The sequence below is a fragment of the Camelus dromedarius genome, chromosome 27, assembly GCF_036321535.1.
Source record: "Camelus dromedarius isolate mCamDro1 chromosome 27, mCamDro1.pat, whole genome shotgun sequence".
NCBI classification, from domain to species: domain Eukaryota; kingdom Metazoa; phylum Chordata; class Mammalia; order Artiodactyla; family Camelidae; genus Camelus; species Camelus dromedarius.
Genome location: NC_087462.1, coordinates 4,980,212 through 5,048,245, shown reverse-complemented (window position 1 = coordinate 5,048,245; position 68,034 = coordinate 4,980,212). Strand labels below are relative to the sequence as shown.

The following is a 68,034-nucleotide window of genomic DNA, read 5'->3' as shown; positions in this document are numbered from 1 at the left end:
TGGGTCCACCTGGATAATGCTGTGCACCTTCACTATTCTAAGAGGTCAGCTGATTAGGAACCATCTTTCTACCTGCAACCCTGATTCCCACTTTTCTGGGTGGCATAGCATATTGACAAGTTCTGGAGACACAGGCATATTTAGGGGGATATAATTCTGCCTACCACATTGTGTTGTATTTCTTATTGATGTGCTGAGTAGGGTAAATCTCAATGGCAGATGGGAGTTGGGTAATACCCCAACTCTCTCTGCTGTTGGCTTAGACAACTCTGAAGTATCTTTCAGAGGGCAGCAAGAGGAATGAGCCTTGGCAGCCCAAGGCCAACGCTTTCTTAAGTCTTCCTTACCCTCCTGATTTGAGAATGACACCACAAATCGACTTCTTACACTGAAAGCCTTGCCTCAGGGTCTGCATCTAGGGGAACTGAAACAAATTCAGGTTGAGCTCAAGGGACTCATTCTGAGTGGTGGGTTAGAACCACGCCAGATAAACAGATGGGCTGAGATGAGACTGACCATGTCACTTCTAGACTGGGACATTTAAGAACAAGTGGTCACCTCCCTGCACTCTTCTTTCACCTTGGCAGTGCTGGAATCCACAGTGGCCACTTGGATGCAAGTAGCTTCTCCAGCTTGCAACAGTTTCCACAAGAGTGCATTTTGGCCATGACTGCATTGTGCTAAACTGCGGAGGTGCCAGGATGTATTTGCTATTGGGACATAGCACAGCCCCAATAGCAAATGTGCTTCTGAACTCATCCACCAAGGAATTCCAGAACCTAACTTACAGCCATGCATTGGGCGTGTAGAGAACTCTTCCCAGCTCATACCTTAAGGCTAGCATAATTTATTATAAAAAAATAATGCCAGTGAAATAAAAGAAAAAGAAAAAGAAAAAGGAGGGAATAAAAGGAAACTGTTAAACTGTGTTGAAAACAAAAGTGATCCAGGAATCCAACTGGCCCAACTCAGTGCTGGAATGGTCTTTCTCAAGAAGAGTTCCTCAGGCAAGTATTATAATTCCCATTGATCAGCAGGTGTTTGCAAAGATGAAATTAAGATATCCCCATGAGAGGAGGGAGGATGTAGCTCAGTAGTAAAGCCTGTGCCTAGCATGCCTGAGGTCCTGGGTTCAATCCCCAGTACCTCTATTAAATAAATAAATAAACTGAATTATCCCTCCCCCCAAAAAAGATATGCCATGAGAACTTCCAGCCAAGGTGAAGCACCAGGGTCTAGAATTACCCTCCTGCTTGAAATAGGTGGAAAACTGGACAAAATGTATGAAGTAATTCTTTTCACACTTCAGGAATAAGTGCAATGCAGTGGTCCTTGAAAGGGGAGAGACAAGGTGAGCCCAACAATTGGCCCAGCTTTTTTCCTGGCAGGAGTTTCCAGGCTGCCTTGCAGGGAGGGGAAGCCCAAGTAGAGCTCAGAGATTTCACTGGCTGGAGAAGACAGAGTTGGGAATTCAGGCAGGCCAAAAAGGCTAGAATTCACAGAGAGAGCTTTAAGAATTTGTGGAGGGTCCCCATTCACTCTTTTGCCGAGTTTTGATTGGTACCTGCATGTGGAGAAATTACAGGAGGCCAAGAAAAAATCACTCAAGAGACTCAGAAGCAACGCTACCCCAAGTGGAGAGAGTATAGCTTAGTGGTAGAGCATAGTGCTTAGGCCCTGGGTTCAATCCCCAGGACCTCCAACCAGCCCCCTCCAAGAAAAAAAAAAAATGATACCCAGACTCATAAAGGACTGGGGATATCAGAAGCCCACAATCATGGATCATTAATATGCTAAGAAACAGCTTTTGTTGTTCTAGGCTGTTTGGGGGTTGTTTGTTACTGCAATGCAATCTAAGCTGACAGATGCACACAATATTTCTGGGTATACCAGCCCCACACGTCCTTTGACCAGCATCTGAGACCCTTTGCTGCCTAAAGACTTTTCCAACTATATATAAAATAGGTAAACAACAAGGACCTACTGTAGAGCACAGGGAACTATACTCAGTTTCTTGTAATAACATGTAATGGAAAAGAATTTGAAAAGAAAAAAAAATATATGTATGTATATGTGTAACTGAATCACTTTGCTGTACACCTGAAACTAACATTATAAATCAACTATACTTCAAGAAAAAAAAAATTTTTTAACCACCTGTGAAGTTCCAGATTTCCTAACGCAGGCAGTGTCACAGCAAGGTCCCTCACACCTGCTGTCACCTCAGCGTATTCTAGCTGCCAACACCCTCCCTCCTCCTCTACCCTGAACTGTGACTCATCTGTCAAGACTCAGAGCAGACATCCTGTCACCCAGGAGACCCTTTCTAGACGCTCAGCACCCCCAAGACGGGAGTAAGCGCTTCTTTGTACACCCCTCATCACAGGGTATTACAGGCTATTGTTTAATCAGGATAGTATAAGCTTCTTCACCGGACAGTCAACATCACCTAGGTGGAAGCCATGTGTGTCTCTAAGATCATGGTGCCTCCTGCCCTCAGCAGATACACCAACTGAATGGAAGGAGGGTGTTAGCACTCTTCACTCAAGGAGTCACTCCCACTCTCATCTCTGATGAGGCTTTCATGAAAAAGCCACTACCTTCTTCTAAGCCTCATCAGAGTCAGAAGTGGAGGAAGAGGCTCGAATCCCACAAACCTCTCCGAGTCTGCTCTTTGACCTTGGCGCAGTCCTGGTCCAGAACTCGAACTTCCTTGTCTGAAAACAAGGATGACATCTACCTTCCTTACAGAAGAAAGGAAAGCCACGCGTGACAAATGACACTTGACTGCGCCCTGGGGCGGTCCCTGCCCTTGCGGGGGCTTCCCTTCTGACCTGCGACCCTGTCTCAGCCACCCCCGCCCTGCACAGCCAACCCCTCCGCCCGGCTCGGCCCTGGCCTCCCTCACCTGCCGGAGGCGCGTAGGCCCGGGCGTGGGGCGGGGGGCTCGGCCCCGACCCCTCGGAGGCGGTGAGGCCGCCCCGGGGCCGGCTCAGAAGGCGGCGCCCCGCGTCCCGCAGCCGGAGGCAGCTCCTCCACATCGCGCGGGGGCCGGGGAGGACGACCGCGTGAGAGCTGAGCGCGGGGAACACAGAGTGTGGGGTGCTGCACGCAGCGTCTCACCGGCCGCCGGCGCCAGCCGCCATGTTGCGCGCGCCCCTCGCGGCCGCCGTCGCCCGCGCCCCGCCCCCGCGCACGCCGCAACCAATCAGCGTCACAAGCTCCCGGGCCCCGCCCCCGCGCCGCCCAAGAAAAAATTTTAAATAGAATAAAGACTTTTTCTCACCCTCAAGAGTCCTCCCTGCTCACCCACAAGGCAGCCAGGAATGCCTGAGAATGACTGATGTCCCGTCCGCGTCCCTGGAGAGCTCTTCCCAATGACTGATCAGAGTTAGTGGTTACATGCTCCAGCTGTCTTGTCCTGCTAGAAGGATGACTCTGAGACCAAGTCTTCAGATTCAGTTGCCCACCAATACCGCTTGCTTATTAACGTTCTCATTGTTGGTTCCCTTCCCTTCCATTTCTCACGTCTCCACTGCCTTCCTCTTGCTTCCCAGGATCACCCCTCAAATAAACTACACTTGAGTCCCTGCCTCCGGGTCAGCTGATGGAGCAACCACTCAGGCACAAGACTCAAAAGAAACTTGGCATTGAGTAAGACAAAAATTATGAGTTAAAGAAGTGCATTTATTTATTTTACTTTGTACTTTGAAATGATTTGAAGACTTACAAAAAAGTTGAGGAAATAAGACACACATTCCTATATCCTTTCATCTACCTTCGTCAGGTGTGAACATCTTACAGATCACAGTATAGTGATCAAAACCGGGAAAGTCACATGGATACACTATTATTAACCAAACTGCAGACCTTATTTGGTCCTTCTAGCCTGGGGTGTCACATAGCATTTAACTGTCATGTCTCCTATTCTCCTCCAATCTGTGACAGTTTAGTCTTGTCCTGTCTTCCATGCTGTTGATATTTTTGACAAGTGCTGGTCAATTATTCTGTAGACTGTCCCTACATTTGAGTTTATTTGGCATTTTCCCCCATCTTCTCCTCATGATTAGGTGGAGGATATTATCCCTTTGGGCAAAAATACCACAGAAGTCATGCTGTGTCCTTCCCAGAGCCTCATCTCCAGATTACAAGATGTCAATGTGTCTGTTATTGGTGATGGTAATTAACCACCACAACTTCCTGGTTAAAGGGGTACCCACCAGGTTATTCCATTGCAAAGTGAATTATTTCCAGTTGGTAATGAATAAATATCTTGCAAGGAGACACCTTGAGACTTAGAAAATATCCTATTTCTCATCAGACTTTTATCCACAGATTTTGGCACCCATCAATGAATCCTGCCTGTGGCAATTCTGTGTGTGTGTGTTTGTGTGTTTATTGGTGACTTCATATTGCTCTTAATTATTCTATATGTATTCATTGAAATTCTTCTGTAAGGAAGAGGTGTCCTTTTTCTTCTATTTATTTATATATCACTTATTTATTTAGATCAGTAAGTACTCAAGGATAGTTATTCCATGGTTATAATCCAATACAATCATGATTTATTTTGTTCCTCAATTTGTTCCATCTCTGGCCATTAAGAACTCCTTCAGGTTGATACCTGTGTCCTTCCAACACATTATCCTCCTCTTAGGAAGGTCCAGGGTCACTTTACATTTTCTCCACCTCAGCTCTGGAATCAACCATTTCTCCAAGGAGCCTTATGCCTTTTATTAGAGAATGGTACTTAGGAACCAAGATCTGTGGGCTAGTTGTTGTTCTGTTTTACCCTTTTAAAATGTACAATTAGTGGTATTAAGCACACTCACAGTGTTGTGCAACTGTCACACCATCCATCTCCAGAACTTTTTCATCTCCTCAAACTGAAACTGTCCCCAGGAAACACTAACTCCCCGTTCTCCCCTCCCCCAGCCCCTGGCTTCCACCATTCTACCTTTTGTCTCTATGAACTTGACCAGTGTAAGTACCACATATGAGTGGACTCATACAGTATCTGACCTTTTGTGTCTGGCTTTCTTCACTTGGTGTAATGTCTTCAATGTTCATCCGTGTTGTAGCAGGTGTCAGAATTTCCTTGCTTTTTACAGCTGAGTAATGTTCTACTGTGTGGCTTTAGTTTATCCATTCATCTGTTGATGGACACTTGGGCTGCTTCCACCTTCTGGCTATTGTGAATAACACTGCTGTGAACATGAGAGTACAACAGCCCTACAAGACCCGCTTTTCCATTCTTTGTGTTATATACCCCAAAGTGAAATGCTTGGATCATGTAGTAATTCTATTTTTCAATTTCTGAAAAATCGCCAAACTGTTTTCCACAGTGGTTGCACCATTTTACATCCCCCCCAGCAGTGCACAGAGGTTCCAATTTCACCACACTCTCACCAACACTAGTTATTTTCTTCTTTTTGGATGACAGCCTTCCTAGGGGGTGTGAGGTGGTATCTCCTTGTGGCTTAGCTATGCTTTTGATATTGGGGTGTCCAATGTCCTAGGTCTTCTTGGGAGGTAGAGCTAGGAAACACATGCATGGGTACTAACAGATATACATACATGCACTGGCCTTCTATATTTATTCCTGTATCTACTCTGTACACACATATCAAAAACCATGACATCTTATCAATACCCTACTTCCGGTCCGACACTACAGAGTTCATTCTAGCCTTTCTCCTTCCCTTATTTGTAACTTCTTTCTCTAACAGTGAGAAACCAGGCTCTGTTATCCACAACATATTTGCTAATTTGCTCAATCCAGGAATACAACAGAAGGGGATTCAGAATTTCTCATTCGTGCCTTTGTGAGAAACAATCACCTTGTTGTTGGGTGAAGTACACCCTCTCAGAGATTATTCAAGAAAGGCTAATGGATACTGAATTCTTCAACTTGTATGTTTTGAAGGACAACTGAGCTGAATATCGAATCCTTGGGTCATAACTTTCATTCATCAAGTTTTTTTTTAATTGTTGTCTTGCTTTGAATATTAGTTTTGAAAAGTCTGATAGCAGTCTAACTCTTAAGACTTTGTAAATTATTTGATCTGGGGGACTAAAGGATTTTATCTTCATCTTTGAAATCGAATAGTTTTACTGGAATATGTCTCAGAGTTGTCCATTGGGGTTAATTTTCCCAGGTACCTGGTGAAACCTCTCAATGTGTAATTTCAGGTGATTTTCTGTTTCTAGAATTTGGGGGGGATTATGATTTTTAAAATTAGCTCTGTTTTGTTGTTTTGTTTTCCTTATTCAAGGGCTCTAATAATGCACAAATTAGTCCTTCAGTGCCTGAAATTCCATTTCCGTTACATTTCCCTTTCCATTTCTTTCTTCATGTCATTGTCACTCTTTTTGTTGTTTTCCTGGCTGTTGCCAATGCCCTTTATGATGCGTTTGTCTGAGTTTATGTTCTCTTAGGTACTTTATAATTTATTCTGCAGCTCTGAGATAATTTTGTCTTTTTCTCCCATTTCTTTCCCCAGTTGACCCAAATCTCTCTTCATCCATCCCTGCCCACGTCAGTACTTGGTTCTTTAGTGTCTGAATTTTTGATGTACGGTGATTTTTCACATCCTCAAATGCTTGTTTGACTGTATTAACTTCTCTTTGGAGTGTTGACTTACAGTGTTCTTCTATTTCCTGATTCCTTTTCGAGGGGACTTTTCCCTTGATTTGTGTGAATTTCCATTTCCTGAATCTTTCCAATTACTCTCTCTGAATTTACTATTTTCCTTTCCTTTCTGTTACGGAGCAAGGATGTTTTAAGATACATGCAGCTCAATGGCGCCCTCTTATGTCAATGCAGCATGACTTAACTCGGTGGATTTCGTTTTGGTTTGTTGGTGGCTGCAATATGTAGAGACTTCCAAATATATACTAAATGACCCTGTCCCCCTACCTTTGTTTCTGCTCCTCTTCACCACACAATTGCCATAGATTAGAGATCTTCTCTCTTCATCCTGACCTTTACTTTCCCCAGGAGCTATGCCTTTTGAAGAATTCATCCCTTTCTTAGAGTTTACATTCTGATCCGTTCAGATGTTATTATAGTATTTTTAGACTTAGAATGAACTTAGTCTTTCTGGAGCTAGTTCTAGATCAGCCTCAGCTTCCCTTTCCATTTCTCCTCTTTTGTATCCCCTGCAGTTTTTCTCCATTGCCCTTGGGGCAGGAGTGGAACAGAAGAGTGAGGAATCTTATGCTGCGATTCACGATTTTTCTCTTTCCCTCTTAGTTCTTTTAAGTTCGGGGCATTTCTCTGGCCTCAGGTTATGCCAATGACATGGATGTGTGTCACTTTGTTTCCCCCACCTGTTGCTTTGTATTTGGGGGGCGGGAGGAAATATTTGGGATACAAGTAGGTCTCACCATCGTGGAACCCTGAGATGTCTCATAGCTCTTCTGATACAAATGGATAATGTAAGTAATGCCAAAAGATGTGAGGAGCATTTGTAGCATTTTCTAGGCTTACAGGGCACTCCCAGTTGAGGCCACTTTATTTGCCAACCTGAGGATTGACTGCAGTCTAACAGGGCAGGAGTCTGCTGTGGCAGGTGAGGTACAGGCAAGGGGGATTATGGCATCAATAAACACAGCAGGTGTTACTCGACATGTAGTGTCTTTTTTTTTAAATTGGAGGTACTGGGGATGGAACCCAGGACCTCGTGCATGCTAAGCATGCACTCTACCACTGAGCTATACCTCACCCCCCAACACATAGAGTCTTAAGGAAAGGTTAAGTAAAAATTAATGTTTCAGCACCACTTACAGTAGGCAAAAGGAGGAAACATCCCAAATGCCCATCAACTGATGAATGGATCAATGAAATAAGGTAGTTCCAGACAATGGGATATTAGTCATAAAAAGAAGTTAGGTACCAATACATGCTACACTGTCAATGGACTTGAAAACATTGTGCTAAGTGAAAAAAGCCAGACACAAAAGGTCATATATTGTATGATTCCACGTGTATGAAATACACACTCCAAATAGGCAGGTATATAGAGGCAGAAAGCAGATTAGGGGCTGCCAGGGGCTGGGCGAGGGGGAATGGGGAGTGACTGCTAGTTGATCCAGGGTTTCCTTTTGAGGTGATGGGAAAGTTCTGGAACTAGATAGTGATGATGGATTGCACGACATTGTGAATGGACTTAATGCTACTGAGTTGTTCACTTTAAAATGGTAAAAAAAAAAAAAGGTAAATTTTATGTTATCTGTGTTTTGCCACAATGGAAAAGAAGTGAGTATTGCACAAGATCCCCTCCGTCCTGGTCAGCCCATGTGGACTTCTGGGGAGGTTGACTCCATCACTTAAATGACAGGTTCCTGCCAAATGTGGGAACACTGAGAGGTCATTCTCTTCTCACCAGCATGGCTACAAGGTTGATCTGGTTTCCTGAAATGGTGCCATGATTCTCAGTAATAGATGCTTCTTGAATTGTCAACTATGACCATCTTCTACCTTATCTCCTGGACAGCTGTCCTCTCCAGGGCAATCCTGCTTTCACTCTTTCCTATTGAAATCAGATGGAAATTTCTAGACCCCCACGGACAAAAAGATCAGCTTAAAAGGCTTTGCTAATTATTCCCAACCACAGCACCCCATGGCTGTCATTATAGTGCTGTTACGGACTGAATGTTTGTCCTCTACCTTCAAATTCATATACTGAATTCCTAATCCCTGGTGTCATGGTATTTGGACGAGGTAATTAAGGTTGGATGAAGCCATGAAAGTGGGGTCCTCAGGATGGGATTAGTGTCTTTAGAAGAGGAGGAAGGGACACCAGAGCTCTCTTTCCCTCTGCCATGTGAGGACACAGAAAGAAGGTAAGACCAGGAGGGAGCCCTCGCCAGAAGCCGAATCTGCCAGCACCTTGATCTTGGACTTCCAACCTCCAGAACAGTGAGAAAATTAATTTCTGTTGTTTAAGCCCCCCAGCGTATGGTACTTTGTGATGGCAGTCGGAGAAAACTAACAAAATTACATAACGCAACATGGGAACCTGGATGAGACCTTATAACAGAAAAAGGACACCAGGGGGAACACATGAAATCTAATGAAGGCTGTGGTTTAGTTGACAGTATCTTACCAACATGAATTTCCTCATTGTGACAATGGTTATGTAAGATGATAACATTAGAGGCAGCTGAGCCAGATAAAGGGTGCACGGAACTCTGGACTACCATTGTAGCTCCTCTACATTTTAAATTATTTCCAAATTAAAAGTTTTTTTTTAAAGACTCAAAATATCTATTTAGGATTCCACTTACATGAAGTACTTAGAATAGTCAAAACTTTCAAAAAGATAGATGCACCCCAATGTTCATAGCAACGCTATTTACAGTAGCCAAGACTTGGAAACAACTTAAGTGTCCATCAACAGATAATTGGATAAAGAAGATGTGGTATATTTATACAATGGAATACTACTCAGCCATAAAAAAGGATGAAATAATGCCATTTGCAGCAACATGGATGGACTTAGAGATTATCATACTAAGTGAAGTAAGTCAGACGGAGACAAATATGGTATCACTTACACGTGGAATCTAAAAAAATAATATAAATGAACTTATTTACAAAATAGAAAGAGACTTACAGACATAGAAAACAAACTTCTGGTTACCAAAGAGGGGGAGGGGTTGGGGAGAGAGATAAATTAGGAGTTTGGGGTTAACAGATACACAACATTATATATGAAATCAATAAACAACAAGGTCCTACTGTACAGCACAGGGAACTATGTTTAACAGCTTTTAATAACCTATAATGGAAAAGAATCTGAAAAAAGAATATATATATATATATATCTCTGAATCACTTTGCTGTACACCTGAAAGTAACACAACATTGTAAATTAACTACACTTCAATTTTTAAAAAGGTCCAAAAAAAAAGGAAAAAAAAAAAAGGAAGCTGCTCTCTTTGGAGATTAATCTTGCTGCATCCCTTAATTAGCGCAGAAGTTAAATCCCTAAACTTTCTGTAAAAATGATTATTGTCAACTTTACTCTTCCTTTCCAACATTTATAGGTCTTATTTATTATTGCACTGGAAAACAAGCAAGATAAGCGTCTTTATTTTGTTCCTGATTTTACCAAAAGTGGTTCTCACAATTCGCAAGTAAGACATTTCTGTGGGTTCCGGAAATTGCCACTTATCGAATGAAGGAAGTTTCAACCTGTTCTTTGTTTACTTCAGCATTTGTTTTCTGGTGGTTATCTTTTCTCTTAATTTATGAAGAATGAGTGTTGAATAGATATATTTAGTAATTGTAATGTGAAGGGGACAAAAATAAATTCTGGAAGCATGCAGGCCATGTGGTACCGTTTAGATAAACTTCCAGATATGCAAACCAACCCAACAGATTGTCTAAATGCATCCGTAATTAACATGTGTTTTAATATGATAAACACCAAGTTTAGGCAGTTGCCTTGGGGAAGGGAGAGAAATAAGACAAGATGAGGGCACAGGGGACTGTTAGCAGTGATTTATTTACGTTTAATAGGATCTGAAATACTTGATAAAGCTGGGTGGAAGGCATGTGGGTTTTCATGTTTGTCTTCTGCATACTTTTGTGTGTGCTTAATTGTTTTCATAATAATAACAATAAAAAAGCAAAGCCAACACTAACGGTAGAAACCAATGCATGATACCCTCTGCACTGAGCTAGGTTCCCCAATGGGTAGAGAGCTTTCCGTCTCTAGAGAGAATGGAAACCACAGATTGGGCTTGCCCTTGGGGCTAAATCCTGTGACTTTCACCTTCTCCCCACATTAATCCAAACCCCTTATCTCCACCATTCAAGTCCTTGTATGATCTGGCCCCAGATGACACCACAGCCCCAGACTACTGCCCCTGAATTAGTCTCAGCTTCTCTGAGGAGTCCTATTCCCTCTCCTCTCTTAATCTTGCCGAGTGCTAATATCATGCTGGGAACACTCTTTCATCCTCTGGAATAATTCTGGCTTTTTCTCCAGGCATCACCTCCTCCCGGAGGCCCTCCTGGATCCTCCAGGCTGAGTCAGATGCCTCTTGTGTTTCTCAGAGTTCCCTGTGCCTTTCAGACTCGTCACATTGTTTCAACATCCTTGGTGACAATTTCCCCACCTACCTGGACCCCTGGAAATGAGTCTCCCTTCCTTGTACCAGACAAAGGCTAGAGGTTAGAGGGCTGTACCAGCCTCATGCCTGGGACCTCGCTTCCCCTTTTATTTCCCTGGTGACAAATTCTGGGCCCAGGACAGGGGGTGGGCAGCCTTCTGGTTGCCTTGCTACACTGGACATCTTCCTCCACCTCCCCAAAGCAGTTTCAGCTCCAGGTATATGCAAGAGAGATATCCCTGTCTCCTTGTGCTTGCCTTGGCTGTGTCCATCATGCAAACCCTTCTCCTTTTTCTGTCAGCACCGCACGTGTCCTTTATGGCCCACTTCCAATGCTACCTCTTGCAGAAAACCTCCTCTGTATTCACTGTTTCTCCTTCATAAGTACTGACAATTCAATTCCAGTTAAATCATTTCCCCAAAACATATTCTGATGAGATTGCGCAATCCCTGTGGGTTTTTTCCCATTTCCTCCCACTGAGCCCTCATCCCTCCTAGTGCCACTGAATTTGGGAGATCCAGGAGGGTGTGCCCTTCCAGAACGCCCTGCCTCACAGTAACCTCCTGCTGTTAAGACCTCTGTCAGCACTTTTTTTTTTAAATTTGATGTATAGTCAGTTACAATGTGTCAATTTCTGATGTACAGCATAATGTCATGCATACATATACATTCATTTTCATATTCTTTTTCATTAAAGGATATTGCAAGATATTTAATATAGTTGCCTATGTTAGCACCTTTTGACGTGGGTTCCATTTCTGATGATGAAGGCGAGATGGGTCTTGTGTCTTGGAACTAGGGGACTTCTAGGAAGAGGAATGGGTCCCATTTTGTGGGAAATAACCTTTGTCAGCTGTGCATTGGCCTCTGCGCACTGCTGACTGTTCACATCCTCTCTCTGCACCACAGGCAGCCTCTCTGATGTGTGCAAAACTCATCCCTACATACACGTGCGCCATGGCACTGTGAATCTCAAGTGGTTTCTGCTTCTGGCTACCCTAGGTTACTGGGATCTAGACCGTGGCTGCCTCTGCAACTAGTTTATTCCTCATTTGTTTCAGGGTGTGTTCTCATCAAGTTTTCCCTTCTCATTCATGAGCACCCAGAAGGCCCATAAGGAAATGGAAAGACCGACCACCATGTGGAAGGTGATAGTTACCTTTGTATCTCTAATACTTACGCAACTTCTAAAAATTAATAAGAAAAAACAAACCCAAACCATCTGATAGCAAAAGATGGAAAAAGGATACAATTTATAGAAAAGCAAACCAGAAGAGTTAATCAACACACAATGGATACTCAAAATCTCCAGGTGTCTATCTAAATACAATCTAAAGCCACAATGACTGTACAGCACAGGGAACTATATTCAATAGCTTGTAATAACCTATGATGAAAAAGAAGATAAAAAAATGTATGTGTACAGCTGAATCACTATGCTGTACACCAGAAACTAACACAACATTACAAATCAACTATATAATTCAATTAAAAAATAACAGCCACAACGACATTTGGTGAGAAAGTGTTGCCGAAAGATCTGCCCCTGTCCCTGGCTAGTCAAGGAATTTAGAGACCGGGTCTTGGAGCTTAGAAGAAAAGAGGCAGCTTTACTGCTTTGCCGGGCAAAGGGGGCTTGCAGGAGGCTAGTGCCTTCAACACTGTGAGCCCGTCTTAGCGTTGGGGCTTAGTGATTATATAGTGAACAAATTGGAGAGTAAAAGGGGATAGCAATCAACAAGTCTCTGATGAAGCTTCCTCCTGAAACTTGGCAAGTCTGACCAGCATCATGGGACCGTCCGGTGATCGGGAGGGTCATCAGCCCGCGACCTTCTTTATCTGATCAGACTCATCAGGCACTGGAGGGACTTCGGAGCGTCTGGTCATTCTCCTAAGGTTGTCGTCTGGTGAGTCACTTCCTAGGGGAAGGACTCAGAATCCACGCATGATTGTAAATTTCAGTTGCCAGAACGAGCAGGAAAATGAATAACTCCTACTCCAGCTCTGATTGTGACAGTGGGCCTGGGGCTGGGGCAGTGTCCGGCCACTCAGATTTGCTGACTGTTTCAAAAGCAAACAGCAAGTATAAGGCCAGGAATTAATTAGCCTAAGCGCTGCCATTTTGTTATTTCTTCTTCAAAAGCATGAAAGTTGTTCTCAGAAAAAAACTTAAAGACTTGTTTTAACCAAGGGGGTAAAAAGAAAGAGAGAAGGGGAAAGGAGAGAGATAACAAGGGATCAAAAGTGAAGGAATTAATAAGGATTTCACTTAATAAATTAGTTTTTTAAAAGCGAAAAAAGAAAAAAAACTAAAAGAAAATAAGAGCAGGGAGTTTTTTTTTTTAATAAAAGGTGAAATAATTGAAGAGGAAAAGAATATACAAACGATAAACGCTGGAGAGGGTGTGGAGAAAAGGGAACCCTCCTACAGTGCTGGTGGGAATGTACTTTGGTGCAGCCACTATGGAGAACAGTATGAAGATTGCTTAATAAACTAAAAATAGACTTACTATATGATCCAGCAATCCCACTCCTGGCCATATACCCAGAGAAAATTCTAATTTGAAAAGATACATGTACCACAATGTTCATAGCAACACTACTTACAATGGCCAAGACATGGAAGCAATCTAAATGTCCATCAACAGATGATTTGATAAAGAAGATGTGGAATATATATGCAACGGAATACGACTCAGCCATAAAGAAGAATGAAATAATGCCATTTGCAGCAACATGGATGGACCTGGAGATTGTCATACTAAGTGAAATAAGCCAGAAAGGGAAAGAAAAATACCATATGATATCACTCATATGTGGAATCTTAAAAAATGACCCAAATGAACTTATTCACAAAACAGAAACAGACTCACAGACATAGAAAACAAACTTATGGTTACCGGAGGGGGAAGGTGGGGTGGAGGAATAAATTGGGAGTTTGAGATTTGCAGATACACACTACTATACATAAAACAGATAAACAAGGTCCTGCTGTAGAGCACAGGGAACTATATTTAATACCTTGTAATAGCCTGTAATGAAAAAGAATATATATATATATGTATATATATATGTAACTAAGTCACTATGCTGTACACCAGAAACGAACACAACACTAAACCGACTATACTTCAATTGAAAAAAAAAGAACAGCAGCAACTGCCAAGTTTGAAGATCTTTTATACATTTTAACTTAGATAAACCTGTAACAGTCCAATGAGGAAGGAACTATGACTATGGCCGTCCCATTTTATAGATGGGGAACCGAGACACAGAAACGTTCATCCATCCTTCAGAGAGGACACATCTCGTGAGTGGTATAGCTGGGATTCAAACCCAGGCAGTTTGACTCTAAACTAGTAAACAGTACCACGCCTTTAAACCAAAAATAGTAGAAAGCATAAACAAAACCTATTTTTTAGGAAAAGACTGTTAGTCCCCTCTCAGCCTTGGAACTTTCCCTGACACACCCACTGCCTGGGGAAAGTGGCTCCCCTCCCCACGCACCTCAGGCCCCAAAACTGTCGCCTTTGCTTGGAGTGCAAAGGTGTGCTCGTTTATCTTTACAGCTATTTCAGTTACCTACTGCAATATAACAAACCACCCCACAAGTTAGTGGCTTAAAACCAGTGATTTGTTGTTGTTCACAATTCCACGGGTTGACTGGGTGGCTCCTTTCCTGGTCTCACTTAGAATCGGTTGGGGTGTTGCATTCAGATGGCACTTGGAATGGCTGGCAGAGCCAAGAGTAGCTTTGCTGCTGGCTGCCAGCTGGACTGCTTTGTCCTCCATGTGGCCTCCCATCTTCACTGCGCTAAGCCGGGCTCTCTAACCAGGCCACCCGCAGCATCCCAGGAGCACAGAGATTGAAGTGGCAAGCATGATGGGGCCCAACATGGAAGTCACGTGGTGATGTTTCTGTACACCCTTTGGTCAAAATGAGTCAAGTGGGTAGTCCAGCTTCCGAAGGGAGAGGAAATTGACTCCACTTGATGGAAGGAGTAACAAAGTCACATCACAGAGAGAGGCTGGCCCGCATCTCTCAGTCTCCCACAATAACTAAGAGAAGAGTAGCTGGGGCAGGAGGAACGTGGCTTTGGTCGGGACACCAGCACCTCTGGGCTGGGTAGCATTGGGTGAGCCAACTTTCCTGTCTGAGCTTTGGATTAATCCAGTTTTAGCATCACCCTGATAATTATCCTTTTAGTTACTACCTGGGGTAATGGGCTACAAATCAACAACTTTAGAAACCTTTTCTGGCAGATTCTCTCCCTGAACATGGATAACCCATTTAACTAGAGGTCCCTGTTGATCTTACATGGCAACCACAGAAAGATAATAACAATGTCAACAGCAGAAATACTAGCAGCTACCTTGTATGGACCCCTTCACCTTACTTTTTAATTATGTTCATTATTTGCTGTCTGTCTCTCCCTACCCCTTACTGGAATGTTAACTCGAAGAAGGAAGGAATTGGATTCTTTGGGACATCGATGCATCCCCAATTCCTTGATGGATGCCTGGTATATGGTAGGTGTCCAGTATTAGTTGAAAGAATGACCTTTGGTGGATTTTGTGCCTGGTGATGGCATCAAGACTTGTTGTGCATAACCTTATTTCTTTATCACAACATCCCTTGGAGGAAAGTCCTGTCACTGCCCTCCTTTGCACAGAGGAGAAAAACAGAGGCTTCTAGAAGCTGCGTATATTACCTTATGCACCCACACAATAGGAGAGTCCAGAGGCTTAGCTGACCACAGTTCAACAATCATCTGTGTTCTACCTTCTGGATGAAGAGGATTGAATGGTCAGGGTCAGATGTAGCCCCTGGCAGGCACCTGCAGGGGAGTTGAGGAGGGAAACTGAGCTGGTATGGGTGGGGGCATGCCTGAGAGGGTTTTCTCAGGGACCCACAGGGAGCGGTCAGAACTCTGCCAGGTTCAGCCTGTCCCTCTCAGGAGGAAGGCCAGGATCAGACCTATAAGAGATGAGGACCAAGCTGCAAAGTGAAGCCCCAGCACAACCTAGAGATTGTCACTGGATTGTGTGCCTGGTGACTGTCGGGACTGGGATAAGTGGCCTGGAGATGCTGCAACAGCAACCAGGCCAGGGAGGCTGGAAGCGCCACACGCACACGCACACGCACACACACACTTCACTTCCCATCCCTTCCACTTCCTCTGTCCCCCTCAACTCCCCACTTCCCCACCCCACCCAACACTGACTCCAGCCCAGACCAGCAAGGGCCCATCACTGTGATTGGTCACTGGGTTCCTGATACTGAGAACGGACACTCAGGAGATGGGAAGGAAGGGAGAGTGGGCGGGGTGGAAGGAAGGATGGGGCTACATTTACATCTTTGCCCAGAGCTGGGCGCCTGCTCACCATGGACACTGCCGGATACAGCAAGTGGGATGGCAGACTGCAGGAGGTCCCTGGAGGTATGAGTCAGGGGGTCCCTCTCTGGCCGGTGGTTTGGGGTTTGATGGGAGAAGGGAAAGAAATAGCCAAGAGAGGGCCTAAGTAGTGGGTGTGGGAGAGACACCACATGCCAGAGAGCTAGTTGGACTTGGATTCAGATTCCAACTCTGCCACTGAGCGGCTGTGTGACCACAGGTAAGTTACTGTACCTCTCTGAATCTGTTTCCTGAGAGGAACCCAAGCTTCTAGGGCTCAGTCCTCGAGCTTGGGATCCTGGTACAGGAGGGACTCAGGAGTCCATCTGTGTTATCTCAGGGCACTGGGGACGCTGGGGACAGAGACCCCTCTTCCTGGCCCTGACTCTCGTGGTTGTCACAGTCCTATGGGTCCTCATTCTGAGCATCCTATTTTCCAAGGGTGAGTGACGGATGATGGGGGAGTTTATGTCCAGCCCCGCTGGCAACACAGACCTTCCCTCTGCCCCAGGGCACATCAGCCAGTTCCCGGATCCCTGCCTGGCTCTGAGTGTGAACACGTGTGAACAGTTTGTGTGCACTTACATGTGTGTGCATATGCACGAATGAATGTGTGTGTGTCCCAATGTGTATGTCTCCTGTCGCTGTGTGTGTACCGACATGTGTGCTACACGCCTCCCCGCCCTCTCTCTGCATCCCATGATAGGGGTCCCCGCAGCCCCTCCCCTGGGCGAGGGGAGAGTTCCCGAGTTCCCCTCTCTCCGCAGCCTCCACGGAGCGCGGGGCGCTGCTAGGTCATCAGGACCTGCTGAGGACAAACGGTGCGTGCAGAACAGGGGCCCTTGGGTCTCCAGGGTTGCAGGGCGGTAGGGTCTTGGGCCCTGCCGACCAGGTGGCGGGTGAGTGGGTGGGGACCCCACGGTCCGCGAGGCTGGCCCCTCAGTGGGGCAGGGTGTCCCGTGAGTCTTCCAGGGTGACCTGGCGTGTGTGGGTCGGACGGGGAATCATTCCAGCTTCGAAGCAGACAGCGGTGCTGGGTGCCTTGAAGGAGGATGTCCGAGCCTGCAATAGCTGCTGTGAGACTCGTGGGCCGAGGGCATGGGGCTCATGGCGGGAACTGGAGGTAGCGAGTGGAAGTGGGGCTTGTGGCAGCTGGGGGCGGGGCTCGAGGCGGCTAGGGGCGGGGCGGGGCGGGCTGGTCTCAGAAGTCCCGCCCCCAACCTCGCCGTCCTTCCCAGGCCTGGGGACGCAGGCGCAGCTGCAGACCCTGCGCACCCAGCTTGGGGAGGCACAGACCAAGGTGATCCAGCAGGAGAGCGCCCTGAAAGAACTGAGCGAGCGCGGTGAGGGCGGAACATGCCACGACCCTTGACCTCTCACCCCGGTTCTTACCCGACCCTTGATTCACCTCCGGATTCCTCTGTAACCCCCACACTATCCTGTGATCCTGACCATTGATCCCAATCGTGTCCCCCATCCTGACTCTGACCTTGACTGCAACTCCTAACCCCAACCAAACCGGGCCCTACCCAGCTACAACAGTCTTTGACCGTGATGTCATTCTTGACCTTGATGCTGACCACGGACGTGGACGCTGACCTTATCTAATCATGACCCTACTCTTGACCGTGGTCCTAGCTATAATCTGGACTCCCTTTACTTGGCAGTGGCCCAGGGCTTGGCTGAAGCCGGTAGAGACCGTGAAAACATCCGCACTGAGCTGTTCCGGACGCTGGAGGGAATCCGGCTCGGGAACAGTGAGCAGGATCCGGAGGCAGGGAGGGGAGAGGCGAGAGGGGAGAGGACAAGTGGGCCCTGCCTTTAGGCCCCCGGATTTCCTGATCCGCCCGGTCCCGCCCTTTGACCTTGGCCAGGTCTCACTGGCTCCGCCCCTAGGCCCTAGGGTCCAATCACCCCCTCTCCAGTCCTCTCCGTCTGCTCCACCTGGGAGCACCTCTTTGACCCTCGCCACCTCGCAGGCTCCTGCAAGAAGTGCCCCAAGTCGTGGCTGCCGTTCCAGGGCTCCTGTTACCTTTTCTCCCCGCTGCGGGCCACGTGGGTGGAGGCGCAGCATAATTGCGAGGGCGCCGGCGCGCACCTGGTGATTGTCGGGGGCCTGGATGAGCAGGTGCGCAGCCCTGGTGGTCCGAGGGGGCAGACGGAGTTCACCTGAGGGGGCGTGGCCCGGAAGGTGGCGCTGGCGGAGCGGGACTGACTCGCTGGCTCAGTCTCCTCTCCTGCCCAGGGTTTCTTGAGTCGGAACACGCAGGGCCGCGGTTACTGGCTGGGACTGAGGGCAGTACGCCGGGCGCGCAAGATCCAGGGTTACCAGTGGGTGGACGGAGTCTCGCTCAGCTTCAGGTGAGGAAAGGGACTCGGAGAGGCTGACAGCTCCGATCCTAGGGGAAGTGCCAGATCTCAGGGCCTCCTTAGGGGTGGGCGGGCTAGATTTCAGGAACTTCCTGCAGGTTAAATTCTGGGATTAGAAAGTTATATCCCAGACTCGTGCTTAGGTTAGACCTTCAAGATGTCTAGGTTACCTAAACAGTAAACAGGATAGACCCGGGAAAGCTGGACCCCAGGGCCATCCTCAGCCTAGCTCCCAGCACCCCCCCCCCGCCCCCCGCCAACCCACTGCAGCTACTGGAATCGGGGGGAGCCCAATGACTCTCTGGGGCGCGAGGATTGCGTCATGATGCTACGCACGGGGATGTGGAACGACGCACCGTGCGACAGCAAGGACGACAGCTGGATCTGTGAGAAGAGGCACCAATGCTGATTTTGCCCAGTGCCCCAGAGCCTCGCCCACTGGCACTTGTCCAATCGTCTGAGCTGCTCACCGTCCTGGCTCCGCGCACTGCCATCGATCCCCGGCACCCCCTCTACGGAGAACCACCCCACCACCCACAACCTAGGACTGTAACTGAGCTCTGGAACTTCTGCTCCAACCTCTGCAATGCTCACATGTGGATATAACCTAGTTTCCACCCACTGCAAAATCTGGGCTCCTGGGCTGGGAATCTGATCCCCCCCCCCAGAAACTGCCAGATGAAGCTGTTTGGTTTACTTGCATTTTACCCCAAATGGGACGCCTCACAGATGGGCATTTTGTGAGCTTTCTTTGCGGCCACAGCCGCAGCCGTAGGGAGCATCAATAAATGTTTGAGAAATGAATCTTGGCTCCTGACTCTGGCCAGCTGTTCTAAGGTTTATCTCAGAGACCCTGATATAATCCCTGTGAGTGACCTTGAGCTCTGTAAGTGACCTTCAGGGCCTAACATGCCCCCAAAACTCAGTGACTAACCTGCATTGGGCCATGACGGCTGTAGGGCAGTGGGGACACGGGAATGAGTCAGACCCCATCCTTACCCTCTGGGAACCTCCTCATTCTGGTCTAGCTGGCATAGGAACAATGTGACCAGTGACTCGACTGAGCAATGCATGAAGGAGTGACATGTGATGAATTTGGAGGGACCACTTGTGTCCCCAGGGAGAGGACCTGTGCTGAGATACTGTAGCAGTGGCCCTGTTCGTTGAGGAGACTGTCACCCCATTGTGACTATTACAGGCAGCCTGGCACAACGCCCTGAGATGTGTGAGAGGGGGGCTGCCTGGATGAGCAGGTCCCTTCTGTCTTGGGCACCTGGGTTCTGGGGGTGTTGAGGAAATACATCCAGAGAAGATGGACTTTCGAGGAAAAATGGGATTTTAGCACGTGAGCTGGGGAGGAAGGGCTTTGTAGGCAGAGGGTGTTGGAAAGGGTAGGGCATGGCTGAACCCATTTGTGGGGTGTGGGGAGCACACAGCCTGGCTTTATCGACTGGGGACTTTTGATCTGAATTTACCCTGCACTCCCAAAGCTCCTTGCTCCCTTCTTGGGGACCTGAGGGCTCTCCCAGAATTTCCAGTGGAGACAGATCCAACTGAGCGGAGTGACAGGCTAGCAGTTTTTAGATTTGGGCAGAGCTGAGTCCAAAACCAAAGCTGCTGGGAGACCCCAGGCTGCCGAGCCCTGAAAGAATCCACGGAGTAGGAAGAGGAGGGAATACCACCCAAACTGTCTGGCCAGGTGGAACCTTTCAGGCACTGACCAGGTCCAGACAGATAACTTACCTAGTGGACTGTTGCCTAGACTGATGGGTTTCCAGACAGTCCACTTGGAGGAGTGTATGAGTCTCCCACCGGTTCTGTAACAAATGCCCACCAACCTGGTGGCTTGAAACAATACACACCTATTCTCTTCAAATCGTGGTGGTTGGACGTTCCAAATTAATTTCACTGGGCTAAATTCAAGGTGTCACCAGGCTTCCTCAGAAACTCTAGGGGAGAATCTGTTTTCTTGCTTTTTCCAGCTTGTAGAGCTGCTTTCTTCACATTCCCTGGCTCCTGGCCCCTTCTTCCATCTTCAAAGCCAGCAGGGTAACATCTTGCTTTAGTGGCCACATTGCCTTCTTTTTCTGAGTCAAATCTCCCTCTGTTTCCCTCTTATGAGGACACTTGTCATTGCATTTAAGACCCACTGGACGATCCAGAATGATCTCCTGCCACCCCAAGTGAGTGCAGATGCCACCCACAGATTAAGGGCACAGTTTCTAACAAGCCCGCCCTCACTGCAGACACCAGTCACAAGTTTGGGGGTCCCCAGCCCACCCACACTTCTGAACAACTGACTACAAATTTGGAGGTTCTCATAACTCCCTGTTCAGGCACCATAATTTGCTAGAGTGAGTCACAGAATTCAGGAGAGTGCTATTCTTATGCGGACTGTTTTATTATACCAGACACAAATCCAGACTAGCCAGATGAACAGAACCATGGGGTGAGTCCCAAACACAGAGCTCCTGTGTCCTGTTCGGGACAAGTCACCCTCCCGTCACAGTCACACATTCACCAGCCAGCAAGCTCCTCTGAGCTTTGGTGTCCAGAGTTTTTATTGGGGTTTGATTAGGAAGGCACAGCCGATCAAATCATTGGCCATGTAACTGCACTCCATCTCCAGCCCTACTCTACTTTCCAGAGGCCTGCCCCTCATTTCAGCCCCACCCTGAGCCATCTCCTCAGTCTAAACTCAGGTGTGGTCCAAGGGGGCCCCATGAAAAACAAAGACACTCCTATCATTTGATCAATCCCAAGGGTTTAGATGCTCCCTGCCAGGAGCCTGAGACAAAAACCCATCAGATTCTTTACTATACAACATCTCCCCATCTCTAAATCTTTAATCACATCTGCCAAGTCTCTGCTGCCATCTAAGAGGACAACTTTGGGTACCATTGTGCAGGCTAGCACAAGCCATCACCAGCTGACAAGCAGCCTCACAGGTGAGGCAGGAGCTAGAAGAGCTGCCCAGTGGCCTAAGTGCTTCGTGGGCTGAGTCAACGATGGCCTGCAGGGCTCATCCCTTCTACTCTAACTCACAACCACATGGAGACCCCTGGCCAACTGGAGGGCAACAGAGACAGGCTTACAGTCAGACTGTCTGCCTATCAGGTCGACAGCAGACAGTCTGACTTCAAGCCCAACTGACAACCTCAACAGCAGAGCCCCTGATGGGTTGGAGTGACAGACAGGTGCACAGGTGGGTGGAAGAGGCCCAGACAGCATCTCTCCTGAGGATGCAGCTAAGTGAGAGCTGGCTGCAGCTGAGGCAGAAGAAAGGGTCCCCAGAGTTAAACAGAAGCCACCTCAGGATTTTCCAAAGACCTGGCTCTGGCCAGAGCAAGCCCTCTGGCCCATGGTACCCTAGGCTCAAACACTGGGGTCCAGGGCTCAAGAGAGCAGGGTGGCTGGCCTAAAGACACTCGTTATGCTCTCGGCACTCCTTGTCAGCACACAGACACGGATTCCTGGCCATCTGGTTCCAACCTGCCAGCATCAGGCGGATACGTGAAGACCCTGAATGAGGGGGTCAGGGTCAAGTTCCCCCCTCTCTGGCTTCTTGGCCCCAGTCCCTCCCCTCTCCTAGATCAAACCTCCTTGAGAAGAAAGGAGTCCCTGGGGCCTAACCCTCATCCTGGAACAGATGTTCACCTTTGTTTGGCTTTTGTTTTCCTGGAGAATCAGTCTTGCCAGGAAGATTTTATTCTAAAGGCTGACAGGTGGACAGAAAGCCTGTATGTGGAGAAGTCCTGGGAGGTTTCTCCACGTGCCTGGCTGAGCCAGATCAGCAGTCTCAAACACAGACCTCCTTTCCTGGAGACCCTGGGGGCTGAGAGAGCCTCATTAAATTGGAAAACACCCGGAATTTCCCTAAGACACAACAGCATTGCTGAAAACACCATGATAATCCTATAGCCGACAGAGTGCTGGTGCCCCCAAAGATGTCCATGCCTTGATCTCACAAACCTATGAATATGTTACCTTCCATGACAAAAGGGACTTTGTAAATGTGATGAAATTAAGGGCCTTGAGGTGGGGAGATTGTCCTGGATTATCTGGGTGGACCCAATGTCATCACAAGGATCCTTAAAAGTGAAAGAGAGATGGGGGGAGATGCAGGGAGAGAGACGTGACTACAGAATGATAAGAGAGACGTGTTACAAGAAGGACCAGATTCTCTGCTGCTGGCTTTAAAGGTGGAGGAAAGGACAACGAGCCAAGGATGTGGGCGGCCTTTGGAACTGGAAAAGGCGAGGAAAACCACCACATATTTATGAGAATGACCAACATCTGGAACGCTGACGACACCAAATGCTGGTGAGGATGTAGAGCAACAGGAACTCTCATTCATTACCGATGGAAATGCAGAATGGATCTCCCACTTTGAAAGACATTTTGGCATTTTCTTACCAAACTAAACATCTTATGATATGATCCAGTAATCCAACACTTTTGTTCTTCACCCAAAGGAATTGAAAATTTATGTCCACACCAAAGCCTGCACATGGATATTTATAGCAGCTTTATTCATAATTGCCAAAATTTGGAAGCAAGCAATGTCCTTGAGTAGTTGAATGGATAAAAAAAAAAAAAAAACTGTGGTCCATCCAGACAATAGAATATTAATGATAAAAAGAAATAACTATCAAGCCATGAAGAGACATGAGGGAAACTTGAATGCACATCACTGGGTGAAAGGAGCTGACCTGAAGAGGCTGTGTGCATACTGCATGACTCCAGCTCTTTGGCATTCTGGAAAAGGCAAAGCTATGGAGACAGTAAAAGGATCAGTGGTTGCCCGGGATTAGTGGGGAGGGAGGGATGAAGGGGCAGAGCACAGAGGACTTTTAGGGCAGTGAAATTATTCTGTGTGAGACCATAAGGGTGGATATATTATACATTCGTCCAAATCCATAGAACATATACCACCAAGAGTGAACCCTAATGTCAGTTATGGACTTTGGTTGATTATGATATGTCAATGAAGGTTCATAGTTGTAACAAAGATACAGCTCTGGTGAGGGATGCTGATAAAGGCGGAGGTTGTGCCTGCGTGTGTGGGTGCAGGGGATATATGGGCAGTCTCTGCCTTCTGCTCAATTTTGCTGTGTACCTAAAAGTACTCTTAAAAAATAGTCTTAACAACAATGAAAGGCAAGGCAACAGATGCCCCCCCCCCCCCCACCAATCCAAGCCTTCAGAAGGATGCTGCTCTGCTGACACCTTGACTTTGCACCAGGGAGACTGGGGTCAGACTTCTGATCTCCAGAACTGGGGGATAATGAATTGATGTTGCTTTAAGCCACTAGGTTTGGGGTCATTTGTTACAGCAGCCACAGGAGACTAATACAGATGCTTACCTGGAGCTCACCCATATCCGCCTCTAACACAGCGGCCATCTGTGGTAGTCCTTTAACATATTTTTGTTTGTTTGTTTAGGTTTATTTATCTATTTTTTTTAATGGAGGGACTGGGGATTGAACCCAGGACTTCGCGCGTGCTAAGCACGCACTCTGCCCCTGAGCTACACACTCCCCACCTTTAACATCTCTTTAGCACATCTGTAAGAGCCTGTGACCCAGGCTGGGACCTGGGACCTTTTACCAGAGTGCGCCATTTTACATTCCACCGGCAAAGCACAAGGGTTCCAATTTCTTCACATCCTCGCCAACATTGTTATTTTCTGTTTTTTTTTTCTTTTTCTTTTTGGATAGACATCAACCCAGTTGATGTGATAAATTGGTGCATTTTATTGCGTATACATTATATTTCAATAAAATGGATTTTTAAAATAATTTTTAAAAAGAATTATACCTGGGACAAGTGCAGACCAGCACTGCTCAAGAAAAACAGACACATTTGGCCACCCTAGTGAGGGTAAATTCCATGTGTGTGTTGTTAGGTGAGGGGAAGGTTATAGTTAGATCTCCAGCAGTGATTGCCATGTTATGGGTGTTTTAACACCCATAAAAGTTTATTAAACTTTCATGTTTATTACAGGTGATTCCAGTGGTTTTTGTTGAGTTGAGTTACTTATATAGGTGATAGCAGCCTGGGTCTTTGGACACTTTAATCAATAGAAGTTGATAAGAGGCCAAATGAGAAATTCAGGCAAGGCTTTATTGGGATCCGTGCTACAGCACCAGGGAGGCAGAACAAGTAACAGGTGCCCTTGCTCATGGCCCGAGGTGGGGCGGGCTGGCTCTTTAGCAGAGGTAAGGGGCAGATGGGTGGGGTGGGCAGGAGGCGTGGCTTAGGTGGCCTGCCCGCCCGCTGCTGGGGCTGTGTGCAGGGGTCATGTACGGTCCCCCACTTCTGCTCCACGCACCTTGGACGTGACAATTAGCTGCTAGGGATATTCTTGCACAGATCTTATGCTTCAAGTTTTCATTTCTCCTGAGTAAATGCCTGGGAGTGGGAGTGGGTCAGATAGTAGCCAAGTGACTGACTTTATAAGAAACTGCCAAAGAATTTTCCAAAGTGGTTGCGCCCTTTTGCGTCCCAATACTCAGGGACGTGTTGGGGCTCTGGTTGCTTGGGGAGAACATTTTTAAGGTTTTATTTATTTTTTGTTTTAGTTTTGGGGGAAGGTAATTAGGTTTAATTATTTATTTCAACTGAGGTACTGGGGATTGAACCCAGGACCTCATGCGTGCTAAGCACGCGCTCTACCACAGAGATATTACCTCCCCCCTCCCCGCCTGTGCATTTCATTCTGTCATTTTACTCAGAAGGAAAAAAAGTAAGAAAAGTGGCCAACGAACATCGGCCTCTGGTTCACAATCTGCAGGCTGCAGTATTTAGGGGGATCTTGAGTATTTAGGGGGCTGAAGTGGGCTAATGCCTGCAGCTTACTTTGAAATGCATGAAAAGCCAGAGAGACTGAAGGGTGGATGGATGAAGAGGTTTGTAATAAAGCAAATATAGAAAATGTTGATTGTAGAATCTTGGGATGGGTTTTCATTCTAAAATTCAACTTTTCTGTACCCTTGAAAATTGTCATAATGAAATGTTGGGGTTCGGGTTGTGGTTGCTGCCTTCCTGGGGTGCACAGTCGGCCAGGGAGAGGAGGAGGTGAGGAGGAGGGACAGAAAGTGATGTGCCCACGTGGTGAGATTGGAGGTAGAATGTTCTGGAAAAGCCTGAGGACTGAGGTGGGGGAGGAAAGGGGGGCCTGCCTTGGAGACTTCCAGTCTCCAAGGCGGCTTGTGCTGGGAAGCAGGCTCTCATCCTTTGCCAGTAGGTGTCCCCACCAACAGCCCCCTGAGTGACCAGATGACCCCACTCTCTGGGGCTGAGTCAACAAGTCAGAAGTGACATGGGAGCCCAGCCAGGGTTTCCTGGATGGAACAGCCATATCTGTCACCCCACTTTCCAAGGAAATGGCCTTGGAACAGAGTAGCCTGTCCTTTCCAACCTCCCGCCTCCCTCCCCCCAGTCCCAGGAAACCCCCTGTCATCCCAAGGCCTCTTGCCGGGTTGGCTAAGGTGCCTGGGGAAGGCCCCAGGGCGGGAATGCACTCTCCTCCAGCTCTTGGCTGCCCCTTCCTTCCCTGTCCACCGTGACACCCTCACCCCCAACTCTTGCCTCTCCTATGTCCCCAGACCCACTCTCTCATGGCTTGTATGGGCGAATTTGGCAGATGCAGACAGAAAGCTCATGGTCTAGACCTGTGCTAGCCACTCACTCGCTGGGAGGGCCTGGGCGTGTGACTTGACCCCTCTTTGCCTCAGTTTCTGTCTCCATCAAGGGGAAACAGTAATAAGAACTTCACCTCCTCAGGTGCTGTGCTCAGCCGAACAATTGCCCTCAAAGATGTTCCCATCCTAATCGCTGGAACCTATGAAGATATGACCTTACAGGGTGGAAGGGACCTTACAGGGTGGAAGGGACCTTGCAGCTGAGATTAGGTTAAGAATCTGGAACTGGGGAGATGATCTCTGATTATCCAGGTGAGCCCAATGTCATCACAAGATCCCTTCTAAGAGTGAGGCAGGTGGATCAGTCAGAGGAAAGGAGATAACAGAAGCAAAGTCAGAGAGAGATGGGCAGACACTACCCTGCTGACTTTGAAGATGGAGGAAGGGGCCACAAGCCAAGGAATGTGGGGGGCCTCTAGAAGCTGAAAAAGGTAAGAAAACAGATCCTCTCTAGAATGTCCCAGCGCAGGCCTGGAATGCTCTCAGGAGTCCCAGGAGGGCCATCTCAGCCCCCTGATCCCTGGGGGTGTGCTGGGGCCTGGAGGGGCTGAAGGGAGTGGGCACTGGGCCTGGAGGCTCTCCAGAAGGAAGGAGGTGGACATGCCAGCCTCTGTGTCCTATACATCCTAGGCCCCTCTCCAGGCCCTCCCCACCCCTAACAACACAAAAAACAGAACCGGCCAGGCTCCAGATACCGAGGCTCCAAGAGGCAAAGACACAGAGCCAGCCCCTTTCCATCCCACATGCACCTGCCCTCTTCCTGTGGACCTGCTCTTCGCATGGGTGAGGGTTGAGAAGGGGAGCACGGGGCAGGAGGCGTATGTGGCTGTGAGCTCAGGGTCCCTCCAGGAAGGTCCTGCCCTCAGGGAGCTCCAGGTCCCAGGCGAGGCCCATCTAATGCAAGAGCTCAGGGCTGGGGTAAGGGGAATACAGAGGACTGGTTGAGGATGGGGGACTCAGAGGAGGCCCCTGGCCCAAACTCTGCAGTCAGGGAGGCCTCCATGCAAACTCTCACTGCAGGCCAGCCTGGCACCCCAGGCATGGGGAGCTGTCAGTGCAAAGGCCCTGAGGTATGAGAGAGTGGTGTGAGTTCTGTGCTCTCAGGTGCCTGGGGAATCTAGTAGGAAGTGGAGGGAGGTATCGCTGGAGAGGCTGACTGGGTAAAGCCTTTGAACTCCAGGTGGGGGAGCCATGGAGGGTTGTAAGCTGGGGAAAGTTGTGGTCATGTGTCTGCCAGAGAGGGGACTGCCACCATGGTCCAGGAGGGAGGATGGTGACTGGGGGTGGAGTCGTGGAAGAGGAGAGGCAGGACCCATGAAAAGATAAGGAATGTGCAGGGGTCGGGGGAAGGGGGGCAGAGCTCAGTGTTAAGCATGCCTGAGATCCTGGGTTCAATCCCTAGGACACTATTACAAATTTTGAAAAGAATTAAAAAAAAAAAAAGATAAGGAATGTGGGCAGTGGGGGCGGGGAGGAGGCAGGGGATGACAGGCATCCCTGTGCTCAGTTTGGGGCGGTGGCTGCATCTGGGCTCACTCCGCTTGTCACACCAACCTCCTCAATGCTCTTCCAACACACCCTGCACCACCAGCCCAGCGGCTCCAAGGCGGCAGCCATGCAGGGCCTTGCGGGCTGTTCTTTGCCCTTTGCACATGCGGTTCCCTCTGCTGGGGTCCCCAGCCCCCTCTGGTCTGTGAAGGCTGGCTCTCCTATCCCCTGCAGGGGTCCCAGCTCAAACATCAGAGAGCCTTCCCGCATCACCATTTAAACAGCACCTCTGCCAGCTCTCCTCTTATCTGCTTTATGTCTCTCCCTGGCAGTCATCGCCACCTGACATTTGACATCAGATCCAAGGGCAGAGATTTTTGTCCGGCTCATTCACCACAGCAGCCCCAAGTGCCCAAGACAGTGTCCAGCATCTCATTGAATGAATGAGTGAGTGAGTGAATGATGGTGATGAAATAAAAATTCACATTTTAGGGCAAGATAAAACAAAATAAACATAATCTTTCCCTCTGCCCTCGCCTAGTGGCACTAAGCACCTGTATTGCGGTAACCAGACTCCCCAGCAGCAGGAATACCCGCCCAACCGTAGAGAGCAATTGTCTTCTTCTGGAGCCAGTCGTGTAACTCCTTGAAAAGTGACATTTTTTCTTAGTCCTGTAAGGGGGTCACGACTGATCCAGGAAAAAAAGGTGAGTGTGGGAGGGTGGCTGTGTCCCAGGTCTCAGCTGAGTCCCTGGGACGTGCTCCTCCAAGTCAGGGTCCTTGGCTTCGTGCAGGAAAGAATTCAAGAGCGAGCCACAGTTGAGTAAAAGTAGATTTATTCAGAGGTGCCCACTCCATAGACAGAGAGCAGGCCGTCTCAGAAGGCGAGAGAGAGAGTGCCCGTGAGGTGCAGTGTTGCTAATTTTCATATGCCAACAAGTGGCAGGATTATTCCAACTACTTTGGGGAAGGGGCTGGGATTCCCAGGAGCTGGGCCACAGCCCACTTTTTGACCTTTCATGGTCAGCCTTGGAACCGTCATGGTGCCTGTGGGTGTGTCATTCACCTTGCTGGGACGTTACAATGTGTAAAATGAAGCTCAGGGTCTGCTGGAAGTCAAATCTCCAGCCATTTTGGGCCTCAAGGTCTACTGGGAGTTGAATCTCCCGCCATCTTGGTGGTAATTGCTGTGTCATTGCTTTAATGGCCGCGCCCTGCCCCCTTCCCTCCCGTCTCACGATGACCCACCACTTGCCTCATTCAGGCAGACATCTGTGGTGAACTTTGTGTACAACACAAATATGTCATTTCCCTTAAAGATTGTGGTTGGTGCAGAACAGACTGGTCAGCAGACCTGGGGAGGTACTGGGCCACACCTAATGGAAGTTCTTAGCTGAAGTACTTACTTGTAATTTGCTTATATTTCAAGATTATAGTTTCTTGTGTTACGGAATATGTGGCTGAGCCTCAGGTAAAATTAATCATGGTTAGGCGACTTGAAATGTTGGAGCAAATGTTTAGTCCTGTGGGATGAATGATTGCAATAGTGTAAATGTAGCTATGGGGAGAAGCCACAAGAAGGAACCATTCCCTGGATCATAACAGACAAATAGGATGGGTGGTCCAGAGGCTTTGGCTCCTGTTAACAGGGTCTCATTCAGTAATAGCATAATGAGGGTTCTTGGACATAGAAAACAAACTATGGTTACCAAGGGGGAAAGGAGGGGAGGGATAAATTAGGAGTTTGGGATTAACAGATGTACACTATTGTGTATAAAAGAAATAAACAACAAGGACCTACCACATAGCACAGGGAACTATACTCAATTTCTTTTAGTAAGCTATAATGGAAAAGAATCTGAAAATATGTGTATTTATGTATGTGTATGTATAACAGAATCACTTTGCTGTACACCTGAAACTAACTTTATCAACCAACTACACTTCAATAAAAAAAATTTAAAAAATAGCACAGTGAGGGTCCTATCAACAAAGTCTTCTCCTGCCGTGGGGATGAGCATTGCCAGCACCATGGGACAGATTGCTCATGAAAAGCCTCCCAAACTTTGGTGGACATTCAGGCTGAAAGAGAAAGGATTCTAAAGTAAAGAATGTTGCCTACTATCCAGTTCTGCAGGAATCAAGTCATTAGCCGCTGCAGTCAGTGACCTGCAGTGACCCTGTGAGGAATTCAGGGCGAAGATGAGAATGAGGCACTTTGTGCTCTGGAGAAATTGGCAGAACTGGCCCTCAGGCAGTTAGGTATTTTCAGGAGACAATTTTAGGAAGACAGTTTCTTGTGTCTCCCCCTACTTAGAAAAGCACTAAGACCATGAAGAAGATGTCTGTCCCTGGAGAATAGCAGGACCCTTCTACCAAGACAAGTGCTTGATTGCACGAAGCCCCTCTCCAAAATCATGTCTATACTGGCCTCCCCTTTTCCCTCTTTGGAACAGTCCTCAGAGCTCTCTCAGAGACTGTTTCCTAGGTTAGAATCCTCCATTTGGCTTGAATCAATTTTTCCATGTCTTTCTTAGATTGACCCTTGGTGAATTTTTTTCGTCGATAAGAGTGAATCAGTGCGTGAACAAAGGAAACTCAGGAGATGCATGGGACTGAACACGGAGAAATCAGCAAGGACTGGGGTGATGGAAGCCAGCGGTGGTGCAGAGGTGGAGAGAGGTTTCCAGAGGGGAACTGAGGTCTGCAGGGTGAGCAGGAGGGCTGCTGATGGGAAGGGCCCGGCTTCTGTCCATCAAGCCCTCCTTTGAAACAGCTCTGCAGAAGACCGGCAGAGGGCGCACATACACGTGCGCGTCTGAATGTACTTCTGTGTGTGTGTTGCCTGCGTTGTGTGTCTCTGTATGTCTGTGCATTTGTGTATGTTTCTGTGCATTTATATGTGTGCATACGATTATGTTGTGTGTGTGTAGCTGTGCACGTTGGGTGTGTCTGTCTCGTATCTGTAGCTCCCTTGTAATGTGTCTGTATCTGTGCGTTTATGTTGTGTGTACCTCTGTGATTCCGTGCACCCGTGTCTGTGTGTATCCATGTGTATGTGTTGTGTGTGTGTGTGGCTTGGCGATGTCCTCTGGTCTGCATCTGTGTGTGTTGTGTAGATGTCTCTGGGTCCTGTCTATGTGCACGTGGTGCTTGTGTGGTTTTGCGTTGCGAGTGCTTCTGTGGTTGGATTCTGTTGTGTCTGTGTGTCTAAATCGTTGCGTGCGTGTTGTACGGATGTCTCTGTGTGTTTGTGCTTCTCTGTTGTGTCTGTGTGTGTGTGTTGTGCATGTGTCTGTGGTTCAGTTGTGCAGTGCCTGTTGGGGGGTGTGTGTGTGTTGCTGTGGGTGATGGTGTTGCACTACTTCATGACTGTGTGCGTGTGTATCTGGGTGTCTGGGTGTTAGGGGTCCCCACGCCCCACATCCCTCACCCGAGTGAGTCACAGTAGCTGTCACTCAGGCCCAACCACAGTTCTTTGGAATTCCTACTTCCCCACAGTGCTGGAGGAATGCCAGGGAGGAGCTGATTGTGGCCCCTGGGCTTCCGGGTCCAGGAGTCCAGTGCCTTCCTCTGCAAGGGAAACTGAGGCCCATGGAGTCCGTGTAAGTCACATGGTCAAGGTGGGGGATGCTGCAGGACCACTGGCCCCTCTCCGGGGCCTGGGTCCTCTGGGAGAGGAGAGCGTGGATTTCCCCTGGCTGTGAGGGGATGGGTGCCAGCTCATGATACTGAGCTTGCAAAGCCCCACGGGAGGATCTGTGGCAGCTGAAACATTTAGATAAAAATCCAGCAATGGCCTCTGCTTCCCCTGGGGGTGGTGTCCCCCAGGTTTCTGAGTCCTGCAATCTAAACCAGCTCCACCTCCGGGTACCTCCAACCCTGCTTTCGACCACCTAAAATTGTCGCGGATTTCTGAACGTTCAACTCTGTTTTTCTGCTACAACATGGATGAATCTTGAGGACGTTACACTCACTGAAATAAGCCAGACACAAAAAGACAAATATTGTATGATTCCACTCACAGGAGGTCCCTAGAGGAGTCAAATCCAAGACGGAAAGTAGGAATGATGGGTGCCAGGGGCTGGGGGAGGGGGTGGGGATTCAGCATTTAACGGGGACAGAGTTTCAGTTTGAGGAGAGGAGAAATTTCTGGGATGGATGGTAGGGATGGTTGCACAAGAGTGGACTTACTGCCATTGAAAATGATTAAAATGGGAAATTCTGTGTTACTTACATTTTCACTACAATGAAAACCAAAAACCTTTGTCTTCCTCTCTCTAGAGAGTTGGGGCTTTATCTTGTTTGCACATAGTAGGGACTCAATGAACGGTTGTTGAGTGAATGAAAGAGGGGAGAGGTGATTGATCTGTCGACAGCAGATGGTGAGAGACATCCGGACAGAGGGAAACAGCAAAAGAGCGTTGAAAGCCTGAAACCAGCACCTTCTCCGCTATAAATCATGCTTCAGAGCAGTGGTTCCCAACTGGGGGTGATTCTGCCCCCCAGGGGGTATTTGCTGATGTCTGGAGACATTTTTGGAAGGTAGAGGGGTAAAAGCTAGGCAACTAGGGAGCGGAGGCCAGGGACGCTGCTGAACACCCAACAATGCACAGGATAGCGCCCCCATGATGGGGAAATCACCCTGCACCAGTGTCCACAGTGCCGAAAGTGAGAAACCCAGATTTAGAGATACCTTCTCCTGGAAGCCCTCCCGGGTTTGACACGCCCACTGCCCTCTTCCACCACACATTCACGCACCCTTCCTTTCTCCCCCTCGAAACACCAGGAGAGACTGAACAGGTGGGGTGGCCAGGTTCTTGCATCACATTTGCCTTGAGCGCCGGGCTCTGTCCCAGGTGCTGAGGCTCTGTGTTACAGCGCTGGGGAACGGCTCTGCGAGGCACCGAGGGCGGGCTGGGGTTGGGGGACGAATTGGGGTCCAGTAGGGTCAGGGCTGGGCTGGCATCCCACCCGGGAACTGTTTATGGTCGTTGGCAGAGCCCCGACTCATTCCTACAGAGTCTGGACCCAGGACTGGCCATGACTGAGGGGCAGCCCCAGGCTCAGGGATCTCCAACCCCGAAAGAAGAACCGACACCCTCGGGTCATGGCTGATATCCGCATGGTTTCCTGTTTATCCCCTAAAGTCAGTGAGAGACGTGGGTTACACCGCAGAGGGGAAGAGGGAGGGAGCGATCTGTGACAGGGTCCCACCAGCACCCAGAGTGGGGGGGTGAGACTTCACCCCCAAAACATCCTCTTGTCTAAATTGAGTCTTGGCAGGGACCCAGCACCATGTGAGCCCTTGAGCCCCATTTAGGACACGAAGGGCCAGTGGGCACCAGTGTGGACTGGGGCTGTGGTGTGGCCCGCAGAGTCCTCAGAAGCTCTGAAACACCAGACTCCATCACAGCCCCACCCTCCATCTGAAACCTTGTCCTATGTCCTCACTGCAGCCCAGCAGGACTTGTTCCAAAACTTTCTCCTCCACCTTCCTGTGTCCCCATTACTAGGACAGCCCCACTGTCCACCCAGACACTCCAGTCATCTTCCATAGCATCTTCTGAGCACCCACTCCTCTCCCATCCTCACAGTCCTCTCATCTCTAACCTACCTGCTTCTCTCCATCTTCACAGCCACTGTCCCAGGCCACCTCTGGCTCCTGGACCAGATGACATCCCCCTATTGTCCCCACCAGGTCCCCACCCCCAGGCCTCCCGCTGTCTTTGTGCTCCCAGCAGACCCCAGGCCTGACTCTCTCCTCCTTAAATTGCTCATCCTCTGGCACTTGGCAAACCAGGAAGTGGGTTCGGGGCCCCACAATTAGCTCCAATCAAGGTCGAGAAGGACATTTGGGGGCCCAGAGCAAACAGCCTCAGCCCACCAGAATCCTTCGTTCAGCAGACATGCACTGAGGGCTGCCCATCTCCAGCTGGGGACACAGCAGGACAGATGAGGCAACAACAGTACCTGCTACCCTGGAGTGCACAGTCTGGTGACAATCCAGCCAGCCCCCTCCCTGCTTGGTGGGCAGCCTGGCCTAGCCCAGGTTGGGAGGCGGAATGCCAGGGAGAGTCAGAGAGTCCTGAGAGGCAGTGTCCAGCCTGAGGTGGGGAGGCAGCCCATCCAGGAGTTTGGCGTTAGGAGGTCCCCTACTGAGAACGGGGAGGGGGTTAAGGATCAGGGGACACATTTGAGGGAGGAAGCAGGGTGTGTGATGTGTCAAGAAGTCTCTGTCAATATAAGGTGAGGTGCAGAGGGGTGTGGGCTGCAGACTCAGGACCCACACTGCCTGGGTTCAAATCCTGGCTCTGCCATTTGTGAGCTGTGTGATCTTGGGAAGTTGCTTAACCTCTCTGTGCTTCATATCCTTCCTCCACAAGACAGCATTGGTAACAAAAGCATTTACCTCATAGGGTGGCTGGGAACATTACATGTGCTAATGCATCTCAGACACCAAGGCCGGTACCCAGCATGCGCTGCTACTGAATTAGACCGTATAACAAAATTGGCAGTATTTGGCCAGAATGTTAATTATAGGATGTGTCTTTCTTTTCCTTTTCTCCCTCAATTCCTCCCTCCTTCCTTCTTTTCCTCTCTCTCCCCACTCTTCCCAGCCACAGCAGCATAATGATTTAGTCACTTGAGTTCAAATCCTGACTCTAGTACTTACCTCCTTCCCCACTTTGGGAAGGTGGCTTAGAGTCTTGGAACCTGTTTGTTCACCTGAGAGATGGAGATAATCGTGGCACAGACTTCACCAGGTTGTGCGGAGCATCGAAGGAGGCCATGTGTGAAACGTGGTTATCCGGGTGGCAAGCCCTTAATTAGGTCTGTGAAAATAGAAGCAGTGGGTGGGTGAGTCCACTTTCATAAGAAAGTGCCTCACCGAGTTCAACCCCTCACCGCAGCCTGTGGCCCCTGCCGGCCTCTCCAGCTGGCCCCAGCGGACCAGGAGAAGAGCGGCCTGCTCAAAACTCAAGTGAGTGCGTGATGTGGTATGGCTGTGTGTCTGTGTGTCTGTGCCTCTGAGTGCGTGACTGTGTGTGAACAGGTTTGTAAGTGTGTGTGCACATGTGACTCTGTATGTGAGTGTGCGTGTGTGTGTGTGTGAGGGAGTGAGAGAGACAGACAGAGAGAGAAAGAGAGAGAGAGAAGAGCGAGCTGGCAATGGGAAGCAGACATCAAAGTCTTCCTGCAAGAAGTGACCTCTGGGCCGAGTCTCGAGGGGTGACTAGGAGGAGGTCTGCGGGACAGAGAGGCGGCGGGCAGTGGACAGGCATGGACAGGATTGCCAGGTGTGCAGGGACTTAGTCTGGGGAAGTGAAAACCAGCCGATTGGCATGACTGAGCAGAAAAGGTGATCTTGGCGGATGCACTGGGGGCTGATCCTGCAGGACCCTGGAGAGCCACGGAAGGCTGCAAGCAGAGTCGGGAACCCTCACGTTAGAAAGATGAGCGGGCTTCGGGACACTGCTGCCCTGGCCCTCACCAGCAGACACCTACCAGGAGGCCGTGTCCCCCAGTGGTGAAGCAGATAGGCTCTCACATCATGGGTTCAAGTCCCAGTCCCACTACGGAGTGATATGAACAAATTACCCTCTCTGTACCTCAGTTCACCTAATACCCCACCTGTAGATCTACTGAGCACCTACTGTATGCCAGGACTTCGCACACCACATCATTCTGCATTGTGGAGTCAGCACAGTCGCTCACCCCCAGTTTACAGATGAGCAAACTGAGTCACTTGTCCAGGGAGAAGCTAGCACTCAGCCCCAGGTCTGCCCAGCTTGGGCTCAGGTGTGTCTGGATGATGACACCTCTGGCCTCCTCCAGAATGGAGAAGGACCCAATTGGAGCTGCTGTTAATCAGAGCCTGGCTGCCCCTCGTCTCCATTTCTCTGAGACTCAGAGAGGGCAAGCAACTTGCCCATAGTCACCCAGCAGGAGGACAGTTGGTGACCACAAGGCTTGTCTGACCCCGAAGCCCACAGTCTATGGCACCTAGTAGGCGTTTCAAAGTCAAGAGATTTTAAAGACGCAGAGGAGGAAGCTGGGGTCTGGGTGACAGTCTGCATTTCCCCACTCGACCTGGCACAGAGCAGATGCTTGACAGACATTGAGGATCTGAAGACCCACTGTGTGCAGCACTGTCAAAAGCCTCATGTACATCCTTATCTCATTTGGTCCTACCCAGGCCTCACGGTTTGGGTTCCATCATCACCTCCATTTTACAGAGGGGAATACTGAGGCTCAGAAAGGTTGAGTCCTGGGGGAGGTGGTACAGGCAGGAATAGTTAACAAGACCTGATGATGTGGGAGTCCTTACAATGTCCCAGGCCTTGTTCAAAGCACTTCAGACATTCATGTAGAGCAGATCATCGCACTACAGTGTAGGTATTATTAATATTGTCATTTTATGGCTGAAGAAATTGGTTTTGAGGTTCAGCTACTTGCCAAGATCACACATTGATTGAGCACCTGCTTTATACCTCACCTGTGATGGCCTCTGGGGTGCCCACCTCTGGTCTCTGGCCTCTGACCCTCCACCCCAGCTGCATCCCCCAGTTAACTGCAACCTTGACTCCCACCTGTGGACCAAACAAAACTGGCCAGTGGCCACTGAGCTCCTCAAGTCCAAGATGCTGTCCTGTGCCGGTAACTAGGGCCTGACATCTCACCCTAACCCCAACCCTCGTTAGAACCCAGATCCAAGCCAGAGCGGCGACTGTGCCTGGCAAACGAGCTGCCTTGACAGGTGGTGAGTCCCTTGGAGAGTCCAAGCAGCGCTGCCATGGAGGAAAGTTCATTCTCAGGTGAGAGAACTCTCTAAAGCCGACTCTGGCAAACGCAAGAACCCTGACCTCCTACCTCCCCCCAGGAGAGGAGAAGGGCTCCTGGGAACCTCTCTGGGAAGAAAAGTAAATTTCTAGCAAAAACCCAGCCTGGGAGGGAGGTGAGCCCAGACTGGCCTTCCCTGGCACAGAGCCAGTCAGGCGAAGGAAGCAGTGGGCCCCTCCCTTCCCTGACTCAACCCCCTCATGACAACAAAACAGCTCCAATGGGTGCACTAGGAGCCCAGTAGAGAGAAGCCCATGTGGAAGGGGACTCAGAACAAGTGGAATTCAGCAGGATGACTCCTCACGGCCAGGCTGAGGGGAGGGGGCCCGGGCCCGCACTGAGGCATCAAGGTAGAGCCCTGGGGGACCCCAGAGTGGGAGTGAGGGAAGAGCTCTGATACGGAGAAGGTCTGAGACCCAGTGTCTCATGTCTAGGGAAGTTCAGAGTAGGGCACAGGCATCAGGGTGAGGGCTGGGGTCAGGAGGGAAGGGGGACCCAGTCTTCCAGAGGTGGGGCTGGGGACCAAGCACTGGGTGGGGGTGGGGTAACTGAATCCCTCCGGGGGAGGAGGGCCACAGGTGAGAGCTAGGTAGGGGCCCACCACCTGAGGAGGAGGCCCGTGGAGAAGGGATCTCAGCTCCTGGCCCCAGACCTGTCTCTCTGGACAGTGACCTGGCCCTGGGTCAGGCCACTGGAATGTGGGCAGAAGGAGCGGCTGACATTGGGCTGGATGGGCAGAGGGACAGACTCAGAGGTGCCCAGATGCAGAGATGGACAGACAAAGGGGGGAGTTGCTGATGGATATGAAAGCAGCATGTTGGGAAAGTGTACAGAGGAGGCTGGGGGTCCACTGAGACCCTCTGCTTCAGTGTGGGCTCTGGATGTGCTCCCAGGACTCTGGGGCTGTGGGTGACAGAAAGATGGCAGAGCTGGAGCCCAGCCTCACACCGCGCCCCTTGTCACTCACCCAACTCCCAGCAGACTTCTCAAAATTTACCAGAAGGCGGCGGTGCTGTAGGAAGGGGATACAGCTGGCGCTGGTGGGGCTGGTGACTGCAGCTCTGTGGGCCGGGCTGCTGACTCTGCTTCTCCTGTGGCGTGAGGACACCCCCAGCCCCACACAGCCTCCCTCTTGTGTTCCCTCCCAGATCCCCCCACCCTCAGATCCTGGGGAGCCCAACAGACCCCTCAGAGCCCAATTTCCCCATCCTGTCTCCCATCGTGACCCCACCATCCCCTTCCCATGCTCGTTCCACCCACCCTTGAGAGCCCTGTGCCCTGGCCCAGTACCCATCCTTCGGGCACCTCCCACATGGTGTACCCATGGCCTCCATCCCCAGCTGGCAGGTGGGGTGTAGAAGGATGAGGGCACTTGAAACATACTTCCTCCCCCCTCCTCTTCTCCCCTCCTCCCCAGATTGGGACACTCTACGAAATCTGAAACAGCTGGAAGAGAATGCTGCCCGGAACGGTATGGAGGAACCAAGGGGTGGGGTGGGTGAGACACTAGGCTGTGGTCCTGCCTCAGCCACTCAGTGCTGTGGGATGTGGGGTGAGGAGCTGGCTCCAGTTTCCCCCCAGGAATGGAGGGTCAGTCTGTGCCCACCTCCGGGGGGGGTAAAAACCCAGAGACTCTTGGAGGCGAGGGCTCTGAGAGGTGCCTAGTGGGGTGTTATGTAAAAGCTCCGTGCCTCAGCTTCCTTGCCAGTAAAATGGGCAGAATTTTAGCCAAGACTTTCAGAATCGAGTCCAGTGAGCTTTTAAGAAATGCCTGCTGCTTTCCTGTTTAATTCTGGGTCAGGGAAGGGTCCACACGTTCATTCTATCCTTGCCTGCCCTTTCCCGAGTACAGGCAGACCTCGGAGATATTGCAGGTTTGGTCCAGAATAAAGCCAGCGTCTCAGTAAAAGCGAGCTGCACGAATACTCTGGTTTCCCAGTACATATAAAAGTTATGTTTACGTTACACCATGTGCAATAGCATTAGTCTAAAAAGTGTACGTATCTTAATTTTAAAATACTCTATTACTAAGAAAAAGGATGCTAAGCATGATCAGCGAGCAGTAATCTGTTTGCTGGCGGAGGGTCTGGCCTTGGCGGTGGCTGACTGACCAGGGGGATGGTCGCTGAAGGTTGGGGTGGCTGCGGCAATTTCTTAAAATCAGACAACTATGAAGTCGGCCACATCGACGGACTCTTCCTTTTATGAACAACTACTCTGTAGCCTGCAGTGCTGTTTTATAACATCTTATCCACAGAACTTCTTTCAAAATTGGAGTCCACCCTCTCAGCCCCTGCTGCCGCTTCATCAGCAAAGTGTATCCGCTGTTCGAAATCTGTGGTTGTCGTTTTCAACAATCTGCACAGCGTCTGCACCACGCGTAGATTCTGTCTCCAGAAACCACTGTCTTTGCTCCCCCTTAAGAAGCAGCTCCTCATCTGTTAGAGCTTTATCCTGAGATGACAGCTGTTTGGTCACATCTTCAGGCTCCACTTTTTTTTTTTTTTAGAGTGAATTATAGCGGCTTTGTAACGTTGTGTTAGTTTCTGGTGTGCAGCATAGTGACTCCGTTGCACACATACGTGTATCTGCCTTCTCATAGTCTTTTTCAGTATAGGTTTTTACAAGCTATTGAATATAGTTCCCTGTGCTATACAGTACGACCTTGTTGTTTATCTATTTTGTATTTATAGTAGTGTGTATCTGTTAATCCCAAACCCCTAATTTATCTCTCCCCCCACCGTCCCTTTTGGTAACCAGAAGCAGGCTTCACTTCGAATTCTAGTTCTCTTGCTGTTTCTTCTGCATCTGCAGTGACTTCCTCCACTGAGGTCTTGAAACCCTCAAAGTCACCCGCGAGGGTTGGAATCAACTTCTTCCCAGTTCCTGTTAATGCTGATATCCGGACCTCTTCCCATGACTCACAAATGTTCTTAGTAGCATCGAGAATGGTGAACCCTTTCCAGAAGGTTCTCAGATGACTTTGCCCAGATCCATCAGAGGAATCATGACCTGTGGCAGCTACAGCCTTATGAAACGTCTTTCTTAAGGATTTTCTTAATAATAAGACTTGAAAGTGGAGATGACTCCTTGATCCCCGGGCTGCAGAATGGATGTCGTGTGAGCAGGCGTGGAAACCACGAGAGTCTCACCGTCCGTCTCCGTCAGGGCTCTGGGGTGACCAGGTGCATGGTCGATGAGCAGTCATATTTTGAAAGGAAACTTTTTTTCTGAGCAGCAGGTCTCAATCTCGGGCTTAAAATACTCAGTAAACCGTGTTGGAAATAGATGTGCTTCTTCCGGGCTTTGTTGTTCCATTTATAGAGCACGGGCAGAGTAGATTTAGCATCGTTCTGAAGGGCGCTAGGACTCGGGGAGGTAAATGAGCAGTGGCTTCAACTGCAAGGCCCCGGCTGCACTGGCCGCGAACAAGAGAGTCAGCCTGTCCGTTGAAGCTTGGAAGCCAGTCATTGACTTCTTTCTAGCTATGGATGCCCTCAATGGCATCTTCTTCCAATAATAGAAGGCTGTTTCTTCTACAGTGAAAAATCTCTTGTTTATGTAGCCACCTCTGTTTATTATCTTAGCTAGATTGTCTGAATGATCATCAGGTAAACGTCAGCCCTTGCCGCTTCCCCTTGACTTTCCTGTTAAGGAGACGGCTTCTTTCCTTAAAGCTCGTGCACCAACCTCTGCTGGCTTCACACTTTTCTTCTGCAGCTTCCCCTCCTCTCTCAGCCTTCAAAGAACAGAGGAGAGTTCGGGCCTGGCTCTGGATGAGGCTTTGGCTTGAGGGAGTTTTGTGGCTGGTTTGACTTTCTGCCCAGACCGCTCCAACTTCCTCCACCTCAACTCTGAGGCTTTCACTTCCTTAGCCTTCCTGTTTTTACCGGAGCAGCCTTCTTAACTTCCTTCAAGAACTTTCCCCTTGCCTTCACAACTTGATTGTTTGGCACAAGAGACCCAGCCTTCAGCCTCTCTCGGCTTTGGGCCTGCCCTCCTCACTTGGCTTCATCACTTTTTAGCTTTTGATTTCAAGTGAGAGACGTCCGACTCTCCCTCTCACTTGGACACTTAGAGGCCACAGTAGGGCTATTCATTGGCCTAATTTCAATGCTGCTGTGTCTCGGGGACTGGGGAGGCCCGAGGGAGGGAGGGAGACGGGGAACTGCCTGAACTTTCATTGATTAAGTTCAGCATCTTCTATGGGCGTGGTTCATGGTTCCCTGAAAGAATTTCAGGAGTAACATCAAAGATCGCCATAGCAAATATAATCATAATGAAAAAGTTTGAGACATTGCAAAAATTACTAAAATGTGACACAGAGACCCAAAGGGAGCAACTGCTGTTGGAAAAATGGCGCTGAAAGACTTGCTTAACACCTGGTTGCCACAAACCTTCGATTTGTAAAAAATGCAGTATCTGCTCAATGAAACAAATACTTGTGCCTCAGAAATTAAAAACAAAAACTGTGGCCATTGTGACCCTGTGAGTTGGGGGGCACCTGCACTTGGGGTTGGCGTAGCGGAGATTCAGGGACCTGCCTTCCTGGTTCCCAAGGACACGTGCCTTCTCTCCCACTGCCCCAGTCACTCAGGTCTCCAAGGACTTGGAAAGACACAAGGGTGACGAGATGGCTCAGAAATCCCAGGGTGAGTGAGCTCAGCTCAGGGTCCAGGGAAAGGAGAGGAGGTGGGGATGGGTGAGCAGATGGGACCGGGCTCTAGACCACTACGAACTGCGCAGTGAGCAGCTGACCCTAAAGACTCAGGCCAAGGGGGGTTGGTGGGGGCGAGTCTGAGAACTTGCCTCCCACTGAGCCCCTCCCCTGTGACCAGCTGCCCAGATGTTGCAGAATATGGAGAGGATCCAAGCTGAACAGAAGAGAATGGAATCTCAGGGTGAGAATTGGGGCGGGGATAGGGGGGCTGTGGAGCTGGGGGCCAGGCTGGGGGACTCAGCCCCACAGGCATCATCCCTGACACCAGTCCTGCTCCCCGCCCCCCCCCCCCCCAGAGTTTGAGCTCTTCCAGAACCTGGATGGTCTTCGTGCTGATCTGAGCAACCTGAAATCTCTGAGTGAGCCTTGGGAGGGGCAGCGGGAAGGTGGGGGGCCAGGGAGGTCTGCCTGCTCTTGTGCCTCCCAAAGTAAAAGCACTTTGTCCCTGCTTCCTGCCCCCCCCACCAACAACCCAACCACTCAAGATATGAACGAGAGACGCATGGCCTTGGAGTCCCTGGAAAGACTGCAGGAGGAGATACAGAAGCTGTGGGTAGAGCTGCGCGAGTCCAACGGTGAGTGTGTGCGTCCATGCCGGCGGGGGTGTTGTGCACACGTGTGACAACGCGGGTGTGTTCCAACGTGCAGTAGAGGTGTGTGCATGAGGACGTGGATGGATCTGTGCTGACGTGTGTGTCAGGGCTGACGGGGGCCACACGAGTAAGCCCTTTCAGATTCCAACAGTCCCCTCCCCCGGCCTGGGTGGGGGACTCCCACACTTTTTTCTCCTCCGAGTAAAAGCTGTCCCACCATCGCTGGGTTCTCTTCCCTGATCTCTCCTCTGCCGTCTCCGCTCAGCAGACAGCCGTGGGGAGGACGCCCTTGGCCACAGCCCTCCCGGAGGATTGCCCGACCCAGCCAGGGGGCCGGAGGGGGGTCACCCCTGCAGCAGTGGGGACACTGGGGACCACGGCGTCTTCCCCAGGGGTGGCACTGATGGAGGCAATGCTGGCAAGTTACGAGGGTTGTGGGGGTGTCCCCAGCAGGCCAGCGGACTGCAGAAAGAGCAGATAGTCGATTGCTGTGCCTTTAACCTGGGGTGGAATTTGGGTGTTACAGCCCTGAAGTCCCTCCCCGCTCCCCCTATCCTAGCTGCACCCTTGAGTTTTGACCTTCCACCCCTGGGAAGCCCCAGCTGCCCCAACCAGGTCAGAGAAGAGGAAGGATCTCTGCTTGGTGTGGAGGAGTGCTGTCTCCTGGGACCTGGTGTGGTCGTGGGAATCCCAGCAAGAAACCCCACTTTGCTCCTCTTGGGGAGAGGGGGAGCCTGGATCGGGCTCACTTGGACAGGTCACTTTCTGATTCCCACTCAGTCCTTGAGTTCCCCATCGCCAAGTCTGGCCCCATGTCCCGGGGTCTGAGCCTGGCTCTGCTGGCTCTGTCACAGTGACCACATGACACCCAGCCAGGGCACCATCCCCCAAGTTTCCTTGAAGGGACCAGAGATGCTCTCTTTGTGTTTTAATGCTACTCCCCCGGGGGCCACACACTGGCTACTTTTTGACATATGAGATGTTTCTCAAACTGCTGCAGGCCCCCGGCCCCTCAGAAAAATCCCCCCAAAGCCAAGGAGCCCTCCATGAACATTACTCGAAGCAAATCTACTTTAAGTCACGAGCGAGTCAACGCAGCCACAGTGGGTTTGACCTCCCGCTTGGGAGTGCTGGTGCTGGTGACAGGACCTGAGTTTCCTTGGGGAAGGGGCGAGGGGAGAGAAAGACAAGGTGGCCCCTGATGGAGGCCGTTGGGGGTACCCAGACCTCCAGTCTCCTCCCACCCACTACGTGCACGGGCTCCCCTGACCAACTAGAAGGAAATCATTTCAGTTTCCCAGAAAGTGGTCAAGAGTGCTGGTTCTGGGGGTGCTGGCCACGATGGTGGTGGCCAGGGATATTATAGGAGGTTCTGGTGGGGACAGTCATGGGGGAAGTGGTGCTGGCTCTCTTGACGTCAGCACTGCTGTGGGCACTGGTGACTAAGATGTGGCTGGCGTGGTTAAGGTGGAGTTGTGGTAGAGAGGTGTTGCTGGCCATTGTGGGGATCCGCAGGGATGCTACTGATCAAGGCATTACTGACAGTGGTGGTTGAGGAGCTGCTGGCCATGGAGCTGGTGGTGTGGTGACAGATGGTGCCTAAGGTGTTGCAGGCCACAAATATATTTATGGTGATGGTGTTGGTGGTTGAAGTGCTGTCGGCCGAGGGGTGTTTGTGGTTGTGGTGCCTGCCGTTCTGCTCACGACGTAGGCAGTTGAGGTGCTTCTGGGGTGGAGCTGGTCTTTCATGGTCAGCAGCAAATCTCCGGGGAAGACGGCAGCCTGGGGGACTCTCTGTCAGGCTCTGGGGTGGATCTGCTTTCAGCCCAGGCCCCCGGAGAGATGCTGCCACCCACCCTGCCCATGGTACCCATGCTGCCCACCACGGTGCCCGCCACGATGCCCACCACGGCCCCTGCCACGGTGCCCACCACAGTGCCGACCACGGCCCCCACCACAGTGCCCGCCATGGTGCCCACCACAGCCCCTGCCACGGTGCCCACCACAGTGCCGACCACGGCCCCCACCACAGTGCCTGCCACGGTGCCCACCATGACCCCTGCCATGGTGCCCACCACAGTGCCCGCCACGGTGCCCACCACGGCCCCTGCCACGGTGCCCACCACAGTGCTGACCACGGCCCCCGCCACAGTGCCCACCATGGTACCTGCCACAGCGCCCACCACAGCCGCCCCCCTCAGCCTCTCCTCCACCCCAGGCTCCACGTGCAACACGTGCCCTGAGAAGTGGGTCAGTTTCCAAAGGAAGTGTTACTACTTCGGCGAGGGCGCCAAGAAATGGATCCAGGCCCGCTTTGCCTGCAGCAACTTGCACGGGCGGCTGGTCAGCATCCACAGCCAGGAGGAGCAGGTGGGTCTGGGTTCCACTGATGGCGCACTGGTGGGAGATCTGAAGATCCCACCCCCACCTCCTGGATGATGCTCGTGGCGGTGGCGGTGGTGTTGGGGAGGGGGGCCCGGGCACGTCTCCCCAGCCCTCCAGCCCTGTCCTGCTCCCCAGGACTTCCTGACCAAACATGCTAACAAGAGGGGCTCCTGGATTGGCCTCCGGGACCTGGACATTGAGGGGGAGTTCATCTGGATGGACAAGAAACCCCTGAACTATAGGTGAGGAAGGGGGAGGGGGGGCCTTTCTGGGATGAGAGGAGAGGGTATTTGGAGGGCACGTGCCCCAGGCCATCTTGGGGAGCTTCTGGACTGCAGCCGAGGTCGGGGAGTGGTGCAGAGGGGGCAGGGGCTGTCAGGGTCCACATCTCGGGGTACATCCCAGGGGACTCAGGGCCGAGGCAGATGGTCAGGGTTTGGAGGCAGGTCCAGACTAAGGGGAGAAGAGGGGGATGAGGGTGTCTCCAGGATGCAGGGAGTTGGAGTGGGAATCCAGGGATGGTGTGGGGAGGGCCCAGACTTGGAGGGATACATTGAGGCTGAAGGCAGTGGGAGCCCTCCCTCTCCCCCATCTCCTGACCCCGAATCCTTCTCTTTCAGCAACTGGCAGCCAGGGGAGCCCAACGACGCGGGGCAGGGCGAGAACTGCGTGATGATGCAGGTCTCTGGGCAGTGGAACGATGCCTTCTGCAACAACCGGCTGGACGGCTGGGTGTGCGACCGGCTGGCCACATGCTGAGCTCCCTCCTGCTCTGCCCCCTCGGCCCTGGGTCCCCTGGGAGGTGCCCCAAGATGTGGACCCCGACAGCCCCCTGCCTGCTCGCCGGGTGTACCCCTCTGCACCCCTCCCCCGCTTCAAATATGGGAACAGCCTAGCCCACCCTGTGATACTGAGGACCCCAACCAAGGCCTGGATGCCCCTTTTTGTGGCTGAAGAGTCCAGATGACATCTCCTCCCAACCCAACAGAAGCAGCTGACTAGTCATCCCCGATTCTGGCCAACACTCCAGAGGGCTTTTCCCTTGCTCCTCAGCCCAGCGGCCATCACCCCTTTCCTGCCCTCGAGTGCCTGGAGTTCCCACCTGAGTTCCCACTTTGAGAACCCCTACCCGCAAGCCTGGAGGTTAGAAGCCCCCTCCCCACTGGGGCACAGTGCCTGGCAGCCCAGCCCTGCAGGGAGCTGCAGAGGAAACTTCAGACTCCTGCGTTCTTCCTCCACCTCCACCTCACCATCTCCTGATGCAGCGCGTGTGTCCTGCAGCAAAGGACAGAGACCCCCAGCTCAGCCAACCCGTCCTCCCTGCCCGCCCCGTGTCAATAACATGAGGTGATGATGGCCCCTCGGACTGGCCCCTCCTCGGGGCCTCACTGGCTCTAGCCTCCAGGTGTGCAACGTGGGAGCTGGGAGTTCCTGGTGCCTGAGGACACCTCTGAGTATGTGGAACTGAAGTAGCGTTCATACATCCCCACTTTTCCCCCCCTACTTTATTATAAGCATTTACTCAGCAGGGCCCAGAGATGAAGAATGGGGTTCAGTGGAGCAAAGAGTACCCCTAGACCCCCAGGAATATAGTTGGGCAGGACAGTGGACCACCTGAACCTAGTTCCCAGCCCAGAAGCGGGATGGCTGGAGAGGCTGGTGGAGAGGTGGCCAGATGACCTGGCAGCCAGTTCAGATCCTGAGGTGCTGGCCCCGTCCCTACTCAGACAGCACCAGCCCCAGGCTTGGCACAGGTCCGCCCCCAACCTCTGGGAGTCCGTAGGCGGCAGACCCGGATCTCAGGCTGCCCATGGTTAAGGGCCTCACTGCCCACCCCACCCCCAGTTCCTCGCCTAGAAAAGGAAGAGGTGGACGTGCTCACGTGATTCTTGGGCCCACTCGAGAAAGAGGAACCCATGAGGAGAGACTCACACTGGATCACCCAGGACCTGGGAGTCAAGGGCCAGGCCAAGCCAAGCCCCAGCCATGTGGACGGGGTGCTGGGGAGGGTACCCTGGGGTTTAGGATGGGGCGGGGACAGAGCTGGCCCCTTGGAGCGAAACATGGGCTGGAACCCCCAGTGACCTGTTATCTCTCCCCACCCCCCCACCCCCAGACTTGTCTCCCCCAGACCTCCTCAGAACTCCAGGCCAGTGCACAGCTGCCCACCCCGGCTCTCCTTGCAGAAGCTCCGGCCCCAGCCTCCTAGTTACTCAGGCCAGCACGGGGTCACCCTCGCCACCTCTTTCTCTCACCACCCCACCTCCAAACCCGTAAGAAAAGGCCATGGGCTCAGGAAGTCAAGCCACTTCTTACTCGCTCTTGCCACGGCCTTTGTGTAGCCCCAATCTTCAATCAGCCTGGCCGCCCTCTTCACTGCCCCAAACTTCCCAGAAGTGTCTTCCCAGCTCAGAGAAAGACAAAGTTCTCCAGGGTCCTTTGTGATGGCAGAACCCCTCCACGCACCCGACCTCCCCCAACCCCAGCCTCCTCACCGTTTCTTCAACATTTAGGCTCACTGCCACCTCAGGGCCTTTGCACATGCTGCTGCCTCCAGCTCCTCAGTGAAGCCTGTCCTGAGCTCCCCTCCATCCCACTTAAAATGACACCTCCTGACACCCCATCCCTTTTACCCCCCCTGTACTTTCATCGCGGCCCCCTTCTCTCAGCAGAATGTATGATCTACTTCATCTGTTTGTTTCAGGAGGGCAAGGGCCTTTGTTTTGTTCTCAGCTGTGTCCCCAGAGCCTGGCACACAGGAGGTGCTCAATAAATATTTGTTGCCTTAACATGTGACTTTCTTTCCGGGCTTGTGAATCTTGGCTTGTGCTTGCCTCATTCCCCACGGGCCAGTGCTGGGTGCGTCCTCCTCACTGCCCCCCACCCGTCTGGGGGCTTCGGTCCCCAGCATCCCAAGTCAGAGCTGCTGTGATGGGAGCCTCTCCCTGACCCCCCTGGCCCCACAATCCTATGGTTTGTTCCAAACCTTCTCCCTTCTCCACAAGTCCCTCCTCACCCTCTGCAGACAGCAGCAGACCCTGGGTCCTCCTCTCCCAGCTCGCATCCCAAGGGACCCCCGCATCCCCTCCCTTGGGGTCCAGCCGTGTCCCCTCCCCTCCTGCCCTATTTCTCTGGCATCCTTCACTGCCCAGCCTGTGGACGGATCAGCCATTTCCTGATCGTCTCCATGCTTGAGCTCAGTAGTTTATTTATCCAGTTGACACCCACGACTCCTTTGCGATGCGCTGAGGTTTGTTCTGACAACCACCTGCTGGGATGAAACTGCCCTCGACCAAGCCTAGCGTCCCCTGCCTTCCCATCTCAGGCTGCCCTCCAGAGAGCTGAAAAGCTGCACCCACCCCACCCTTAAGCCCTTCCCATTAGCAGTGAGGCGGACCCAGCCAAAAGCACCTGAGGTTCCTTTTCAAAAGACTTATTCAGGTCCTAGGGGGTGGGGACGGGGAGGACTGGCAGAAGTTTCCCCGGCAAAAGTCCTGAAGGGCTTCCCTTGAGAGGGAGGAGTGCCCAGGGACCAAGGGTGGTGGGGAAAAGGGCAAGGTTTGCCTGAAATGTAATTTTTTACCTTCTATTTTTTTTAAAAACAAGAAACAAGTTCGCCGGTTGATTGCCTGTTTAGCAATTAACTTCAAGTTATTTTAGGCGCCCAGATGATTCTGCAGCGAGCCCACTCATTTCCCCTTGAGAACCAGGTGCCTCAGGCGAGGTTCTCAAAGTGTGGCCAGGGAAGTCCCAGCAGTTCCTAGGAACTTGTGAGAAATGCAAATCCCCGGCACACCCGGATCTGCAGAATCTGAAACTCTGGAGTAGGGTCGGGGTGGGGGGGCAGCCACCCCAGTTTGCACACAGTCTATGCCCTTGAAACCTGCTTCTCAGACACATAGGAAAGTCCTGGGGACCTTGGTAAAGGCAGACTCTGAGTGGGTAGCCTAAGGTGGGCCTCAGGGTCTTCATTTCTGACAACCTCCGGGGGATGTGGATACTGAGGTCTTGGACCACACTTTGAGTTAACAAGTGTCCAAAAAAAAAAAAAAAGTTGACAAACAACCACTCTCTGCCTGTTTTCTAGATATATAGCCACACCCATCCCTTAACCTACAGCTGTCTACAGAGCAGTCAGAGACTGCTGGGTGTAAACCATCCACTGTCTGGTCCTTTACACAAAAAGTGCACCAGCCCCAGGTCTCAGGGCATCTCCCTTAGCTTGATCCCTCCACCAGGATACCCCACTCCTGGCCACCCACCTCTGCTGCTCCCCCTCAACCAACTTCAGCCTTTGGATGGCCTCCAACTGTGATACCAGAAAGTGCCAGCGTTCTCCCCACTCCAGTAGCCCCTTGAGCCAGATTTATCTTGACAAGCCCTGGGCCTCCCCCAACCCCCAAGCTGAGTCAGATCCGCCCCCCCACCTCCCCACCCCCACCTCCCTACTCTGTTATTAACATGCTTGGCTTTGGCCTCCATTACCAGCCTGAGACATCGGCCTGGGGCAAGGTGCTGAGTGGCTCTGAGGCCCCCACACAAGACACAAGACACACTCAGGAAGGCGGCTCAGCATCCTTTATCTCCGCGGGGTCAGCGGCCCTCCAGGGCCCGGTCTCGGGCGATGACCGCCTCCTCGAACTTGATCATGAGCGTAGTGCCCTTGTGCCAGTGCGCCGTGACCTTGGCGGGGAAGCCACTGTGCGTGAGCACCGCCTCCACGATGCCCGCCGTGAAGCTGGCGCAGTTGAGCGTGCTGTTCTCCTTGGGCACCGAGATATAGGTGTTGATGAGCGGCTCCCGCTCGATGATGTAGAAGGTGCGCGCGTCGTCGTTGGCCTGCTCCAGCTTGTCGGCCTCCTTGCCGAAGAGCGCCTTCCACACGGCGCCCTTAACGAACAGCAGTGCGCCCAGCACCTTGGTTTCGCGCCGGGCACCCTTTTCTCGAGCCACCAGCGCGTCCAGGACGCGGGCGCCCACCTGGCGGCCCAGCGCGGCCAGGCGCGCCTGCAGCTCGGCCACCGAGAAGACGCGGCTCTGGCAGTGCTGCACCAGCTCGGAGAAGAGCAGCGCGAAGGCGCTCAGGCTCACCTCGGTGCGCGGCCGGGCCAGCGCGCGCTCCAGCAGCGCCGACTTCCCGCGCGTGAAGCGCGCCTCCATGCCGCCGCCGCCCTGCGGGGAGACCGGGAAACGTGGGGGTCAGAGGCGGGAGAACCCCGGGGGTCCCCCTCCCTTGTGTGCTCCATCGCTGCCTTCCCACGTGGGAAGAGACGAGTGGAAGGCAAGGAGGCATCCACCTGCGCGTAAAGCCCACCTCCATTACGGGCAACCAGTGACGGACAAACGGGAGACGGAATAGGCTTCTACCCTTGGCGAGGAGAGGGTTTGGGAGGGAGGAGGATTGAGAGGGAAGACGTGAGGAGAGACGAGAGGGGGACCAGAAGGGGGCGCTGGAAACCACCCCCAACCCTCGAGTTCCAGGTGATCCTCGTGCTTTAAAATCAGCGTCACGACCCTCTCCGCCACCTGTGCAAGTAACTAGAAAATTAGTGCTTGGGAAGGGGGACGTCAGACCTAGGGCAGGGAGGGGACGAGGAGGTCAGCGGCAACTGCCCCGCCCCCACCATGCGCTCCAGCAGCAACAGCGCTGACTTCCCAGGATAAAGAGAACTTCTCTGCCTCTCCCCTGAGGAAAGCCAGAGAAACCCAATGAGTAGGAGGTCTGTTCAGACCAACGGCCAGGCGGGTTGGGGGCGTGGGGCGCCGGCAAGATATATAGGGCAAGCCAGGAGAAGGTGCTGCGAATCGTTCCAAACCCGCGCCCTCTGGCAACACCGATTTGTCATGCACAAAGCGTGCTTCTTTAAGTGGGCCTGCGTTTGTAACAAAACAAAACAAAATAAAACAAAGCAAAAACCCTAACTGGAGCGGGGCCAGAGAAGGCGTCGGGAGCAGCCCACCCCCTTGCTCCCAGAAAGGTAGCAGCACAGTGGGAAACAAGAGGGAGAGGGCGCCCCCTCCTGGCTCCCCGCCATCCCAGAACATGAAGCCACAGCTGTAGGTGGCGGGAGAACCCCGGAAGGGGCCTGTTGGGAGAAAACCCCAAGGGGGTGCTGAGACACACTGTGGCTTTGCGATGGGGGTGGCAGCGGATGGGGGGGATCCCAAGGGCGCAGAGACATCCTCCCTCCTCCCATTCACCAAGGGTGGGATCAGGAGGGGTAGCTGAGAACCCCGCCCCCACTAGGCAGGGACCCGGCCAGAGGCGGGAATGGTCTGGGCATGCTGAGCTCCCCAACCAGGTCTGCGTGGGAGACGGAAAGACCAGTGGACCAGCGAGGGAGGGGAGTCCCAGGAGCTGCAGGACACCCCTGCCCCGGTGCACAGCCGCCTACATGGGGAGGGCCCAGCGCGCGAGATGGGAAGGGGGGATGTTGAGACCCCCTCCACCGGGCTGCCATGGGGGTTGGTGAGCTTGAGCCGCGTTAAGACCGGGACCTCGGCTCCGGCGTAGACCAGACAGAGGGACCGGGGAGGAGCCCACCCTCCTCGCTGTCCCCCGGGGTGGGCCGAGGCTGGCTGATCGGGAATCACGGACGCCGAGACCCTGACCCAGGACCAGTGACCCGCGGGGAGGGATCGGGGAGCGGACAAGGCGCGGCAACGGGAGGGGTCGTGGCGGGCGGGGTCTTACCGGGAACTGCGGCCGGCGATTCGGCCGAGCTGCTTTACGGCGTCGTAAAAGGCCCGGCATGCGCAGGCGCCGCAGCGGGACGGGCGTGTGGGCGGGGCGCGCGCAGTCATTCTGGAGAGTGGCCGCACGGGGGCGCGCGTGTCCGCGGGGCCCGACCGAGGGACGCGGCGTGGCGGTTAGGAGCCTCGCTGGCCTTGGTTGGCCCACGATCGGGGGGACAGTAGCACGGGTGGTCACCTGCTCAGGAGCACAGGCTCGACGATCGGTACATGTGCGTCCTTGAGCATATGTCTACCTGTCTCAGGGGCACATGTATGTCCTCGGGTACACGTTGTCTTGTAGGGGCACATGTATGGCCATATGCGCATGCTCACTAGTCTTAGAGACACACCAATGCCTGTGTGCACATGTCCACTTGCCTTAGGGACAAATGTATGCCCGTGGGCACGTGTTCTCTCAGGGGATGTACAGCCTTGAGCAGTGGGCATAGTACACTTACCGGCACCTGTGCTCGTGGATACATGCTCTGTGGACAGAATCACCCACCAGCACAGGCACATCCGTGGGTACAGACTCAGAGATACGCATCCGCGGGCCCTTGTACACTTAGGAAGACCTTGTACATCTCAGGCCCCAAACCTTCATGGGTACACACTCAGGGTGCAGGGGCTCAGCTCCTCCCTGGGTACACGTTCATGGGCCCACTGGGGGAATGTGTTCTCACACCGCCTGGGGCCCCAGGGTTCCTGGCATCACGTCCACGTGTTCACTGCCCTTCCCCAGTTCCCAAGTCTGACCACTTACAGACCCTCCCTGACCAGGTCCCGAAGCCTCCCAGCCACACCAATAACAGACTGGAAAGCCATTTGCTTTCCCTTTGGCCTTTATCTTCATGAATCACGGAAAGTGAGCGCAGAAACAAATGGACACGTCTGGGCACACGCTCTGAACCCCCTCGGTGACATAATCAGGCATGCTCATGTTGACACACACCTGTTCACGTTGGCACAGGCAGTGACACGTTTATACACTTATCCCGCAGGGCACACATGTGTTTATACTGACAATGAAATGGGCACATACAACATGTAGCACCAACACCCACACCCCACAGTGACACACCTCTGTGGTTGCTGCTGACACGGCCACCCACCGTGACATGCATTACACTCACACACACCATGCTACACGCGTGTGACTCCCACCTGCAACCTTCACCCATAGCGCCTTCCTGTGGGACACACTGAAATACCCACCCTCCCCGAACTACTTACCCCCATACACATGTGCGCACACACACACGTAATGTCACAACACTCATTTGCCAAGATATGTGATTTTCTACACGTGGGATGAAGGACAGGTTCGGACCAGGCTGGGGCCCCCATCTTCCATCTTCACTGAGGGATGCAATCTTGTCCTCCCAGCTGCAGCCAGGGCTTCAACGCCTTCTCATTGATTTAGATGAGGGGTCTGCGGCGTTGGGGGTGAGGGGTAAAGGGTGGAAACCCAAGGTCAGGCAGATTCCACTCTTAGAAGGGAATCTAGGGCCAGATCAGGGGTGGACCCCTCATCTTCCTCCCTTCCCTCCCCAGCTCCAACTTACTTGGATTTGGCATCTTCAGCATCTCGATTTCGTCTAACTTAGCCCTGGTTTCACTTATGGCTAGGGGTGGGAGAGACAGAAGAAAACTGAGGTGGGGCTTTGCCACCTTTATTGGAAACTCCCTGTTTGACCCCCAAGCTGGGGTGCCACAGAGCCCGTGGAGTTGGAGTTTTCCAGCAGCATTTATATACTCCCTAATCCATCACCCTTCTAAATCCTGCGCTCTTGGGAGGGCGAGGCCCCACTGCCCCATCCCCCAACTCCCCAGCACCCAGCCCAACACTGAGCACAGAGACACGTTCACCCAGTGGAGGTCGGTAAGGGCACCTCTTAAGAGTTTCTGGCTCTGTTCCTGGACCTTGTTCTTCAGCGTGTTAATGCCCTGCACTGCCATCCTGGTGCTCTGATTGAGGGTGCTCCAGGCCTCCTTCTGCAACTCCAGGCACCCCTGCGCTGAGAGGGAGACTGAGGGTGTGGGGTGGGGATGTCTGTGTCGCCGCTCCCCTCCCTACCCCACCCAGGCCCAGGTCCTCCCTCACCATTCTGAAGCTCCCCTTTCAAGTTCAGCAGCTCCTGGGACATCTCGGAATCTGTTCAGGATGGGGGTGGAAAAGGAAAACCCTCCAATCGCCCTAATTCTGCAGCCTTGGGAGGCAGACTTGACCTCCCCAGCTCCCGAGGACCCCTCCACACTGCCCCGGCCCCTGCCCCAGTCACCAAAAACTCGAAACACTCACTCTTCATCAGGACCAAGGCCAAGAGAACGACGCAGGACAGGGCGAGGAGGAGGGACAGGCTCACCATGGCTCTGTGCAACGAATAGAGGCCCTGGGCAGAGTCCAAGGGAGGCCTGGACTGGGATGGGACTGGGGCAGAGGCAGGACAGGTCACCTCCAGGGCCCAACACCGCCACTCGGACCATTGGCACTAACACCATCAACAGCTCTGTCACCTACACGTGCTGTCCCCAATACCATAAGCAGCTTTGGCCATCAACGACACTGCCAGCCTGGCCAGAGCCACCAGCAATGGTCCCTAACACCATCAGCATCACCCCCCTCCTTACCATCCTTCACTGACACCCACCAGCATCAATGCCCATTTACGGGCACTGTCCCCATTGTCCGACCTCATCAGTACCCTCACCAGCTCTGTCTGGGTGATTCCTTCCCGATGCACTCCACCACGGTCACTTACTCACCATCGCCCAGCTCTTCCATTCACACCACCACCATCATCATCACCTACAAAGCTACCCCCACCACTGTCACACACAAGCCTCAACACCACGCCATCGACCTGACCCCCATGCACTGCCCCTTGTCTCAGCAATGCTCTCCTGCAGGTCCCTCCCCAGGCAATGGGATGTGGCTCATGGGTGGCTGCTCACCCTTATTCTTGGCTGGTGAATGACTGCCCTTTGGCTGGTCACGATTTCTGAAGGTCAAGGTGAAATTCTCATAGGCAGGGTCATCTGCACCTGTGAGCAGGTCAGTGGAAGGGGCTGTGGAAACCTGCCTGCCCGGAGCGCTGGGACAGGGATGGGAGTGGGAGAGGAGGCTCAGACATCTGGGTTCACCGAACCCTGCACACAACACACTTCTGGGGGTAAAGACAGGGAGTGGGGAATAAAGGTCAGCTTCTTGATTAAGGGGAGTGGGTGTGTGTGACCGTCTGGGTGATACACAGACACACACACTTTCTGGGTAGGGGAAGGAACCCTCTGGCCCCAACTTTCAGCTCCTTATCTCTTCTATCCCAACCTCTCCCTCTCGACCTCTCCCCTTGCCTCTCCAGGGCGAGGTGCCTAACCTTCTTTGTTGTCTGGGGATCGCCGTTTCTTGTCTTTAAAGGCTTCTGCCTGCATCTTGACCTGGTTCATGTAGATTTCCTCAGTCTCCATTTTCCCCGGGCCACCAATTTGTCTGTATTCATTCTCCACCCACCGGAAGGTGTCTGGAAGGATGAGGAAGTCTCTGGGTTGGGGTGAGGGAAGAAAGGAGGGGTCAGCCTCCTCTTTCCAGGGATGCAGGACCCTCCCACCTCATCTTGGGCATCCTCACCTCCACCCCGGCTCAAGAGGGGTCTTAGGAGACCAGAGGTCTCAGGGAGGACCAAGAACAGGAGCCTACAGTCCCGGAAATGGAATGGAATAGTCAGGAACTTGTGGTTAAAGTGTTAACTAACACTATGGTGGCGATCACATTGCAATAGACAAATGTATCAAATCAACACGTTGTACACGTTAAACTTACACAACAGTCATATGTCAGTTTTTTTTTTTAATTTTGCTGTTTATTAGCGGGAGAGATAATTAGGTTTACTTATTTATCTACTTTTAGAGGAGGTACTGGGGATTGAATCCAGGACCTTGTGTACGCTGAGCATGCACTCTACCACTTGAGTTATATCCTCCCCCATCTGTCAATTGTATTCAATAAAAATAATGGTTTTAAAAAAGGGATGGTCAGGAAATCTACAGGAAGCTCTGTGTGTGTGTGTGTGTGTGTGTGTGTGTGGGTGTGTGTGTGTGTGTGGGTGTGTGTGTGTGTGTGTCTACCTGGATGAACCTCAACCTCCCATCTCTTGCTCTCAAGAGAAGAGCTTTGATGCCTCCAAGCCCTACCTTTTAGGGCAGAGGCAGTTCCTAGCCCCGGTTCCCCCTCTCGGCCCCGCCCTGCGAAGTTCTACTTCTTCAAGATCCCTTGAAGGAGAAGCGCGGGTAGGAGGCAACAGGGTCACCAAACTGCACACCCACATGTGGGACTGAGGCCAGACCTCACCTTGACCTAACTCCGGAAGCAAACCCACTCACACTCAGCCACACATCTCCTCACCTACCCAGAGTCCCACACACGAACACTGATGCACACCCTCCTGAACACCCCCAGTCACAATCTGCCCGCCTGCACGTGTGTCACCCTCATTTGCAGGTCGATGCGTATTCATGGCATCACACTGTCTGCGCTCTGCCTAGCTGTCTTGAAGTTCTCTTTGTCTCTCTGACCTTGAAAACTGTGGATTAAAAAAAAATGAGACCAAGTATACAGGGAATTTTCTCTTTAGATCTAGAGCAGTGCCTTCTGATGGAAGTATAATGTGAAATGCATCATGGTTTTGGAGGGCAGGATTTTTAAAAATTGAAGAATAGTTGATTTATAATATTATATTAGTTTCAGGTGTACAGCATAGTGATTCAATACTTTTATAGATCATACTCCATGTAAAGTTATTACTAAATAATGGCTGTATTACTCTGCGCTGTACAATACACCCTTGTTTCTTATCTATTTTATACATAGTAGTTTGTAGCTCTTTTACTGTAGTCATCTTCAAATTGGTCACGTGGCGGTCTGATCAGCACCATCTTGATTGTTTTAAGTGCAGTTAATCTTCATTTTCAGGCTCAGTTTGTTCCCATTTCCTTGAGGCCAGTTCTCAGAATTGTGCAAGATGGAGCAGCTTATGTCATGGCTACACTCTGGTCATCGTGTACTTAACTTCTTCCACGTGGTGGGCATTTTAGTATCTGTAAAACGGCTCAGAGGATATGGCTCAGAATCTTATCTGTAGCCCTCGAGGAGAAAGTAAAGGTCTTTGACTTTGCTGCATGGCTAAACTATTATTATTTTGTCCTGTTTGACTGCTTCTCTTTGCTTCTGCATTTTTTCATTTCTTTGATTAAATGTATTTTTTTGGCTAAAGTTTTTCTAGAGACAAGAGACAGGCAGAGGACACTGAGGGGTTGGTGGTGTCTGTCCTGGGAAGGCCCCATAGGGTCCTGCTCCATTACTCTCCCTTTGGAAAAAATAAGTTTGAAACTTTCTATGTGTAGGAAGTGAGTATGTTTTAGATTTAAAACGTGTGATTAAATTCTAGATAATTTTGGAATGGTCCCCAAGATCCAGTGAGGATAACATTCTCTTTCCTAAAGCATTGCCAATCTTGTCTGCTCAAGGAAGATTGATTTAATAGTGGTTAGATGCCAGCCCTTGTATCTGGTCTTACAAAGACTCCACTTACTGGGAAATGTGACCCCACACCCAGCCCAACAGTCACAGAAGAGATGGGCCAGTGGCGAACTGGCTTTGCTCTGATGGACAGGCACAGGGAGCGGGGCCACAGCATTACACCTTTCCCTGGCTCTGATGAGGCTGAGACCAGGCCCCAGCCCTCTGGACTTTGAGGAAAAGTTAGTCCCCAAACTGGAGACCCTCAAGCAACCATGTCACAGTGGCCTAAGAGGGCTCCTGAGGTTGCCTGATCAGACTTTCACTGAGTAACTATCTCGGCTTTCTTTTAAGAAAGAAAATATGTCCTAACTAGGGATTGGTTTAGGGTGGGCATAGGATCCAAGCCCAGCCAGTCAGAGTCCAAAATTTGGCACAGGGGCAGGAACATGAGCCAGACTCAACCAATGAAATTTAGTCCTGAGGCTCTTGGTGGGTTAACCAGGAAAAAGGGTATCCTCTTTCCCCCACTCACTCCTCACCCTGCGGCCGTAAGACTGTGAGGATGTAGGCCTGGAGCTGTGACAAGAGAGAGCCTGCTTGAAAGTGAAGCCAGCACTGAGGAAAGCAGACCTGACAGGGAGTAGGGTCCTGGACACATCATTTGAGACCCTGGATCCAGCCATACTTGAATCTGTTGTTCTAACCCTGGGCCTTTCAGTTACATAATCCAGAAATGTCCTTTCGCTTTTGCTCCAGCTGGCTTGACGTGGGTCTGGCTACTACAGGGGCCAGGCATTTGGCAAAAGAGGAAGGAGGCTTAAGAAGGGGGAGGGGTTGCCTGTCAAAGTCTGTGCTCTGGGACAGGAGGGTGACTGTTGGAACTGAGCGCTCTGAAGAGGCCTTTCTTGGGGTCCATAGAGAAGGACAATTGTGGGTCTTGGAGACAAGGGGGCATTCACATCAGGGTCTGGAGACACTGGAGTGCTCCTCCCTTCACGCCAGTGAAGGACAGGCTAGACAAGGTACTCGACTCACCCCCTCTGGTTCTTAACACACTTCTGAATCAGTGATCCCACTCCAACCCCAAGGCCGAAGTGGGATTAGGATGAAGGACGTGGGAGGAGAATGCCTGGATCAGAGACTGGGTGGATGCCACAGGCACCAGGAGTGTTTGTGACCTCAGCTCATGGCCACCAGTATCAGACATCATAGCGGGTAGTTGCCAGTGGGAGGAGAGTCCAAAACATCTTGAAAGCTGGAACTCCACCCTGTCCTCCATTCTCCAGCCTGAGGAGTATGCTGGGGACTGTGATGTTTACCTCTGGGGTCCCTTTTAAGATTGAGCACCAAGTATTCTGAATTCTCTGCCTGCATCTCTCAGGGACTGGCTTTTAAGACTCCTGGGTTAGGATTCTCAGGAACTAGACCTTGAATCACCTGGGTTGTGCCCCTCTCCCTGTGGTGCTGAGGATTTCCCTTCTAGGGTTTTGACTCCAGGCTGAGACCGGTGTCATGGGGGTGGGGGCGGGACTTGATGTTGGAAGTATGAGAGTCTGTCTGAGGCATACATGTGTCTGTGTGTTCCTGGGTCTCTCCGTTCAGTGGGCATGTGTGTATCTGTGGGCGGCGTGTCTCTGTGTAACCATGGTAACTGGGTTTTGTACTGTGCGTGCACATGGCCACGAGTAACTACGTATGTGCATGTAGTGTGCGCACCTAGTTGGTGTAGCCACGTGTGTGTGGTTATTTATTCAACAGACATTTCCCGAACACCTTCTATCTACCAAGCTCTTTCTAAGAGCCAGATACATCAAAGATACAAGCCCCCTGCCCTGTGTTTTCATATTTGAGGGCTCATGAGAGGTACGTACCATGAGCTGTAATTACTCAAAACTGCACCTGTGCATGTGAAAACGTGAATTGGTGATGTAGGTAGCATCAGGTAGGAGTTCTCCCCAGACCCCTGTGAAGACTCCTTCCTGCTCATGACCCAGCTTTGTCTGCCCCTTGGGGGTCCCCTGATGCAGGTGAGGAGAGAGGGATGGGGCTCAGGGCTTTGGGCTCCCCGATGGCTCAGGGATGCACCCTGACCCAGGGGCTGCTGGTGGCCTGAGTCCCGGGAGCACACGTGGATAGGGTGGGTGAGGGTCCCTGCCCTGTCCAGACCCAGATCCCTGAGGAGGCCTCATTGTGGGCAATGGGGAAGAATGACCCAGCAACTTCCTGGGAGGTCCGAAACGCTAGGGTGACCGACAGGTTGGCTTCAAAGGTAACACTCCCTTCCCCTCCTGAAGGTGGCCACGAACCTTGGGTGTGGGTGTCATTAGAGGAAGTTAAGTCCCCATTTTTTCAGAAGTAGAAGTGGGGGACCACAAGGGAGGAGTGGGGAATGGGGCAGAAGAAAGTCGCAGTTGTCCCCCCACCCCACTCCCTCTGGTGACTACGCGCCTCGCTCTTTTTGGAGACGCCAGCTCAGTCTCCCTCACCCCACAGAAGACACAGCACAGGGCCCAGGCCCTCTCCATCCTCTTCTCAGCCTTTATTTCTAGCCCCGCCCCTCCGGGGCATGACCCCACCCCTCTGAGGCTGGCCACGCCCTCGAGGCCCATCCCGTATGCAGGTGCAGCTTTAGGCTACTAGGCCTGCAGGCGACAGCAGCGGGCTCCTGTCCAGTCCATGCCTGCGCACTGGCAGTGGCATGTGGTCTCGGCGCGAACATCCCACGAGCCACAGGCAGAGCCACACGTGCAGCCGGTGACAGCGAAGCCTGCCAGTGGGAGCGAGGAGTGGGGAGAGCTTGGGCTCCGAGCCAGAGGCTGCGGGCCTCGGGGTCCAGGGGGCTGGAGGCCCTCACACTGGAGAATGGGAGCTGGATGCGTGGGTGGTGGGGACGCTGGCGGTTGGGGACCTGGACACCGGGGTCCTGAGGAAATAGGGTCCGGGAGTTGTGGGGAGGGAAAAGGCTGGGGGTGCAGACCAGAACATTCTAGAAGTAGAGACTGGGTCTCCATGGTCTTAGAGAAATAGAGGCTGGACGTGGCGGAGGGGGTTACAGGGTACCGAGAACAGAGCTGAGAGTTCTGTACTCACCTGAGGGGCAGGTAACCAGGTCCCCCCTGGAGGTGACACTCCGGCAGTCCAGGCGAACTCTCCTTACTACGTCAAGTACTGCGGGGTGGTGGAGGGGGATGGGTAACTGTGAGACCAAGCTTCCCCTCCCCCATTCTTATGCTGCCCAGGCCCTGTGGTCTGGACATAGGCAAGGGGTCACAAAAACTCCCCTGGGGAGGTCCCAGGTGGTCTGGGCCCTGGGGGAGAGCCCAGGTGGAGGGGAGCTCACCGCCTCCCAGGATTCTGTCTTGAGGTGGGCATTGTGGAGGGAGGAGGGTTTGGAGCTGCGGTTAAGGGTGGAGCCGGGCAGGAGCTGCGACTGGGGTCGGGGCCACTTCTTGTCTGCTCCATGTCAGGAATTGGAGGGGCCCCTGCTGAGGTCAGATGTCAGGGTCCTCACTTAGGAAACTGGTGGCATCTTGGATCTTCTCATTGAGGGCTTCATCCATGGGACACAGTGACGTGCCACACACCAGCAGCCACAGGAGTGGGACGAGGAGGAGGGGGAGAGCCTTCATCCTGCAGGTGCTGCAAGAGAGAACCAGGGGGCCCACGGTGGGGTCAGCCCCTTCCCAGCCTGGGAGGGATCAGGCCCGCCGAGCGTGTGGGACCTGGAGCCCTGGGTCCCGATGGAGGACAGGGCTGGAGGGCCAGCTTTGCCCAGGCTCCCTGGCTGAGGCTCTGGGCAGAGGCAGGGGCCCCTGTCACTTACCCTCTCCTTGGACTCTGCAGGCAGAATCCTGGAATATACATCCTTTGCCCCTGCCTCAGCTTTCTCTTTAAGGCCTCTGGGTGTGGGGCTTCCTGTCTTGGCTAAGCCCCTTGGCATCCTGGCCCTCCCTTCCCACATCCGGGGCTAAGAGGAGGCCCCCAGGGTAGGCTCCAGGGCCTCCTCTTTCAACAGCCTTCCCTTCCCACATCCGCGGGACTCCCGGAGATGGTTACCTGGGGAATAATTCCAAAAACCGCAGTTGGAGGGACAGGCAGAGAAACACAAAGGTCACCAAAGTCATGTCCTTGTGTGAGAACTGCATACCATGTTCATTCCCAAATGCCTATCACAATAGAACAGACAGATAAAATCATGGTCTATTCCTTCAATGGGACAATCTACAACTGATGTTGGCAAGTTACAGCCCATGGGCCAAATCCAGCCTGCCGTCTATTTTTGTACCACTCACAAGCTAAGAATGGTTTTCTTTCCTTTTTCTTTTTCTTTTTCTTTTTTTTTTGTTTGTGTTTGTTTCCAATAGGAATAGATTTTTTTTTAAATTGTGGTAAAATATACATAAACTGTGGTAGGATATAGCTCAAGGGGTAGAGCAGGTGCTTCGCATGCATGACGTCCTGGTTTCAATCCCCAGCGCCTTCTCTAAAAAAATTAAACAAACAAACAAACAAACTGAATTACCTCCCTCCCCCCCCAAATATATATATGTATACACATAAAATGTACCATTTTAACCATTTTCAAGGGTACAATTCAGTGGCATTAAGTCCATTCACAATATTGTGGAATCATCACCCCTCTCCATTTCCAGAATTTTTTTTAAGCATCCCAAACTGAAACTCTACCCATTAAACTCTAACCCTCCCCTCCCCGCCAGCCCTTGGTCACCTCCAATCTACTTTATGAATTTGCCTATTTATTCATATTACAAATACACGGAATTAGCCTTCTGTGTCTGCCTTATTTCGCTGAGCATAATCTTTTAAGATTCCTCCATGTTGTAGAATGTATCAGAACTTCACTCCTAGAGGGGAGGGTGTAGCTCAGTGATAGAGTGTGTGCTTAGCGTGCAGGAGGTCCTGGGTTCAAACCCCAGAACCTCCATTAAAAAACTTAAATAAACCTAATTACCTACCCCTACCCAAAAAAGAAAAAACTTCATTCCTTTTTAAGGCTAATATTCAATCATTTGTACATACCACATCTTGTTTATCCATTCACCCGTTTGCGGCAGTTGGGTTTCTGTGAACAGTGCGGCTGTGAACCGGGGTATGCAAGTATCCCTGTGAGTGGCTGCTTTCAGTTATTTTGGGTACAGACCCAAGAGTGGAATTGCTGGATTATATGGCAATTCTGTGTTTAACTTTTTGGTGAACTGCCAAACAGTGCTCACATTAAATTTTTTGTATTGAAGTATAGTTGATTGACAGTCTTGTGTTAGTTTCTGGTGTACAGCATATTGATTCGGTTATGCATATGTATGCTTTTTCATTATCAGTTATTAAACATTTGAAAATCATTAAAAAGTTAATATTTAATGACATATGGAAAGTATAGGAAATTCAAATTCTAGGGTCCATAAAAAAAGTTTTCCGGGCACACAGCCATGCCCACTTTTGAATATATCATCTGTGGCTGCTCCACACATCACTGGCAGAGTTGAGAAGTGGTGACAGAGACCACAAGGCCCACAAAGCCAACCACTTTTACTAACTAGCCCTTGACAGAAAAAACTCCTCCCCCGGCCCCCCACTAGGCCAATCGCTGTGAGTGTGAGGTGAAATCAACATGTGGCTTGCAGCTTCGTTTGCCCATTTGGATTCTCACCAACCTAATGGTGAGCAGAAAAACCCAGACACAATAGAGAACATTCTACATCAATCCATTTATTCCAAAGGACAAAAAAAAAACAAAACCCAAAACCCCACCAAGCACAACTAATCTAAACTATGATATTGGAAGCGAGGACAACATTTTCCTGGGAGTGAGTGTAGAGATAAGAAAGGGGCAGACAGAGGGCTTCTGGTAAGCTAGTGAAATGTTTGAACTGTATGCTTATATTTGCACATTTTATGCATGTTGCATTTCAGTAAAAATGATGTGTGTCTGTGGAATCCTGATGTAAATACAACTGTGTCCAAGGGCCAAAGTGTAGGCAATGTTGATTGAGCACCTATTAGATGCTAAGCCTTGTGCATCCAATAGAGGGGAAAGGGACACTCCTTCTGCCCTCTTGCAGTTTGTCCTGTCAGAGGAAGATGGACACCAAGAGAACACTCAATCAGCCTCAAATTCCACCTGTCACTTGTGCCCTGAAGCAGAGGAACCCAGTTCTGGGAGGACTTCCGATATAAGAATCTGGGCTCCCCCTCCAGAAGATCTGAACAGACATTATTCCAAAGAAGACACACAGATGGCCAACAGGCACACGAAAAGATGCTCAACATTGCTAATCATAAGAGAAATGCAAATCCAAACCATGATGAAAAATGTTCAACATTGCTAATTAAAGAAATGCAAATCAAAGCTACAATGAGGTATCACCTCACATCAGTCAGAATGGTCATCACTGAAAAGTCTACAAATAATACATGCTGGGGAGAGTGTGGAGAAAAAGGAATCCTCCAACTCTGTTGGTGGGAATGTAAATTGGTGCAGTCATTATGGAGAATAGTACAGAGATTCCTTTAAAAACTAAAAATAGACTTACCATATGATCCAGCAATCCCACTCCTGAGGATATAGCCAGAAAAGACAAAAACTCTAATTAAAAAAGATACATGCACCCCAATGTTCATAACAGCACTAGTCACAACAGCCAAGACATGGAAGCAACCTAAATGTCCAGCCACAGATGATTGGATAAAGAAGATTTGGTATATATATACTATGGAAAAAGCCATAAAAAAGAATGAAATAATATCATTTGCAGCAACATGGATGGGTCTAGAGATTATTAAGTGAAGTCAGAGAGAGAAAGATAAGTATCATATGATATCACTTGTATGTGGAACCTTAAAAAATTATACAAATGAACTTATTTACAAAAGAGAACAGACTCACAGACATAGAAAACAAACTCATGGTTACCAAAGGGGAAAGGGGGTGGAAGAGATAAGTCAGGAGTTTGGGATTAACAGATGCACACTAGTATATGTAAAATAAATAAACAACAAGGACCCACTGTATAGCACAGGGAACTGTATTCAGTATCTTATAATAACCTATAATGAAAAACTGAAAAAGAATATATATACGGATGTATGTGGACAGATGAACGTGTAAAGAGGATGTGGTGTATGTATACAATGAAATATTACTCAGCCACAAAAAAGAATGAAAATTTGCCATTTGCAACAACATGGATGTCTTGGAGGGCATTATGCTTAGTGAAATAAGTCAGACAGAGAAAGATACTGTATGGTATGCTATTGCAATACATATAGAATCTAAAATATTAAACAGACTAGTGAATATAGAAAAGAAATAGTCTCACAGATATAGAGAACAAACTAGTGGTTACATTACCAGTGAGGAGGGGAGAGGGGAGAGATAGGGGTAAGGGATTAAGAGGTACAAACTGCTATGTATAAAATAAATAAGCAACAAGGATATATTGTATGGCATTGGGAATACAGCCAATAGTTTGTAGTAACTATGAATAGAGTATCATCTACAAAAAAATTTTGAATCACAGTTGTCGTAGGATCCGGCAGGCCGGTGAGCAGGCGGTAAAAGAATTTACCAGAGACAAAGGAGGAGAACAGTAAAGGAGTTTATTAGACACACTGCCGCAGAAAACAGCGGGCCACGCAGACAAGAGCTGCCCGTATGCGCACCGAGGGTTGGTTGCTGAGGTCTTTTATAAGGGAGGGTAGAATTTGACTCCTTGTGCTTACGTGACATCAGGGGGTCACAGGGTGCGTGATCAGTTCACACACAAGTTTCCAATTGGTTTAGGTGAGTTGAGAAAGTTAGGGTCCCTGAAAGGGCAGTGGGATTTATGATTCCGATAAGGAGGAGACATGGGTTGAAATAAACCAGCCTGAGCTATTGTGAGAGTGACCATTTCCTTAGGCTATTAGTTGTGCTGGGGCAGACACACGTCAGGAAAGAATGCACCTTATCTTTTGAGGGATTGCAGGCAGACATCTGGGAGCCAAGGAATGATGGTCATTGGACTTTGAAGGGCTCCCATTGGCCTCCCAACCATGTTGTACACCTGAAACAAATCTGACGTTGTAAATCAACTATATCTCTCCCTCAAAAAAAAAAATCTGTTCTCCAGTGGAAGAATCTAGGAAAGTTCTTATGGAGGAAGAGATGGCTGGGCAGCAACTGGAGCAACTGAGCAAGAGTTCACCAGGAGAACAGGCCAGCAGGGGCTTTCTGGGTGGAGGGAACTGCATATCCTAAAGCTCTGGGGTGGGACACCGTGTACCAGTGTGAGGAACTGAAAGAAAACCTGTGGGGTGGGAAGGCAGAGAGTCTGGTTGGAATAAATGAATTCCAGAGGCAAGTTCGTGTGCCTGCTGCACCATGAGGCCAAACAAATTGAAACGCTGGAGTCTGGAGAAGAGAAAGGTTTATTGCAGGGCCGAGAAAGGAGGACAGGGTGGCTCATGCCCAAGAAAACCCCAAAGTCCCCAAAGGGTTTCAGCAAAGCATATTGAAAGGCCAGGTGAGGGAGGGGGTTGCAGGGTACGTGATCAACTCATGCACAGTCCTCTGATTGAGTGATTTGGAGGGAACAGGGTGGTCAATACTATCAACCCCTAGGCACCAGGAGGTCTGGGGTCCACATGCTATGAATAATCAAGTAGTTCATTTCTTTCCTTTGGTGGTGATTTTTAGCATCTGAAAAACTCAGGAAATACACATGAGATGCTATTATCTAGGTGCTTCAGAGAGGAGCTGCAGCAGAGGACATGGGGGAGGGGTCTGTCCCTGGAAGGCCCCACAGGGTCCTGCTTGGTTACACAGAGGCTCTCTTTCTTGAAGACCCCCAGACCTAGCTGGGGCACAGGGTAGCTTGGGAAGTGGCAAAAATCATTCTTGGAAAGCTCTCATTTTTCAAAACCCTTTAGTCTCAGAACGTTTCAGGGAAAAGCTTTTGAAGGGTGCAGAAGCGCGGAGCTCTGACTACAGGTTGGGTGAAAAGCAGGGAGGGGTGTAGAACCCGTGGGGTTCTCTGGAGACCCAGTTTGACAACCATTCGTTCAGTGTCAGGGAAGAGCCTTAGATGGCCAGATGAAAGGAATGTTCACACATTGAGGTTTGAGGAAGTCATTTTGGCTTATGCATGAGTTACCTTGAACGTGATGTTAGCTAAAACAGCCTGTTTGTGGCCCACCAAACACCCACTCTACATCTGCTTTAATTATTAAAGAAAAGGGCACATTGACTAGATGTCAAGAATGTCCATGTCAAAAATAAAGATTAAATGCTTCCCTTCCTGGGACACCAAGGCTGGTACTCCTTTCATGATAAGACTCCCTTCCCAGGCGTCAAGTCCATACTGACTCTGTGCTGTGTGCATGCTGGTCTTTGCTGTTGTTGTTTAAATCTTGAAGGAATGTATCCCTGATTTGTTCGATGCTCTTTGTTCTGACAAGACAAAAAACTGTGCTGAAAACCATACTTCTCTGGAGCAGTTCCTCAGTTATCTGAGAGGCTGTCTTCCGGGCTGTAGTTCTCAGTTTGGCTCAATAAAACTTTTCGATTCCTATGTGGTTGAAAAATATAGCCTGCCGTATCAGTAAACAAAGGATGCAGCAGCCATCAAGCCATCAGCCACTATAGCTGCCCCCAGAGGTGAGCCTTGAGGAAGGGAAATCAGGATGGAAACAGGATGCCACCAGCAAGCCCTCGGCCACTGCGGCCATCCCCAACGCTGCACCCAGGGGGATCTCAGGATGGGAAAGAACAGGAGGATACTGGCCCTGGATAGCTAAGGTGCACGTCAAAGGAATGATTTCAGTGAGCCCGGACTCTTGCATCTTCCCATACAAGGAGAAGCACTGAATTCATTAACTTGGCATGTCTTGTTTTCTTTAATTAACAATAATCTTTTGATGTTCCAACTACGTGGTTTTTGTTGCAAAACTCCTATATATCCTGGCTCCTTCCCTGCCTCTTTGGAGCAGTCCCTCAGAGCGATCTTAGAGCTGTCTCCCGGTCTTAAGTCCTCAGTTTTGTCCACCAAATAAAACGCAATTCTCAGCTTCTAGGTTGTACATTTTTCAGTTGACATCTACTATTACTTGCTGATTATTTTCATCGACAGTCTCTTAATTCTCTTTTTAAAAATCCTTTCATTCTCCCTGATTTCTACCAGCAAAATTGAGCTCTAGTGCCCTTAATTTTGCATCTAATACTACCTAATAAAATTCTAGAGTTAGATCTTTAAAATGTACAATAGAATAATCACATGCTTATAATTTGCTAAGGTCAATTTTATTGAATTATAATTTCCATGCAATAAAATGCATCTATCTTAAGTGTTCAGTTGGATGCATTTTGACGAGTGTATATACCTGCATGCTGCATGAATGTTTTGATTTCCCCAAGTATTGGGTTTAAAAAAATAAGGTGTAGTTTACACACAGTAAAATGTACCCTTTTTACTGAGCTCTATGAATTTTAACAAAGGCATACAGTTGTGTAAACATCACCACCACCAAATACTTATAATTTAAATTATAATGGGGGGGGGAGTTTCCCAAAGATTTGAAAGAAATCTGTGTCCTGAAGCCACAGAGAGGGAGAATTTTTCTGCCCCATACAAGTGGATTTCCTGTGCACTGCAGACCTCGTGAATATTCATAAGTGTTACCAGCTTGTTCTCGCCTCTATTAATATACATCTGTCCTTGAAGTTATTTTGGACAAAAGGGCCTGTTATCACCCTGAAGACTGGAAGCTGTTGCCACTTCCTGTAAAATTGACATGCAGAGGCCCCCTGCGCTTCTGATTGGTTGCCTTGCTTAATCACTTGGCCTGCTGACGATGTCGCAATGACAGGTGGCCAAATCAGAAAAGAACCATTGACACTTGCTTCCTGTTCCATATGAATGTCAGAAAATTAAAGTAAAAGCCTTGGAACACCGCCACATTTCTTTAGCAAAAGCTGGAGAGCCTGGCCTCTTTTCCATAAACACTTCTGACCTGGGGCCCCAGGGCTGGGGGATGGGATCCACCTTGTAGAATGGGAGTCTGAGCACCTGTGGGCAGCATAAGTCGGGAGAGGACAGGTGGGTGGCTCTGGTAGGACCTTGGGGCCAGACAGAGCCTTGAGTTTGGGTAGTGAGAATT

General features: G+C 50.8%; 5 protein-coding genes across 12 annotated transcripts; 2 read left to right on the top strand and 3 right to left on the bottom strand.

Moving 5' to 3' along the window:
- Positions 1–16,453: 16,453 nt before the first annotated feature.
- CLEC4G (C-type lectin domain family 4 member G) lies at positions 16,454–19,687 on the top strand. The gene is made up of 9 exons (XM_010978254.3): positions 16,454–16,566; positions 16,862–16,963; positions 17,289–17,342; positions 17,535–17,597; positions 17,760–17,864; positions 18,189–18,278; positions 18,501–18,649; positions 18,767–18,882; positions 19,162–19,687. Exons 1-9 carry the CDS (start codon positions 16,512–16,514, stop codon positions 19,298–19,300), a joined length of 873 nt encoding a protein of 290 aa, XP_010976556.1. The 5' UTR covers positions 16,454–16,511; the 3' UTR covers positions 19,301–19,687.
- Positions 19,688–34,950: 15,263 nt separating this feature from the next.
- On the top strand, positions 34,951–47,416 carry FCER2 (Fc epsilon receptor II). Of its 8 annotated transcripts, none has more exons than XM_064479841.1 (12): positions 34,951–35,070; positions 36,791–36,904; positions 37,911–38,027; positions 38,347–38,400; positions 41,519–41,581; positions 41,768–41,830; positions 41,946–42,008; positions 42,135–42,224; positions 42,511–42,660; positions 44,068–44,612; positions 44,763–44,869; positions 45,248–47,416. In XM_064479841.1, exons 2-12 carry the CDS (start codon positions 36,883–36,885, stop codon positions 45,384–45,386), a joined length of 1,413 nt encoding a protein of 470 aa, XP_064335911.1. In that variant the 5' UTR covers positions 34,951–35,070; positions 36,791–36,882; the 3' UTR covers positions 45,387–47,416. The 8 variants fall into 8 exon arrangements, with proteins under 8 accessions (XP_064335911.1, XP_064335910.1, XP_031292970.2 ...); XM_064479840.1 differs by having other exon boundaries at positions 37,908–38,027; XM_031437110.2 differs by lacking the exon at positions 42,511–42,660 and having other exon boundaries at positions 44,461–44,612.
- A 1,774-nt stretch (positions 47,417–49,190) lies between these two features.
- On the bottom strand, positions 49,191–52,049 carry TRAPPC5 (trafficking protein particle complex subunit 5). Its single transcript, XM_010978251.3, has 2 exons — positions 51,322–52,049; positions 49,191–49,799 (listed from the first exon to the last, which is right to left on the bottom strand). The coding sequence occupies exons 1-2, from the start codon at positions 51,379–51,381 to the stop codon at positions 49,221–49,223; spliced, it is 639 nt and encodes a 212-aa protein (XP_010976553.3). The 5' UTR covers positions 51,382–52,049; the 3' UTR covers positions 49,191–49,220.
- Positions 52,050–52,186: 137 nt separating this feature from the next.
- MCEMP1 (mast cell expressed membrane protein 1) lies at positions 52,187–55,053 on the bottom strand. Its single transcript, XM_010978248.3, has 8 exons — positions 54,991–55,053; positions 54,740–54,883; positions 54,318–54,407; positions 53,665–53,793; positions 53,467–53,517; positions 53,255–53,392; positions 52,928–52,987; positions 52,187–52,794 (listed from the first exon to the last, which is right to left on the bottom strand). The coding sequence occupies exons 2-8, from the start codon at positions 54,828–54,830 to the stop codon at positions 52,763–52,765; spliced, it is 591 nt and encodes a 196-aa protein (XP_010976550.1). The 5' UTR covers positions 54,831–54,883; positions 54,991–55,053; the 3' UTR covers positions 52,187–52,762.
- A 4,358-nt stretch (positions 55,054–59,411) lies between these two features.
- Positions 59,412–60,837, bottom strand: RETN (resistin). The gene is made up of 4 exons (XM_064479584.1): positions 60,704–60,837; positions 60,392–60,519; positions 59,971–60,048; positions 59,412–59,647 (listed from the first exon to the last, which is right to left on the bottom strand). The coding sequence occupies exons 1-4, from the start codon at positions 60,742–60,744 to the stop codon at positions 59,517–59,519; spliced, it is 378 nt and encodes a 125-aa protein (XP_064335654.1). The 5' UTR covers positions 60,745–60,837; the 3' UTR covers positions 59,412–59,516.
- Positions 60,838–68,034: the final 7,197 nt, after the last annotated feature.

Excerpts from the sequence above, each read along its gene's own strand:
- CLEC4G (XM_010978254.3), top strand. The coding sequence starts at position 16,512 with ATGGACACTGCCGGATACAGCAAGTGGGATGGCAGACTGCAGGAGGTC. Across the intron at positions 17,865-18,188 it reads GAAAGAACTGAGCGAGCGCG|TGGCCCAGGGCTTGGCTGAA; the intron begins GTGAGGGCGGAA and ends TTTACTTGGCAG. Across the intron at positions 18,883-19,161 it reads GGAGTCTCGCTCAGCTTCAG|CTACTGGAATCGGGGGGAGC; the intron begins GTGAGGAAAGGG and ends AACCCACTGCAG.
- MCEMP1 (XM_010978248.3), bottom strand. The coding sequence starts at position 54,830 with ATGGAGACTGAGGAAATCTACATGAACCAGGTCAAGATGCAGGCAGAA. Across the intron at positions 54,408-54,739 it reads ATCCCCAGACAACAAAGAAG|GTGCAGATGACCCTGCCTAT; the intron begins GTTAGGCACCTC and ends ACCTGCTCACAG. Across the intron at positions 52,795-52,927 it reads GCTGAAGATGCCAAATCCAA|ACCCCTCATCTAAATCAATG; the intron begins GTAAGTTGGAGC and ends CCAACGCCGCAG.
- TRAPPC5 (XM_010978251.3), bottom strand. The coding sequence starts at position 51,381 with ATGCCGGGCCTTTTACGACGCCGTAAAGCAGCTCGGCCGAATCGCCGG. Across the intron at positions 49,800-51,321 it reads ATCGCCGGCCGCAGTTCCCG|GGCGGCGGCGGCATGGAGGC; the intron begins GTAAGACCCCGC and ends GTCTCCCCGCAG.
- RETN (XM_064479584.1), bottom strand. The coding sequence starts at position 60,744 with ATGTATATTCCAGGATTCTGCCTGCAGAGTCCAAGGAGAGG. Across the intron at positions 60,520-60,703 it reads CTGCAGAGTCCAAGGAGAGG|CACCTGCAGGATGAAGGCTC; the intron begins GTAAGTGACAGG and ends TCTCTCTTGCAG. Across the intron at positions 60,049-60,391 it reads AGATGCCACCAGTTTCCTAA|TACTTGACGTAGTAAGGAGA; the intron begins GTGAGGACCCTG and ends ACCACCCCGCAG.
- FCER2 (XM_064479837.1), top strand. The coding sequence starts at position 37,222 with ATGACTCCTCACGGCCAGGCTGAGGGGAGGGGGCCCGGGCCCGCACTG. Across the intron at positions 42,225-42,510 it reads AGAGCTGCGCGAGTCCAACG|ACAGCCGTGGGGAGGACGCC; the intron begins GTGAGTGTGTGC and ends TCCGCTCAGCAG. Across the intron at positions 44,870-45,247 it reads AAGAAACCCCTGAACTATAG|CAACTGGCAGCCAGGGGAGC; the intron begins GTGAGGAAGGGG and ends CTTCTCTTTCAG.